Genomic DNA, 60,948 nt, shown 5'->3' on the forward strand with positions numbered 1-60,948 from the left:
CAATAAATACAATAGGTAGGTTCTGTAATAGATTAAGGGATTAAAGTCGGAGAAATTTAGACTGCCACGGGAAATGAGGGTATATTGGATAGGGACAAAAATTTAGCCTTGCAACAGGTCACCTACGGACCCCTCAAAGAGTTGTTGCAAGGGTTCTTAACGTGCAAAGAGCGTGACACTCTCTTTACACGAGGCATCGGATTTAACGTCCCCATTCTGACCGGACGTGGCTGCAAATTTGTACATCCCGCACAGCCAAACGGACGCCCCACTTTAGCACGGGTTTTACTGCCGGTCGGAGGAAGACCAATGGTGACCATACTTCTATTCCCCAGTCACCCTTGGGGGGAGCCAGATTTTTTACTCCATTCATTTTTCAATATATTAAAAACATATTCTCTAATATTAGATTTAAAATCGGTATATGGTATATCACAGTTAGATAAAGGGTCACCTAGGGCATTCTTTGCCTCAAGGTCTACAGCTGTGTTTCCAAGGATTCCAACATGACTCGGCACCCATAGAAATAATATTTCTTTAAGACGAATTTTTAAATTCCTCATTACATATAAAATTTTGAGAATTGTTGGGTTTTTAATTTTAGTATTTTGTATAGCTTGTAAGCATGAAAGTGAATCAGAACATATAATAAATTTGGATTTATCTGAAGAAGATTTATTTTAAGACCTCGGCAATTCCATTGGATGATATTAGTCATGTTTTGTTAATAGACGGGCGAATGCTATCGAGTTGCCAGCATTCTTATTTCGCTCACCCTGAGATTGTAATCTTTCGGGTGGCGGAACACTTTCGATTTCCATTTCTGATTCGTCGTTAAGTGTTGAAAATCTGTTGTGTGAGGAGAGTCGTCGATCTCCAGGACCATGCGCAGCTGGTTTTACTCCGCCTCGACCCCTACCCCGCGACCTCGAATCAGAAGACGTCTGAGAGGATGTATTTGCTGGCTTCTTTGGGACATCCTTCTGTTCTGGAGAACGAAGAGGAGACGGGGCTTTAGAAGACTTTGTACTAGATGCAGAAGATAAACTAGTTTTATTAGATGCAGATGAAGGAGGACTATTGGAGATGGAAGAATCATCAATGTCACTGGGAAGGTCCCAGACAGATTCACCGCCCCAACTGTCTGATTTAACTGTATCTTTTTTATTTGATTTCTTTTTTTCATTTTTTTTAGATGATGACATTGAGCTCTGTAAGGAAGATTGAGTTGACTGAGTACTGGTTTTAGAAGGTGTTGGTTTTCTTGGAATTAATATTTTATCGTTAGGTTCTGTTTCAACAGGCAGCATTGTAAATGTCTCAGCATCAATTGGCCAGGTCATGCGAGTTTGTGTATGCTCGTGACTGAATGAGCGGACAACTTTGCTGGCGTACGATGGTCTGTTCGAAACAAGGAGATCATTCGAAACAGAAGCTATCTGTTTAGCTTCTGGGTAACTGATGTTTCTTTCTGTTTTAATTTTTATAATATTTTTTTCTTTAAGGTAAACAGGGCAGTCCCTAGATGATGAAAAATGGGATTCACCACAGTTTACGCATTTAGAAGATTCAGAGCTACAGGTTGTTCCCTCGTGTCCTTCGTCAGAACACTTGAAGCATCTCTGCGTACCACGACATTGTTTGCTTCCATGACCAAACTTTTGACAAGTGAAGCATCGAATTGGGTTAGGGATAAACCTGTCAACTCTGATTCCGAAGCAACCCAAAGTAATAGATGGAGGAGGAGTTGGAGTTCTAAATGTCAAAAGATATGTATTTAATTTGATTATATTTCCATTCTTTTTTATTTGAAATCTAACAACATCAGTTACACCTTGGCTTGAAAGTTCCTCACAGATTTCTTCCACGGTAAGGTCACCAAGGTATTGACTTCTGTCTCGAATGATCCCCTTACAGCTGTTCAAACTGTTGTGAGGAGAGGCAGAAACAGGAAAGTTTGTAATTGTTGTCAGTGTAAGCAAATTTGTTGATTGACTTTTGTTGGAACATTCAACCAACAAATTGCCTGATCTCATTTTTGAAACTTTTTTTACAGTACCAGCAACGCTTTGAATTTGTTTGTGAATCACAAAGGGAGATATTTTGGAAATTGGTTTTTCATCTGTTCCTTTTATTACAATAAATCTGGGCCAACTGTCATCTTCCTGACAGGGCACTGAATCATCACATTTTCTTTTTTTATGTATTAAAGCTGATTTAGAGGGTTGGTTTTGTTGTGCCATAGGAAATGAGAAAGATTCACCATTCTTGTCATCCACCCACCTCGGAGTGCCTACAAGGGCGATGCTGTGTTTCCGTGGCGAGCCGGGGTCAAGTGCTAATGCTGAAAACAAGCTCCAAGTATAACATGTATAACGTAGCTGGTCCCCAAAATTAGCACCCAAGATCCACTGCGGAAAGCACCAGATGTTCCAAGAATGGTATACTCAAGCAGAGCGTATCCATCAAGCGAAATAGAAAGCGTACCACTTGATTGACCCATGAGCCATCGCCTACTTCAGTTATCCGAAATATAAATAGCTTTATTTAAAACACATGTGTATATCATGAAAATTGTTACAAGAAAGCTTATTGTTGAGGATTAACTGAAGGGCTCGACATGACCAGCCGATTGATCGAACCGGGTCCATCCGACCTCCCGTTTAGATGATATTGGAGCCAAAGCAGCTTATTGAACTATAGTCTTGTCCGTCCGGGTATTTTCTGACCGTAAGGAGTCTGGCTACAGCCCTCATCCGCAAGGATCTCGTCAACCACCGACACGGGTAGCAACCCACGGCCAACGGGTTGGAGAGCCTATTTTATTCAAAACATCGGGCAACTCGTACGATGTTCGGATCACTTTAGTCTGGTCTCTACCCTTCGACCTGTCCAGCATGGGTAACCCTACCAGGAGACGAAGCTCCAACTGGCATAGCTCTTGGGGTCACTGAGACACGCAAGCCCCCCGACCACGGCAAGGATAGCGATCCACCGGGGGGTCTTATGCAAGATGTTTGTGTCAAATTCTGTTACAATTAACTATTTTCGTATGAACCTTTAAGATCTTGTTGAAGTTGTACCCCAAATCATTGCATCATATAGTCACTTATTATTGAATATATCATTTAACCAAAGTAAGCATTTGATTTAAATTATCCAAATATCACATTGCAGAACAGGCGCCATTGATGACCTATTTTGTATTTCACTACTACAAAAAAAAAAACAAAAAAAAAAACATTAAGGAAAGCAAATTATGTACCATTGTTATTCTTCATGTTATCTGCATTTCTCAGTCTCTACTTTAGTAGCCAATGCATGCATATCATTTATCATTAATATTTTCATAGGGATAACACCACCAGTTTCCTGACCAAATAAGTTTTTTAATAGCAAGTTATGGTAAAAATGATTGATTGATCATGATAGGAATTTCAATATATATTTGTTTGCCTCTTAGAGTTGTCGCGTAAATTTGTAGAACTAAATAACAAGTACGATGTATCATTTTCTAATTGCAGAATTTCGAGGGAGAAGAACACATATTCCGTCTATTGAAGCACAACTGTAAGTTGATTTACTGTACAAGTGATTTAATACATTGGTTAAAAACTTATCGATCAATGTAGAGAAAAAATTCTGTTGGGACATCAAAACAATTTGTTTTATACATCACTCAAAGTACCATAGAATATATGAATATAAGATACTTTTGTATTGAATAGAGGAACATGAATAAGTGAGGTACACATTTTTGTATAATGCTTAAAATTTCTAAGTTCTCATTAAGATGGAAATATCGAAATTGAGCAATTCAAATAGCATTAACTAGTCCTAACAACATTTTGGTTCACAATCCTAAAAATTCCCATAATTTAAATGGACTTGTAGTACAGTAAGAGTTTTCAGAAGACAAAAAAGAACATATATATTTTTTTGGGGTCTTACTTAGTTAATATCTTAATTGAAATGAAAATGTCATATATGTAGCCATTATTCAATGGTATCTTGAGACTATTATATTGCACAGTTACAAAGTGGCTAGACTATTTTACCCGGCAGTGTCACAATCTTCAACATATTATTGTCCATCACTTCAGCATTGGAGATATTTCAGGGTGTTCTTTTTTTGATTGGTCACATTCTTTTTGAGCGGAACAAAAATTCACATAGTTTTATGTATTTGATTCAATTCTGTATGGAAATTCGAAAGTTTAGCATTTATTTACAATTAAACACAGAAAAACATGTTATGGTGTTGGTTTAAAAATTCATGAGTTGCTGTCTCCTACTTAACATATAGTATTGTGACTTTTTTAAATTTTTTAATATACTTTCAAAATACATACAAGTGAGACTCATCTCTGTGTCAACAGTTTATTTTTCATACCATAAAAAAACAATCAAAAACAAATCAATCCACAGTCTAAATTTATATCGTTAATGTTTGGGATTTTTTTAGAATTATAATATTACACTTCAACAAGTTTCTCAGCTCACCTCCTCCTTTACATTCAATGTTACTGTAAATATTCTTTTGTTTTAACAGAATACCAACAGAAGAAGATAATCAATTAACAGCAGCCTACATTGTCGTATATACTGTACCTATGGCTATTGAACACTTCATAGACAGAGTACAAAAGTGGCTTTCTGAAAGCTATTCGTGATCATAAAGGTCAACTGAAGGCCAAACTCAGTTCAGAGGAATGGGATTTACTCAACCAATTAATCGTACAGTTATTACTTCTCAGTAATATGACAACGACATTTTTTTTAAAGAAGGTAAAAAATTGAAATAAAGGAAAAAGATAACCAAGAATAGCGGAAGACACATATTATATGTGAAATGACAAATAGACAGCTTACACTGTTTGCCGTAAGCTCCCTTTTGATTTTTATAAATTTCAGATTTTACGTTTCCGAGTTATATAAATGGGAATTTATTCATAAAAAATGTGTGATTTTCCAGTTTTCAGACTATAAGAAATATATATTTGAGAAATGTTTAGGACACTTTGGTGAATTATTTATATATATTGACATACGTTCCCTTTCAATTTTACAAATTTCTGATTTTATTTTGGAGTATTGGGACTCTAATCATAAAAGGGGCGATTTTCCGGTTTTCAGACATTTACTCTAAAACGCTTTAAGCAGTTTTCTTGGAACTTTAATGACTTATTAATATCTATTTGAGCACTGCTTGCAGTAACTTTAGTTGATCATATAAATTCATTTCAAGCATAATGACGAGCTAAAAAGGGGATGGGTATCATGCGCTCACAGCGTAGCTCTTTATTATATTTTGCATCGCCATCTACTTTAAAGGCATAATTTCCCAAAATTATCACTAACATGTCATATTTTTGTTGGTTTTATATGGTAGTGATTGATTGTTGGTTGCTTAACGTCCAGTGGCAAATATGTCATGCATATTCAGGACGAGAACAAATTAATAATAAATACAATAGGTAGGTTCTGTAATAGGGGCGTCCGGGATTAAGGTTGGCACATGTTCATTGCATATTCTTAATGTTTTGTGGCAGGTTGCAAAAACAAAAAGGTACAACAACATGAATGGATTTCTGTAGTATTTAAAAAACTGTTTGTATATCTATATATAAAGGCATCTATTGAGTACCCTTGACAGGAACAAAACAGTTTTAAATTGTCAAATTTACCTGTTTTTTTAATTTGCCTTAAAGTAATGATTATGATAAAATTGACCCTGCTTTGTCGAAGGTTAAGGCACCAACCATTGTATTACAGAGGGCCATTGTCTTGGACTTTTTCCAAAAAAAATATTATATCTTATGTTTTGATTCTGAAAATTGCAAAACAAAATATGTGTGTTTTTCAAAAAAAATATTCTGTTTTACTGGATGTGTTAAAAAAAACTTTGATTTTCAGAGATTATATTATAAAATCTGAAATGTAGTGTTGTTCCCTTACATTTGGAATATAAAAAAGCATAGATTATTCAAGATACTTTTGTTTTTTTTTTTCTATTTCAGCAAACAATTCAGGCTGAACATCTGATATTGTCCAGATTGCTGCATGCTCAGAAGTAAAAAAAAATCAGCACTTATGTAATTCCTAACAAACCTATGTCTCCCGAAGCATGCACTGTTACTGGGGTCACTATTGAAGGAAACCAAATATTTTACAGAAAAGAAAGAGTTATGCAAAAAAGCCAGTTTCAAGCTATGAATGACTTTATTGTATATATTTGTCAAAGTTTTAAAAAAATCCGATACTTGTTGGCCATAACATTAAGTGGTTTGACTGTCATGTCCTTTACAATAGTCTAGAATCCCATATGATGTGGAACTAATTTTATTCTCGTGTAAACTGTTTTCTTTATTCCTTAGATTTCATTAAACAAGTCAACCCTGGGCTAAAATCTTACAGTGAAACCAATCTTGTTCATGAACTTTTGGGAGAAACTTATGAGGCAAATAATGCAACTGATGATACCGCCATTCTTAACAAATTGATTTTGACAAAGTGGGATATTTTCATATATGTATCCATATCTGTGCATTTTAAATCAGTGTAGTTTGAAAACATTTTCAAGTGTAATAAAAAAAAAGAGTCATGTCAAAAGCTATGGTTTTGAAAGCAGCCAAGTCAAATCTTAAACTTTCTCATTTGAGAACTGATGTAAATAGAAAGGGCTTAGCAGGACTGAGAAGACAGAACAGGGTAATGTGAGAGTGACAAGTTGTCAGAAAATCATACACTGAATGTTTGAATTCCTGTCCGAGAACAAGCAGGATTAAGGGCATGCAATACAGTTGAATTTCTTCATTGATTTTTTCTTACTAGAAATTTTGTATGTGTACCGTTAAAATAATCAAGGTAGAAAATACCTTCATAACTTAATTCAAGGATGCATGTAAAAAAAAGAATTGCACATTATACAAATTAATACTACTGTATTGGGCATTTTTGGTCGGGAAGGAGGAGGAGGAGACCGATTCACATCAAAAGCTAACCAAACCGTTAAACAGACTTATTCGAAAGGGATATAGTTACGATACTGTTGTCAGGTCATTAAAGATGGCATATTTTGGTATTAATATTGATTCACTCATAGGGTCTTTGCATCGGAAACAAACACATTTATTCTATAACCAGTTATTGGCACGATACGGGTTGTGTTCTTATATATGTTATGATGATATGATTGATTGTTGGTTGCTTAACGTCCAGTGGCAAATATTTCATGCATATTCAGGACGAGAACAAGTTCACAATAAATACAATAGGTAGGTTCTGTAATAAATTAAGGGATTAAGGTCGGAGAAATTTAGACTGCCACGGGAAATGAGGATATATTGGATAAGGACAGAAATTTAGCCTGGCAACAGGTCACCTACGGACCCCTCAAAGAGTTGTTGCAAGGGTTCTTAACGTGCAAAGAGCGTGGCACTCTCTTTACACGAGGCATCGGATTTAACGTCCCCATTCTGACCGGACGTGGTTGCAAATTTGTACATCCCGCACAGCCAAACGGACGCCCCACTTTAGCACGGGTTTTACTGCCGGTCGGAGGAAGACCAATGGTGACCATACTTCTATTCCCCAGTCACCCTGGGGGGGGGGGGGGGGGGGAGGGGGGGATGATGTTATGATACTAAACCCCTAACCGTAGGGATTGTGCTTGATTTTCATATGATGAAGACATAATCTTTCAATCAATTTAATTGAGGTCTGGAGCTGGCATGTCAGTAACTGCTAGTAGTCCTTTGTTAATTTATGTATCATTGTCATTTTGCTTAGTTTCTTTCGTTACCTATTCTGACATCGGACTCGGACTTCTTTTAAGCTAGTGTTTACCTTGCGTATTGCTGTGTGTTTGTTTTTTCTACATTGGCTAGAGGTATAGGGGAGAGTTGAGATCTCACTTAACATGTTTAACCCCGCTGCATTTTAGCGCCTGTCCCAAAACAGGAGCCTCTGGCCTTTGCAAGTCTTGTATAATTTTAGTTCATTTATATGTTTTGGAGTTTAGTATGACGTCCATTTTCACTGAACTAGTACACATTTTTTTTAGAGGCCAGCTGAAGCCCGACTCCGGGAGCGGAATTTTCTCGCTGTGTTGAGGACCCATTGAAGGCCTCCTGCTGTTTTCTGCTCTATGGTCTCTGGTCGGATTGTTGTCTCTTTGACACATTCCCTATTTCCATTCCCAATTTTATGTACACACAATTGTGATAAAGAGGCATATACTTAATGTAATATAAATAATTAAAATGAGTTTAAATGTTTTCAGCGTAAGAAAAAAGTTGAACTGTTACATAAATTTCTCATACATTTAATTTGTTTCATAATTGGGAAAATCAAAACATTTTTTTTGAAACGGCAGATATTGTATACTTGCAATTCATACTATACTTAATGATAGCTATTTGAATTATTGGAAAGAAAATGTTTATTCTGATATTAAACAATGATTTGTAATAAGCTAAGAACATATTGACATCCTAAAGACAATTACAAATTAAAAACCTACTTAATTCATTTGACACTGAAATGTACAAAATTAAATACAATTGGAGAAATAATTCAGTTTTTTATTAATATGACTGATAAAAATAGATTTAAATTTTTACATAATTGGGGTGGGGGGGGGGGGGGTGTAAATTGAAATAATTAGAATCCATTAGTAACATGTACAATACTAGAAATGCTTTGTTGCATAATTAATCATATTAATATTAGAGAAAGCTGCTATTAATATGTCAACTTATCCAGACTGCTATGATATTGAGATAGAAAATCACAATGCACCAATACATTATATACGATACATAGAATCAGGGTATTACAAATATTTCATGGATGTGACTTTTCTCCATGTTATATGTCGTACGTTAGGAATTCTGAAAGATATATTCTTATGCAACATCCTTACTAGTGGAGATCAGCAGAGAATGTTCATCGAACAGAAAAAACAAGTACTCTAGAAAATCTAGAATACTCCCTGAGAAAATTTATGCAAACAATTTAAAGAATTTGAAATCTAGAAAACAACAATTGAGATGTTGAACTAGCTGTTTCTTGAGTGCACACTGCTGGACATGGTTTCAAAGTCAACTTTGCATCTAAAACAATAAATTTTTCCATACCGAAATCATACAAAACATGATACTTCATTACCCAGAAGTGAAAATGCAGAAGTAAGTGACAAATGCTCCGATGACCTTACGAAGCCTCTTCTTGCTATTAATGTTAATAACATCTATTACACAAGTTGTGTGATTAACTTTCTTTCAAATGATCACAACAGATTCCTTGGAAAAGAAAATTTGCGCTGTCATTAAAGATTTCAACAAGTCCAAAGGCCACCTCTTTGAGAAATCGGGTACTAAGTATTGTACTTATACAAAAATCATCAGATGAATGAACTTCAAACCATATAGTCATCTTTCAAAAGAGATGACAAGAATCAAGAAAAATTTTAATAACCAAAATATGAACTATCCCACTAGAATACCAAAATCAAGAACAAAGACATTTGTTCCACAGAAAAACAATTTGACAAAAGACTGGCTTTGCAGACCATTACAGGGCAAAATGCGGTAAACATATTCTAAAGTAAACTTGTGAGATAAGTTCAAGAAAAACATTTTACATAAAAGAAGTTGCATAATCCATGTTTACAATGAGCAGAAACTTATTGCAATTATAAATGATTATGATGATGAAAGTGGAGAATCGAAAACCTCTGTTTATGTAAAAACAGCAAGGGATCTTTTTGAAAATGGTTATTTTCACACTTGCGCCTGTCGTATCTATCGTACCTTGTTGGAATCCCTGGATAACAATAAGGAACAAGGTGATGCTCTGGATGAAAATGGTATAAAATGCATGCATTGTCGTTTTAGCATCAAGAGGTTGCACCAAATATGCATAGGAATGAGCAAGCAACCGCAACATACATGCAAGTAGTCTAACAAGATGCTCTCTTGTACAAGGATAGGAAAGTATTGAATTTCCAACTGCAAGAACAGGAACCAAAATAATATTACTTTTGATAGATGACATTTCATTAGTTCACTTGACATTCAATTCACGTCTTGAGCGCTATATTGTTTCTTGCTTGAATGGATTATGCATAAGTAACAAAGGTTGCAAGAAAAATGTTGACTGTCTTTAAACTGATCAAAATTCAGGAAAGAAAGGCAAGACGATAATATCATAATCAGGACATTATAAATACAGATCACCAGGAGATAATAAGTTTTCTCAGACATATTACTAATGCAAACACGTGTAGCGGAGGAGCAGTCTGCAGAAAGTTAGGCAGCTAATACTAAAAGAAGCGGGTTTTGCCTTGCTGTATCAGTTTTCTCTGGATGACAGCATTGTTACCTAAGAAGCAAGAACGAATGCAAGAGCCCGCACAAGAACCAATGCAACTGCCAGACTTCCATTTAAAATGTAAAAAAAGACAACACCAACTGATCAACAAGTGACGTGGGAAAAATGATGTTTATGTTTACCCACATATGCCAGTACATGTTGGTTTAACATCAATATGGAAAGCATGTCCCTCATATCAATATTGATAGAAACATACAGAACAGCAACACTGATGGTTAACAATGGAAAGTTTAATGAAATATGAATGCCACCCAGGTTTGACTGCTTTCTCTGATAACACGATAGAAACATCTTCCTCTAAGACATGAAACTTGTGTTAAGACAACCTTATACAGATAACATTAATTTTTTTATGTTTTAACAACAGCCAATACCTTGCAGAATTAAATAAAATACTGGCAGTGTTGGTAAAGGAAACAGACAGGGAAGCACCACATCAAACTGGTCTACAATTTAATTTGCAGGCTACCAAAAAGAAGAGCATTTGTAGAAGACAGAAAAGCAGTCTCTATTATAAGAAAAGTAAGTGCACTCTTGTAATTAGGTTTTGATTAATTTATGATTGAATGGTCGGTTTTAATGATCTTAAAAAACTCCAATTAGTACTGCTACAGACAAAAGCAAACAGAATGAAAACAACTAAATGTTGAAGTAGCACATCCGAACATATGTTAAGTTACAGTTTGATTGATTGATTGATTGTTGGTTGCTTAACGTCCAGTGGCAAATATTTCATGCATATTCAGGACGAGAACAAATTAACAATAAATACAATAGGTAGGTTCTGTAATAGGGGCGTCCGGGATTAAGGTCGGAGAAATTTAGACTGCCACGGGAAATGAGGGTATATTGGATAAGGACAGAAATTTAGCCTTGCAACAGGTCACCTACGGACCCCTCAGAGAGTTGTTGCAAGGGTTCTTAACGTGCAAAGAGCGTGGCACTCTCTTTACACGAGGCATCGGATTTAACGTCCCCATTCTGACCGGACGTGACTGCGAATTTGTACATCCCGCACAGCCAAACGGACGCCCCACTTTAGCGACAGTTTTACCGCCGGTCGGAGGAAGACCAATGGTGACCATATTTCTATTCCCCAGTCACCCTTTGGGGTGGGGGGGGGGTTACAGTTTGATCCGGTGATCTGACAACAGATCACAAAAATCGGAAAGCGCCACACATAGTTGATTTTTTTTTTATTTTAGCTCGCATCTATTGCCAGAACAAACTACCCTTGTATTTGAGTTGTATATATAAAAAGAAGATGTGGTATGATTGCCAATGAGACAACTATCCACAATAGACAAAATGACTCAGAAATAAACAATATAAGTCACCGTACGGCTTTAAACCATGAGCAAAGCCCATACCACATAGTCAACTATAAAAGACCTCGAAATGACTAATGTAAAACAATTCAAACGAGAAAACTAACTGCCTAATTTATGTACAAAATAATGAACGAAAAACAATTCACATCTCAACATTTCCTAAGCTGGTTTACAAATGCGTTTTATTCGTGATTTAGAGCTATAAGTATCCGTCCACCACTTCTGACAACGGACATTTAAAAGAGAACATCAGGGAAATATATGATGGGAGTTGCATATTAGTAAGCATACGAAGAATATAATCCAATAGTTCATCAAACTATATTAAACTATACATTTTCAAAGACTTTTCAAGTATGTCGTTAGACTAGTATTATGTTTTGTTCCTTGAACGTGTTTTCGAATTGAATCGGCGTAAAGCAAGGCGATAATTTTCTCAACTCGACACACAAAAATATGCATTTCAAATTCATCCATCGCGGTATGACGGTGCGGTACTATATCAGGAGCATAACTCATACCACCATCATATCCCCCTTTTTTTGTTGGTTCTGATCATTTTTTGATCTATTTACACAGTACTTGTCATCACATACTAGTAACCTAGGGATGACTCTTTTTGTTGACATAGACATCTATATATAACCCTATGTAAACAAACTTTGTTTACTTAGAACTGATCATGACCTTATGTATATAGACTTGGGTCTAAAATAAATAGACCTTGTTTTTGCATAGTCCTTGTGTAAACATGATCGAAAACACTATGTCCGATCCACACATTTTAAACTACTAACATTCACAATATCTTCTATTCTATGCGTTTTCATAACAATATTTCATACGAAAACAATGCTTTTTTAATCATTTAAAAAGGTCCACACAATAAACAATTATTCCATTACGACTTACAGGATAGAATCATATCATGCTGTTGTGAAAATCCATGAAAGGTACCAGCGGGATTCCAACTAGTTAGACTACCTTTAAAACAACTTTATTGCAAAAACTAAAATTGATTGATTGATTGATGGTTGCTTTACGTCCAGTGGCAAATATTTCATTCATATTCAGGACGAGAACAAATTAACAATAAATACAATAGGTAGGTTCTGTAATAGGGGCGTCAGGGATTAAGGTCGGAGAAATTAAGACTACCACGGGAAATGAGGGTATATTGGATAGGGACAGAAAATTAGCCTTGCAACAGGTCACCTACGGACCCCTCAAAGAGTTGTAGCAAGGGTTCTTAACGTGCAAAGAGCGTGGCACTCTCTTTACACGATTGATTGTTGGTTGCTTAACGTCCAGTGGCAAATATTTTATGCATATTCAGGACGAGAACAAATTAACAATAAATACAATAGGTAGGTTCTGTAACAGGGGCGTCCGGGATTAAGGTCGGAGAAAGGACAAGGTACGATAAGGCCCGTTTTTGGCCCCCTATTTTCTCATTTTTTAAATTTTGTTTTGGAAAGCTACTTATCACGTTAAAATATTCCCTTATGTTTGAAGTTTGTTTGGATGAACTTCAAAACCATTTATTTCAGAAAATGGGTGAGGTGAGGGGGTAAAGGGGCATCAAAAACGCCAAAAGAAGGAAAAAGTACGATTTTTGGCCATTATTTCTTAAGATTTAATGGCGTGTGCCTACGTAACCCGGAGAAAATTATGGCGATTTAGACAGAAAAAACAATTCTCATGACATTGGAATAAAAAAATTCCTGGGTCACGTTGGGGGCAGGCACTAAAAAACTAAAAATTAGTTGAACGGAACACCTGCAAATGAATAATAATTACAATATTTGAATAATAACCGAAAGTTTCCCCCCCCCCCCCCCCCCCCCTCCTCCACCTCACCCAGTTGCTAAAATTAGTGGTTTTGAAGTTCATCCAATCAAACTTCAAATCGCAGGGAATATTTGTACATAATAAGTAGCTTTCCAAAACAGAATTTGAAAAATGAGAAAATAGGGGGCCAAAAACAGGCCTTATCGTACCTTGTCCAAAAGACTGCCACGGGGAATGAGGGTATATTGGATAGGGACAGAAATTTAGCCGTGCAACAGGTCACCTACGGACCCCTCAAAGAGTTGTTGCAAGGGTTCTTAAAGTGCAAAGAGCGTGGCACTCTCTTTAAACGAGGAATCGGATTTAACGTCCCCATTCTGACCCGCACAGCCAAACGGACGCCCCACTTTAGCAAGGGTTTTACTGCCGGTCGGAGGAAGACCAATGGTGACCATACTTCTATTCCCCAGTCACCCTTGGTGGTGCAAAAACTAAAACCATGACGAGTTAATATGCAAACATTATATACACAAGAAACATACAATACTTGAAAATAGCCAATATTAATAATATATATGTAAGTATATAGATAATTGACCAATACGGACCTTATTTTCGCAATTCTATGGATTGCTTTATATAGCCTACAACACTAGACAAAATATCTTTATTGGGATCTTAAATAGTTTTAAGTTTATAGTGTTTGAGTAAAGCTGGTTAAAATAAGGTTAATGTGTTTTTATTGCATTTATAAGGGGATTTCAAATATTACTGTTGATTTGATAATGAAGGAAAAAGTGTTCCTCAGCATCTAAAATCTTACAAACTCTTCACACTCTGCGTTCTCTTTGAATTTAAACATCTCGAGGTCTATTACGATAACAATTTGTTTCAACGGGGATACACCGTTTTACTTTAAAAACATTCGTTTAGCTTCCTTGAGAAAAGTCGTATGAACTGTCCAGAAGGCATACATGGTGAAAAATTTATTTGCTAGTTTTAAATGGTAAAATAATTTTGTCGTTGATAGTACGAGTTGTTTACACTTAGTGTGACTGTTTCGCCCCCTTTTCAGTCAGAATTCTAATTGTCCAATAATCCAATGTACTATAAAAGTTACGGATATACACATTATCACTACCTCTGTTTACACACGAAAATATGTACATCTGATATTGTCACATTGTCGTGCCGATGTGGTATGTCTGCAAATTCAAGGTGTGTACGTACCTGATTGCAGAGTAAATGTCTACGATTACAATTTTGTTTCACGGGGGGTGCACTATTTTCATTCAAAAACTTTCTTTTAGAGTTTTTTTGAGAGAAGTCGTAAGAACTTCCAGGAAGGCACACACGGTTGAGCTGTGCATTGATTAATTTATTTGCCAGGCGCCAAACAGGTAAAAGTAAAATAATTTTGTCGTTGGTAGTAAGAGAGTTGTTTATATTGTCATGCAGATATGGTATGAATGCAAATTCAAGATGTGTATGTATTTTACAGAATACATGCAATAATCTGTTGATGTCAGATGAATAATATCAGGTGTTATAACAATAGTTATCTGTAGCAGACAGCTTAAAAACGTGGTTCAAAAATGGAGCCGAAATTTAAAAAATAATCCGTGACGTGACTCGTCAAGGGGTACTGTCACATGTTGACTTAAACATGTATTACAGTCTAAAGGTTGTTGAACATAGACACTCTTACATAACTTGTATTCATATGGGAAGTACAAATAAAATCTTTCACATCATCATACGTTTTCATAAGAAAATTGTCAAAAGGCGATTTCTCTTATTTGGTCCAAGCTCGTTGTAATCAGTGTAAGCATCACGTTTAAGGGATGTTTCTAGATATTTGTCTAAAAGATATGAGTGCCAATGAGACAACTCTCCATCCAAGTCACAATTTATAAATTGTGACTTGGATGGAGAGTTGTCTCATTGGCACTCATACCACATCTTATATCTATGATAGGTAGTGTCATTCAATGACCAAGCCATCGAGGTCAAATCACTGAAGAAGAGTGTGCTGGTTTACACTCCATCAAAATCAATAAGACGCAAAATATTAGGCTTGAATAAACTTGATAAGTTCCAAAATCTGACATACGATTTTGTGATAAACCATTATAGGTCAAAGCAGAGACATATAATACAAGAGATTCGCAACTCTAGTAGAGTCTATATAACAGCCAATGAAATGACGTGGCCACCGGAAAGCCGATTATTCCGATGGATTTATGGGTAAAAATCCGCTATTGTTGTGAAAAGGTTCTACGCCTCACGATTTTTCTAATGGATAATGCCTATACCTTTCACAGCTAAAGCATGCAAGTATATTTAAAAGTTAATTAAAAAATTAATTCTAATAATTTGTTATTGATAAAATGTGTTCTAATGATGAGATTAATCAAATACAAACAAAGATAAAACTCGGCCCATTTTACTTCACCTCCTATTGCCGTAGAAACCATTTGATCTCCCAATTTTTTTTCTTAAAACTTGGAAATATGCTAATAAATATATAATTTTATGCGGCAATAATACTCCCAAATGTTGTTTCGTGAAAATAAGACTATTTTCGTAAAATTTAATCCAATAGTGTTTTTTTTTTCAAAATTATCAACAAATGTGGCGATTTTTTCTGATTGATACCCGAAGCCAGCTGTGCTGGTACTATCATTTTATCTCGTAAAACTTGGAAATGTGCGATTAATTATTCAATTGTATGGGGCTATATTACTCTCAGATGTTATGTCGTGAAAATAAGACCAGTTTCGTAAAATTTGATCCAACAGTTATTTCTAAAAATATCAACAAAGGTGACTATTATTTTGTTATTTATACACAAAGCCAGCTATGCTAATTTTATCAATCTGTTTCGTCAAAACTAGAAATTTACAAATAAATATGTCATATTATGGGGATATATATTACTCCCAATTTTTTTTTTCTTTTCTTTTCTTTTTTTTATTAAACTGGCTAAATATTGAAATTGTTCATGGACAAATTTCCTTAAATCAGTTCTTCATTTTTGTGCACTATGAAATTTATAGCCTGCATTTTGTTAGGCAATTTTTTTCATTTTTCATTCTGTTTATGGCAAAGTTGTTTATTTTCTCTTATTCTGAAGTCATTGTTTTTTCTTCTTTTTAGGGTGCCAAGGATGAACGAATGCAGTAAATTTACAAAAGGAGTAAAATTTTCCTAGTAAAGGAAACCTTCTGCTGGTCGTAATATTATGAATGAGCTTCATGCATCTGTTGTCGTTTCAGACTACGCTTCTCATTCAAAACATGAACCTAATTCATTTTTAAATTAAAATCGTATTGAGGACATTTCAATGGTGACTGCAAAAGATATATATATATATATATATATATATATATATATTTGATAATAAAAGATTTTATTTACACCAAGGATTTGTATATGTATACACATAAACAATCTTACTTTTAAACTGCCATCTCTTTACCCCAGAATAAAAAGACAAAAACCACTACAAATGATTAAAAGACAAAAACTACTACAAATGATTGTCTCGTGGAAATAAGGTTTATATATAAAATACTTTTTAAATAGTGTCTTCCATTTTGCTTTGATGTATGACCTCGGCTCCCACTTCAATGTTGTGTTTTTTTATAGATTTTTTTGTTGCTTCGAGGACACACATATCCATCTATGTATGCAGTATTGTCAATTGTTTTTGTTGGTGGGTCTCTCGCTTATGTCTTCGTCACTTTCACTATCAACAAAGAGTTCGTTATCAGTTTATTCAACTAGGAGTATATCTAAGTCGTAACTATTAAGATTGTCATCCCACGAAATAAAATCGGAATTTTCCATATTGCGTGCACATGAATGAAGCTTTATTCAAAAGAGAAATAAATTGTAATTTTCTTAAATATTAATTCTCAATACACACTTCGAACATGAAGAAACCATAAATTTACCGACAATCATTTAAAAAACAACTCAATGCAAGCCTATGATGAAACTGTCAAACAACACTTAGAAATCAAACATTTACCGACAATCTTACAGAAAAAACTCAATGCAAGCCCAATTAATGATACATATAAAAATAAATAAAATTTTAATAATTTATAAATATCAAGAATAAAAAACAAAGCCTAGCATGATTAACAATTAATTAACAAATAAATTAAGTTTTTTTCCACATTAATTAATTTTACATTTTGTGAATTGTATTTTTTGGAAAGAGTGTGGACACCTGTGGTGTAACAACTTCTTGTTTACAAGGTGTCAATTAAAACTCATTATTTATAACATGTTCGTGATTTACCTGGTCATCGAATAATTCAAACCTAATATACATGTCACACTGTGAAATTATGTCTCCGAGACAGGTGTATATTCAATAGAAACCCATTATGAAACTATCAAATAAAATGAACGCTGACACAATTTATCAAGTGTCAATTATTTAATATCAGTATTTTTTTAAAACAATATCAAATTATGTCTCTTTTTCAATAATACAAATCTAAAATCAAAATTACATTAAAATAAATAATTATATATGAACTCAAATTATTTAATTAATTATGATAAATTTAACACTGAAACAGTTTATGTTATGCTTAAACATTCGTCCTTACTTCGAGTACTTTTAATACTTTGACGCTTCATATGGAGTGAATGAAATTGTAACAAAACTGCCATATTTCATGCAGACTAGATGGATTGACCAAGCCAGCAAGTACAAACTTAACAATTCAGTGGTGTATCCACCATTTAGAACATCAGAATTTATTCATTCTTTAGCAGTAAAGATGAACGACCCAAGTTTTAAATTTCAACAGACTGAATCAGGTAGTAACCGAAAAGACCCTGAAAAGCAGAAGTTTAACAACAGAAATCCAACAAATAGAAATGCACTAAATAGACAAGTATTAAACACAAAAAAGACTAAAGTAGAAAATCAGAACTCAAATGACCTTAAGTGTCCAGTACACGAAGAAGGGAAACATAGTTTAGTGGAATGTCGATCATTTCCTACCAAACCCTTGCAGAAAAAGGGAGATAATAAAGAAACATGGTTTTTGCTTTAAATGTTTAAAAGGCAAGCATCTGGCTAAAGACTGTTCAGCAAAGGTTAATTGCGAAAAATGTGGAAACTCATCACATTGCACAGCGTTTCACATTGAACGTCAGGAACCATTGTTAGATAATGGCGGGGAACGAAAGAAGATAGACGAGGATACCCCGAAAGTAGGATCATTATGTACAGAAATTTGTGGCGACGCAAATCAGTTTAATTGAAAGTCATGTGCAAAAAACATTACTGATAAACCTATATCCAAAGGGATAACCAGAAAAACGTGTAAAAACATATGCGATAATTGATGACCAAAGTGACAGGTCTTTAGCTACCTCTGAATTTTTTGATACTTTCAGCGAACACTATGATTCTATACAATTTACCTTGTCATCATGTTCAGGAAAATCTGCACAGTCTGGGCGTCGTGCCACAGGATTCATACTTGAATCATTCGATAGAAATACTCAACTCGAGTGCACATCATTAATAGAGTGTAATGACATTCCAAATTCCAAACAAGAGATAGCTACACCTGCTGTAGCCAGACAGTATAGTCATCTAGAGTCAATAGCAGAATTTATCCCTGAATTGGACCATGCCGCCAATATTTCACTGCTTATAGGAAGGGACATGATAAGTTGTTATCACATTTTGGACCAGATAATTGGTAAAGATCATGAACCATACGCTCAGCGCCTACGGTTAGGATGGACTATTATTGGAGAAGCATGTCATGGTCTAATGCATACATCTGATGTCATAACTGTCAACAAAACATCAGTTTTACCAAATCAGGAATTAACCTTGAAACCTTGTAAATATAACTTTAAGGTCAAGGACACAAAACTAGAACAAAAATCTGTTTATAGTGATATATTTGAACAGACTGTAGAAGATAATGAAGTAGGATTATCCCGTGAAGATAAGGAGTTTATAACCATTATGGAAAATGGAGTACGGAAGGAATCAAATGGTAACTTCAGTGCACCTCTGCCTTTTCGCAAAGATGGTACAACACTAAGTAATAACTATGAACAAGCACGAAAAAGAGCAGAAAACTTAGGAAGAAGTCTAAAGAGGGACCCGAAAAAGTTAGAGGATTTTCTTCAGTTCATGGAAAAGATACTTAAAAACAACCATGCAGAATTGGCACCCCCCATCAAGGATGGAGAAGAAGTATGGTATTTGCCCATTTTTGGGGTCTACCATGCTAAGAAACAGTCTAAAATACGGGTAGTTTTTGATTCGTCGGCAAAGTACCATGGGATTTGTCTAAATGACGTACTGCTTAAAGGACCAGACTTAACAATCTAGTTAGTGTATTATCAAAGTTCAGAATAGGACAGTTTGCAGCTATTGCTGATGTGGAACAGATGTTTTTTAACTTTGAAGTTCAAGATAATCACAGAAACTTTCTCAGATTTATTTGGTTTAAAGACAATGACATTGAAATGCCACTTGTAGAATTTAGGATGCAAGTTCATGTATTCGGAAACTCTCCGTCTCCATCAGTTGCAAATTATTGTTTACGAAAGGCGGTTTGTAATCATGAAGGAGAAGAACCGTGTGACGACGTATGTAAATATGTGAACGAACAGTTCTATGTTGATGATGGACTTCTTTCTAGCGACAGTGAAAAAGACATTGCTAGTCTTATTAAAAGAACACAGGATAGACTAATGACAGGTGGTAATATTAGATTACACAAAATCTTATCAAATAGTAACAAAGTGCTTTCTAGCTTTCCACAAAAAAGACTTAGCAAAGAATATTACAGAAATAGACTTTGATTCTAACGAATCTTGTTTACAGCGTAGTTTAGGCCTAAGCTGGGATGTCATTCGAGACATATTCACATATCAGCTATCAGCAGATGAGAAACCTTACACAAAAAGAGGACTACTCTCAGTCATAAATGGAATTTTTTGACCCTATAGGTTTTGTAGCGCCTGTAATCCTAGGAGGGAGATTAATTATGAGACAAGCTTTACAGAACGCCAGTGTAGAATGGGATGATCCATTACCAGAATATTTGATGAATGATTGGCAGATCTGGAAACAATCATTAAAGGACTTAGAAACATTAGAAATCCAAAGATCTTTCACTGAAACATCTTTAGGCGACAGTTCAAAATGTGAACTCCACATCTTTTCAGATGCATCCAAAGACGCTATAGCCTCAGTAGCTTATATTCGCACATTCAATGACAATGGACATTCTCAGTTCGGATTCGTATTAGGAAAATCAAAATTAGCACCTTACCATGGTCACACCATACCCAGACTTGAGTTGTGTGCAGCCGTTCTAGCAACAGAACTTGCCACTTTCATTCAGAAGACTCTTGAGATACCTTCATCTGCCACATACTTTTATACAGACAGTCAAGTGGTCCTAGGTTATCTATATAATGAGACTAGGCGATTTAACGTGTATGTTAGCAATCGAGTTGATCGAATTCTGAAGGTTTCTACAAAATTACAATGGAATTATGTGCCAACAAGCTATAATCCAGCAGATCATGGTACAAGAACATTGGAAGTTAACAGTTTAAGACAATCAGAATGGTTAAAAGGTCCAAATGCCTTTTTTGCGTCCCAGAATTTATCAGATAGCACACTGTTTGAAGTCATAGAACCAGAAGTCGACAAAGAAGTCAGACCATTAGTGGAAGTAAAAAAGACATTTGTTAAGTCATCAGGTCTAGACATAAGTTTATTTGAATATTTTTCAACATGGACAAGACTTGTCAGAGGTATCGCATTTCTTAAACGAAAAGCTTCAATGTGGCACAAAGATGAGACTGATGAAAAGAACAGTAAGTCTTGCGTCACATTCATGAAGGAGACTGAGAAGTTTATCATAAAGGAAGTACAACAAGACACATACTATAATGAGATTGACTGCTTGAAGCAAAGAAAACCTTTACCAAAGAACAGTAGTTTAATTGCACTTTCACCAGTATTATACTCCGATGGATTACTTCGAGTAGGAGGAAGACTTAAAAATTCAGACATAGAAAGTTGTGAAAAATGCCTGTCATAATACCAGGTAAAAGTTACATTGCTACATTAATAGTCAAGCACTGTCACAATGCTGTTCAGCACATGGGAAGACATTTTACTGAGGGAGCAATTCGTTCAAGACGAATATGGTTGACTGGAGGTAAACGACTCATTAACTCCATACTACACAACTGTTTAAAATGTCGTAAATTGCGAGGAAGTGCCGAACAACAGAAAATGGCTGATCTTCCTTCTGTCCGTCTCACACCAAGCCCTCCATTTACCTATGTTGGCGTGGACACTTTTGGTCCTTGGTCCATCTTAACAAGACGCACACGTGGAGGTTCAGCAAACACAAAGCGATGGGCGATTATGTTTTCCTGTCTAGTAACTCGAGCAATACACATAGAAGTGGTTGAGGAGATGACTTCATCTTCCTTTATCAATGCGTTGCGCAGGTTTACAGCTCTTCGAGGACCAGTCAAGGAATTCAGATCAGATCAAGGCACAAATTTCATTGGAGCTATAAATGAACTAGACATTACAAGTTTCAATGTTGAAGACCAACCAATTAAAAACTATCTCCAAAACAATGGAACCATATGGAAATTTAACCCACCACACGACTCCAATATGAGCGGTGCTTGGGAGCGTATGATAGGACTAGCCCGAAAGATCTTGAATTCAATGTTGTGCGATATAAAAGGTAAACAACTAACACATGAAATTCTATGCACTTTAATGGCGGAAGTATGTTGTATTGTGAACAACAGACCTATAACTGTAGTATCTAGTGATCCAGAGTCACCTCATGTGTTATCGCCAAATGTCCTTCTCACTCACAAAACAGACAATGATACGGAATATATTCCGGATTTATCACTTAAAGACACTTATAAAGCTCAATGGAAACAAGTGCAAGTATTAGCCAATCAGTTTTGGAAAAGGTGGAAAACCGAATACTTACACAATCTTCAACTCAGGAAAAAGTGGGAAGTTGAAAGCCGCAATCTATGTAAGGATGATATTGTGCTCATGATTGATGATACTCTGCATAGGAATCAGTGGTTAACAGGAACTATAGTCGAAGTTTATCCGAGTTCAGATGGTTTGGTTCGTAAAGCATTTGTGCGTGTCATCAAGAATGGTGAACCAGCAACTTAAATTCGTCCGACTTCTAAACTTGTGTACTAATTTTCTGATTAGAATTGGTTTGTGAATGAATGAACAATTATAAGGACGTTGATATCATTTATTATCAGACAATTGTAAAAAATTCTTGTTCGAATTTATTTGTTTCTTTTTAAATGTAGCGATTTTGTTATGTCAAAATCAGGCGGGGAATGTAGTGTTTCACTTTTTTTTGTTTTGAGTTATCCTTCTTTGTACAGGTTTAGAGTAAACGCATTTCGGGGTAGTTCCCATCCCCTTTCGAATATAGCTCTCAAAATTCAGCCATGGTACACGTTTTCAATTCAATCCAAACAAAATTAGAATAATAGAGTTCCCCCACAGAGTAAGTTTATTTTCCCTGCCTGATTATATTTTTATTATGTATTTGGAAGTATGCACAAATAGTGCCAGGTATATATTTTTGTGTTTTCAACCCGTAAATAAGGATTATATTTTTGGTTCATACCAAACGAATATCTGACTTGGTCCAGGCAATACACACTTTGTAAACCTATATAAAAGTATTATAGATACTTACCTTCGTAGACATATATATTTTTTAGGTGTTTTGCATTTAATTTATTACACACAAAAGGTAAAATTCTCTGTCTAGGTTATGAACTATTATCTTTTCTTACATGTACATGTAATATTAGGCAAACTTGGACACACTAGGAATTGTTGGTTATGTATTTTACACATTAGGAATGCTTATGCTAGTTTTTAGTCATGGTTTAGGCATGCATATATAAGCATGTAACATATTTATAGGCACAGGTTATATAGGATACTTTGCAAGTGTTTAACTAGGATTTAGATGTGTGAACTTTTGGCTGATTGATTGATTTAGGTGTGTGTTTTCATATACTGTTAGTGCATGTGTACTTACCTGATACTTACCTTCATGCAATTGGTGTATTTTTGTTTATTTTACTAGGACATATTGTAATGGGAACATTTTATTAATTTCAGCTTTCTACCTTCCCCTGGGAAGTATGTAATGTGATTAGAATAAAGAAATAAAGAACTTATATGAACATTGGCTTTAATTAGAACCCTAGAACACTACACATGGATTTACTCGCATTGAACACATGTATGAATCCATAGTCTGCTATCATTCGGGGCAATATTCTTATATTTAAAAATAAAATCGATGACAAAATAAAATTAAAATGAAATCAATAATTATAACAAGCTGCTTTCTTTCAGGAAAAGCAACAAAAGCACCCCCAAGACCGCCTAATGGTCACCAAGAGAGTTGCTGATTAATTTTGGTTCTTGATTCGAAATAATTAGGTTCGAATAAGATAATGACGGAGATAGTGCATGTACGACGCCAAGGTTCATTTTTATGTTTTAGTGGTATTGTTGTATATTCATCTCCCATCTGCCATCATTAGATGACCCCACTGATGTTTCTTATGTTGAGAAAAAATCTTCATGGTCTGTATGATCTGACTCTACGATACAATCTGCTGCAACTGCATTCATATGTGACCCTGAAATCCTTTCTGCGATATAAACCTTTTCTAGATATTCCAATCCCCAAGGGTGACTGGGGATAGAAGTATGGTCACCATTGGTCTTCCTCCGACCGGCGGCAAAACCCTCGTCAAAGTGGGGCGTCCGTTTGGTTGTGCGGGATGTACAAATTTGCAGCCATGTCCGGTCAGAATGAGGACGTTAAATCCGATGCCTTGTGTAAAGAGAGTGCCACGCTCTATGCACGTTAAGAATCCTTGCAACAACTCTTTGAGGGGTCCGTAGGTGACCTGTTGCAAGGCTAAATTTCTGTCCCTATCCAATATACCCTCATTTCCCGTGGCACTAAATTTCTCCGACCTTAATCCCATAATCTATTACAGAAACTTCCTATTGTATTTATTGTGAACTTGTTCTCGTCCTGAATATGCATGAAATATTTGCCACTGGACGTTAAGCAATCAACAATCAATCAATCAATCTAAATCTTCCAAATCTATATTATTCGCTTCAGATCAATCGCTCCAGAATAATTGAGGATAGTCATAAATATCAAATAAATAGATTATGTTTTACGGTTTTACTGAATCGTTTGATGAATATGTGACAATTATTTATAGATTTTTTTAAATGAAATGAAAGTAACAAAACAATACAGATTAATTGAAATGAAATGAAAGTAACAAAATATATTTCGTTATATAGGAAACATTTTTATCTTTTTTATTAATGATTATTTTTTTAACAATTTGAAGAATATAAATTGTAGATAAGATGCTAGAAAAATAATGTATATTTCTGTTAATTGAAACTTACCTCAAGCAGTAAACTTTTCTTCTAAACTACCACGAAAAACTCTTTAAGAAAAGACATTTTAGAAAAGTAACAGTATCATATATTGTGAATAATGGTAACTAGATGTGTGAGAAAGCTACATTTTATCGATGCTGATGTATCACCGAAACTTGATACATCAGCACAAATAAAATGTATGCTAAAAATCGAATAGCACCTCCTGGCACCAAACCTTCGATATGGACACTCTAAAGACAAGGCAATAAGCAAAAATGAAAGACAAGAATACAAAAGAGGACCATAGCACAATAACTCAATGGTCACGATGACTCTTAATACGTTCTGATTCTAGGTTTGATTTCTGCACCAACTCTTCAGAAGGAATACGCTGGGTTTTTGTTTTTTTCACGAAAATCCCTTATTGGAGATTGTGCAAAATTATAAGTCGAAGGCTAAATCATGAAAGTAATTATGTGTTTCTATGACTTGCAGAAACTATACAACATTTTAATCATCAACTGCCACTTTTTTATATGTTATTTGTCCTTAGATTAAGAAAAGGTTGGGCGAACAACTTCTTAATTTTAGATATACACTTGCATAAAGTTCCTTTGTAAATCAAAATTTATATTATAGAATAAAGCATCTCCATTTGTACAAGATCAAATATTGACCGTATAAACATAATATTTCTTGTTTCGTTGTGTTGTCAAGTATCAAAATGAAAATGTTAAAAATAACATCTATAATGAACTCTGTTATGATGATTGTTTCGATGGCAATCATATTTCATCTCCTTACCTTATTAGAAATCAATTTCCCAATCTATCATGTCTTTAGAAATATTTTTTTAATACGCTTATATACATAGGAGACTTGAAAGAATACAAAAACATATTATCTTTGTCATGTATTGTTTGTTTCGTTAATTTGTAGACACGTTGTCTCTAAATGTTGGTGGACCTGATGAGTTTTGCCCATGACTTGTATAGTTAAATAAATAATACATACACTGAACAGGAATAATATTGACAAATCAGAAAATACAACATATGCAGATATTTTTTTTATCATAATGCAAGTATAAAAATTCTTTCCAGATGGAATCCCTCCACTGCACTTTGCCAACACTGCAATCTGGCCATGACAGCTGCACAAACAGGTTAGGCGAGCTGGAAAAAGAAAAACAACAACATGAAAATGGTAAATATAATAATCAAACTTGAATCATTGTTGTCTTTCATGTTATTACCGGAAATAAGATAAAAGTACAGTGATATGCAATGAACATTCGAACGGAATATTTGTATTTATATTGTTATACTTATATCTTTCATTCCAGATGTCGTCGCTCCAAGTTCGCAGTCACGTCCGGTCAGAATGGGGACGTTAAATCCGATGCCTCGTGTAAAGAGAGTGCCACGCTCTTTGCACGTTAAGAACCCTTGCAACAACTCTTTGAGGGGTCCGTAGGTGGCCTGTTGCAAGGCTAAATTTCTGTCCTTATCCAATATACCCTCATTTCCCGTGGCAGTCCAAATTTCCCAGACCTTCATCCCGGACGGCCTCTATTACAGGACCTACCTATTGCATTTATTGTTAACTTGTTCTCGTCCTGAACATGCATGAAATATTTGCCACTGGACGTTAAGCAACCAACAATCAATCAATCAATCAATCGTCGCTCCACTGCTCAAAAATGAAACTCTGCAATCTGGCCATGACAGCTGCACACATAGGTCAGCCGAGCTTCTCTTTTGTTACTGTAAATTCAGAAATTATTGCGTGCATTTATTATTGCGATTTTTCAAAAATGGACAAGAATGCGAGTTTAATTATTGCGATTTCAGCAAAATCTAAATACAGATCTATGTTCTAGTTATCAAAATGCGAGTTCTTATTATTGCGATACTCATCTAGTCGCATTATTCGCATTAATAAAAACCTCGCAATAATTTCTGAATTTACAGTATTCCTCCTTCAGTCTGATTTCCTCGTCCTGTTTCTGTTTTTCCTGCTTCTTCGTTCTTCCTGTTGTAATCTAATTTCCTCATCCTGTTTCTGTTTTTCCTCTTGTCATCGCCCCCCAAGGGTGACTGGGGAATAGAAGTATGGTCACCATTGGTCTTCCTCCGACCGGCGGTAAAACCCTCGCTAAAGTGGGGCGTCCGTTTGGCTGTGCGGGATGTACAAATTTGCAGCCACGTCCGGTCAGAATGGGGACGTTAAATCCGATGTCTCGTGAAAAGAGAGTGCCACGCTCTTTGCACGTTAAGAACCCTTGGAACAACTCTTTGAGGGGTCCGTAGGTGACCTGTTGCAAGGCTAAATTTCTGTCCCTATCCAATATACCCTCATTTCCAGTGGCAGTCTAAATTTCTCCGACCTTAATCCCTTAATCTATTACAGAACCTACCTATTGTATTTATTGTGAACTTGTTCTCGTCCTGAATATGCATGAAATATTTGCCACTGGACGTTAAGCAACCAACAATCAATCAATCAATCAATCCTCTTGTCATCCTTTCCTTGCTTAAGTTTCTTAACCTTCTGTTCATGGTGGTAATTCATTTTCTTTCTTTTCTCTCCTTCATTTTCTGTTTTCTTATTTTCTTCTGGCTTGTTTCTTTCTCGTTTTCTGGTTCCTCATTCTCGCTGTCATCCTCTAATATTATGTCTGAGATGACAACGGATTTGGGATGGCTTTTGTCTGTTTCCCTGGAAAGAGTTTATCTGATGTTTTGATGTCTGATACATATTCTTCTGAGATAGAGAGTTTCCTGGCCAATACTGGCGTCACTATATACTTTAATTCCTCGTCTATCGTGGCAGAGAAGGTATGTAATCATGTATACTTGATGTTGACGAGTGCGGTTATCCTCCTTATCAAAACATCTAGCATCTTGTGGTCTTTTAGAACCTGATTTGGTAGTATCTTATTGACACCCAAATATCTAATTTAAAGATTAGAGTGGAGTCCCCAAGTCCTGAGATCAGTTGCTGGAGGGTCTGTCCTTCATATATGGTGGGTCGTGTTGACGAATAAGACATATTGGTTGGCTCCTGCTCAACCTGTTCATCTTATGTACCCTTATCATTTCCTTCAGACACTTCCATCCTAGAACCCAATACTCTGTTTTCCTTTTGGTGTTTCCCACTCTGTTGATGAATTCCAGAACATCTATCCTGGTCTTCGTGGCCTCTTGAGAATTTTCATTGGATGGCGAAATTACCTTGGCGTATTTCTGGTTAGTTTGACATCCAAAATCCAATGTTCTCACTCAGTAAGCTATATGGCATTAGTTGGATCTTGCTTCGATGGTTTGCCATAATATGTTCCTTGAGATCCACCATTCTCCTACATGTCTTCTCCTCAAGACACCAAACACAAATGACCGAAAGCCGTTTGTGTGGGGCAGCTGTCAGATGATTCTTGAGTTGTCTCCTGGTCCTGAATATAATAGGTCACAGCAAACACTTAACCTCCACTTGTGCTGATGGTCTAATTCTGAAATCGAATCAAATCTTTGAAATCCCTCCACCATTTATATAGCATATTATGATACAATAAAAGATATGTATGTAGTGTGACTATATGTGCTTGTAATATTGAAATCCTCCCCCCATATGGCATCTGCTGGTTATGAATGTCAGTAAAAATATGATTCCCCCCCTTGGTCTCCCTTATTCCCAGAGTTTCAAAAATAGTCATCCATGTTGTCCCTACCCGCTGTTCGCAGCGATAACTTAAGAATATCTAATTATGGCAGTAATTCAAATCTGCCCTCCCTTACAGCCAGATTTATATCTTGAGAAACAATGGCCATTTGTCTCCCTTCAATATTCAACCAGGGTGGATCCAGCCCTAGGAATTCCAACATGACTCTCTCCAGCCTTTAGTAGTCATACTGTTACTCGTAAACATAGTAACAAAACCCCGTTGTTCTTGAAACAAGCTACATTAGTTTCCTGAGGTACAATCGTTATCGCGGACGCGCACTTGAGTGACTTACCCTCAGGCAAAGCAGTCTAATGACGTATCATCAGTTGGTTTGTTGGGTCAGGAAAGGTCAACCACTTGGCAAGAAACACAGAATTATCCTACCGGCTTGTGTAGTTAACATATTTAGAAAAGAGTTTCCGTCAATGGATGGGGTATTTTTATAAAAGAGTTTCCGTCAATGGATAGGGTATACGAATGAATCAATGAATGTATTAGTGACGTGTCAGACTCTGAATAGCTTTAAAATTGACATTTAAACGATTAAACAATACCATTTTTTACAGAATGTTTCAGTTTAATTATATTATTTGTGTATCAATAAAACATATATACGACTTCTTTCACTTTGATATGTAGCTTAATAGGTTGCTTGATGTATATAACATGAAGGTTTGGTATACCAAAGTACCACGGAGCTTTGATATGCATCTAGAATTAGTCTTATTCCGAAGCACCTGAGAACATCCCAAGTTTTTGGTGGGGTTCGTGTTGAGAAACCTAAACCAGTTTTCTATGATGTATTTTTATCCCTTTGTTTGTTTTTTTTTACCATGACATAATTTTGACTAATGAGAATGACTATCCGTTTAGTATCTTTCGCCTTTTTTCAAATATTTGAACAAGACCATGAAACTGAATTTTAGATATTAATATTGCTATTGCACTAGGTAGCAAGTTTGCAAGAGAACATGCCACTCTACCCAGATACGTTAATCTGTCAACCAGTCTCTCAGCCTTATATTCGGTGGTTGTCGTTTGTTGCTGTGTTACATATTTGTTTGTCGTTCAATTTTTTGTACATTAATAAGGCCGTTAGTTTTCTTGTTTGAATTGTTTTACATTTGTGATTTCGTGGTCTTTTATAGCTGACTATGCGCTATTGGCTATACGCATTGTTGAAGGCCGTACGGTGACCTATAGCTGTTAATTTCTGTGTTATTTGGTCTCTTGTGGAGAATTGTCTCATTGCAATCATACCGCATCTTGTTTTTTTATATTTAAAGGTTCGGTATACTAGTAGTTGTCATACTGCTCACACGTATTGGAAAGACAAAATAGTTTGAAGTACTTCACACAGGTTTATTCTTTTTGACACAATAACAAATTGATAAAATTTAACTATAAAACACACCTAGTTATTCATGTTACATTATAACTTTATACTATGCAGAAACCTAATATGAATAAATCAACGAATGATGATATTGTACACGATTCAAATAAAGATATTACAAACGGTAAATACTGAGTATTTCACAAATGCTTCACTTTGGATCTTTTTACTATCTGACTCTCTCGATCTTCTCTCAGTTTGCAATGACTTTGTTCACTGCTTTCCTGAATACCCCCCCCCCCCCCCCCCCCCCCCCCAGGGTAACTGGGGATTAGAAGTATGGTCACCATTGGTCTTCCTCCGACCGGTAGTAAAACCCTTGCTAAAGTGGGGCGTCCGTTTGGCTGTGCGGGATGTACAAATTTGCAGCCAGGTCCGGTGAGAATGGGGACATTAAATCCGATGCCTCGTGTAAAGAGAGTGCCACGCTCTTTGCACGTTAAGAACCCTTGCAACAACTCTTTGAGGGGTCCGTAGGTGACCTGTTGCAAGCCTAAATGTCTGTCCCTATCCAATATACCCTCATTTCCCGTGGCAGTCTAAATTTCTCCGACCTTAATCCCGGACGCCACTATTACAGAACCTACCTATTGTATTAATTGTTAATTTGTTCTCGTCCTGAATATGCATGAAATATTTGCCACTGGACGTTAAGCAACCAACAATCAATCAATCCTGAATTTATTTATACATGGATTTTGTACTATGCAAAAACGTACTACAATAAATTAACGAATTACTATTTGGTATATGATTTAAGTATAGATAGTGGGTCTCATTAGGGTCTAAGCGTGATGCGGGAGTGGCTGTTTTTCTTTGTAAGCGCGACACGTGAAAGTCAAATTATTGTGCGTGAAAACGGGAAACAAAATCGGGCGCGACGCGTGAAATTACAAAAAAAAAAACCTGGGAATCCGGGAAAATCGTAATTTTATTAAGCGTGAAATCAAAATGTGTTGTCAAAAGAAATGAATACTTGTTTGTATGTACGGTTTACAGTCATCGACATTCCGTAATTGGTTTCTGCATTTCCAAAACTGTATCCCGAAATGTCTTTCGTACATAGTTACATAGTTACATAATCATAAAAACTAATAACAATGTTCAGTCGAGTCCAAAGATCAAGAGGTGCGTTGCAGGATTCTTCTGTAGAGAAATTTTATTTTTCATTCTGGAAGTAATATAAAATCGGATCCGTCAAACATTTCATTTTGAAAATGTTGGGTAATTTAATCTTGGTCTCAGTAAAAAATATACTCCAATCCATCCCTTTATGCACAAATTACGTACAATGAAGGGCAAAAGGCATACACAATGCAATATACACAACAAAATATTTAAACATATTACAACATTTTTCATTGTCATACAATATCTTCCAAGTTCCCATTCTTGAACAACTAATTGTTGTATCCAAAAATATTGAAGAAATTCAAAACATGGGGACATTTTTGTCAACTTTGGCTCCCTTCGTTTTGGCCTAAAATATAGCGGCTTTTTATTGACCGTTTTTCTCTGATAAGTGAGAGATTGCCGTTTTCATGCAAAAGATTGAGGACAAGTGAAGCATACCAACAGGAGGGATCAGTATTATAATAAATTAATAAAGAAAAAACGAAAATTTAAACATTGATACTGACATTAGTTTTACCTGATAACAGTAGTCCCAGGTTTAACATCGAAAAAAGACAGAATTGCTACCTACTTAAAATAAAAACATTGAGTTAATTTTGAAGTTTTTATGTCATCCCGAATTTCTTATAGTATCATTTGTTGACTGAATTTCAACATTTCATGTAGCTGCGAATATGTGAGTCTTCGGGTCGCCCTTTATAATCGGACTTCACACAAAAAAGCGCGATTAAAAACAGCGATCTTAAGAGCTACGTATTTGCAGCTACATTGAATGCTGACATTTCTTCATCATTAAAACAGCCACAAAAGATGCAAATATATCAAATCTGAATAAAATATAGGTCCAGGAGAGCTCACAAATATCACCGCCCCCTGATCTTATTAATTTTCTAATCTCTTGTTAGAAGATCAATTCTTGTTTAGTAAGAAACTGCTTCTCCTTGGCTCTATTTATCACGCATTACAGCTGTAGAGTGTGCCTATTAAAAGCTTATAAAATGTCAGTTTCACTGCACCAAAAATAGTCTTTCGATGCGACTAAAAGATAAAGGAAAGGCCCTCTTTCGATTACCTTTTATCCAATTTTGTTCACATTTTCAAAAAAATCAAAAGTTACAAAAGGTAGACATTTTGTATATCTTTTGATGATTCAAAAGGCAGTTGAAATGGCCCACTTTTTTTTTGTCAAAAGGTGTATAAAAGGGCAACTTTTGGTATTTAAAAAGGAAGACAATAGTTATATCAAAGATCGACTTTTTTTTTGTCATAAGGTGTATAAAAGGGCAACTTTCAGTATTTAAAAAGGAAGACAATAGTTATATCAAAGATGGACTTTTTTTGTCATAAGATGTATAAAAGGGCAACTTTTAGTATTTAAAAAGGAAGACAATAGGTATATCAAAGATGGACTTTTAGTTATTCCAAATGTATCCATATCAAAACAGAAGTTAGACTTTTGGATAAATTTGATCCTCAAAATAGTACCTTTTGTTCAAAAAAAATTAACAATTTTATACCTTTTGGAAACAAAATGTTGATAAAATATGAACAAAAGAAAAGCATGGTAGGCAAGATTTCCATATGCATATCACCTCTTTTTTTGTTGATGAAATATGCAGAGAGAAACTATGTTTGGGTATCAAAGCAAGTTCAAATTAAGCAACTCATGACAAAAGATAGGCAAAAGGTCAACATTTAATGGCATTTTATAAAAAAAACAAGGTGAACTTTTGAGATGAAAGGCATAAAAATGTCAGTCAAATATGACCTTTTGAATATCAATTTTGACATAAAAGAGACCTACATTTTTAGCTTTCTAGAGTGTTGTAATTCAAGAAGGTCACCAGAATGCAGCCGTTTTGTACTTCTGCATGTCTTAAGGGGCCAAGTCTTATCACAAACGTAAACCTAATATCTTAGTCAAATAATAATGTTTCCTGCTCTAATCTTCTATACCCTCATCAGTGGTTTGTCCTGTAGTAAAATGTGTGTACTGTTTTTGTTAACATGTTGTATTGTGTTCAGGGTGTGATACCCTCAATGAAGCATTTGAATTAAGTTTCTTTTGCAAAATCACCTGTCCAATGGCAAGTTTTTAATATATTGTTGCATTTGAGTAGACTCAATTGACCAGTCCATAGGGTCTTCTTGTAAATGGTGATTACTTTAACTGCCTTGTTATTTGTTCAACATGTTCAAGTCCTTTTATAGCTGACTTTGCGGTAGGGTCTTTGCTAATCATTGAAGACAGTACAGTGACCTGTAGTTGTTTATTTCTGAGTAATCTGGTTTCTTATGAAGAGTTGTCTCATTGGCAATTATACCATACCTTCTTTTCTATATTTATATAACTTAAGAATCCATCTATAAATAGTCATTTCATATTTGCTAATTTGTTTTGTGCACTTGAATCGCACCAAAATTGCAACAAAATGAAAACATTTTTTTTAATTTGTTTTTTAATTATTATTTGATCATCCACTTCAAGTTATCCCCCACATCTGGGGTCTCTTTATTGTTCATGTCCCCTCTGACTCTGGTCTGCAAAAGTCTTCTGCTCTTGGTGGAGCATATATCTAAATATGCTCCATCCAATTTGGCTTTATACTCTTTGAACTTGGGCGACTGCCAAGAGGGTTGATGGGTTATAAAACCCTCTTGGCCTTCTTCATCTGAGGACATGTACATTGGCTTTAAAGCCTCTGTAATTTTGGCCTTTTTTACTGCGCTAATATCATGATTTTCAAGTGCTACTAGTCTTCTTTTTGCTTTCTGAAAAAAAAAAGATTTAACATATAGAATTGTAACCTTTAAAAGATTCATTTAGTAAATACAATTTTCTGTAAGCATTAAAAATAATGTGATGTTTGGTTACATACAGTACTGAAACAAAAAATAGGGTTTGTATGTTGACAATTTTAATACATTAGTCATTATCATCATCAGTAGTCATTATCCCTAAAAAGACAATTTTTTTTCTCTTGTTTTTTTTTACACACTGTGTATCTGTAAGCTGTTTTTTTAATCAAGAAATTTACCCCAACTGAATACTGAATAAGTCAATCTAACAACAAAACCTGACAACTAAGTTGATATTGAAAGAACAAAGGTCACTGTACCTTATAGCTAGGTAAAAGTGGTACATGATTGAGCTTATAAAATATTATCATAACAAAATAGTCATTTTCACATTCATGGAACAAATATCTTTTCTTTCTCAGAGTCTTTCTGTGTATTTTAAAATGTCCTATAATTGTACAAGGAGTATTATCTATGAGTCTTTCATAAAGATATTCATTTTAAATATTGATCATGAATTATTCACAAATAACTTTTCTGGCATTATATGATAAACACCTATTCTCATAATGAATGTTGATGCTTCCCCAACACTTATGACTGATGAGAGAATAACAACACATTATCTGTCAATTAGTGTTATTTTCATATAAATGAATGATTTTAAAAGATTCATTTTACCTGCCTACTGTATAATTATAGTGTCGAAATTAGTGCATGTTGCCAGTAACAGAGCTAAAATGAAATGACTGCCTAATGAAAACCAAGTTACAGTTCTAAATGAATAAAAGTGTTTTCCAATAGTATATAAAGTTACGAAGCTTCTGTGACCTTTAAGGTAGATAAGGTGTCTTCCTCCATCTTTGATTTTGAAATACCAGAAAACAATCGGTCTAGATCTTTAATATAATGTGCAAATTTTGAGAGTAGTAGGTAATTCATGTGAAAGAATTTTCATTTCAATATAGAATATGACATGTTTTATTATATTTATGGTTGAATGTTTGATTCAATTTTTTATAACTTTGCCACATAAGGGGAGGCAATTAAATGTAAGGGCAGATAATTCAGATAAAGTTACTTTTACAATAGAATGTGTTATGAATTTACCTATTTTATTATGAAGCAAGAAAACGAGTCCTGTGACCCCATTTTTTCTTGTTCTTATCTCAAAGCATAATAATAGAGTTATCTTCTCAAATTTTATCTCAAAATTCTATGGTGTAGTTTTTGTGTTATGGCAGAAAATTGGGTTTATTATTATTATTATTAAAAAATTCTATGGATTATAATTTAGACACCCCATCTACCTTAATATATTATGGCAATCTGATTAACTTGTTTCTTCATTTTAGAGATATACTGTAATTGTACTTTTTTCCCCAGGTACTTATTTTCGCGTATTGTGTATTTCAAAAAAGTTTGCGGGTATTTCTTTTCACGATTTTTTCTCAAAAATAATAAAAAAAATTGTTTTATAGTTGTGTGTAAATCTGAACTGTATTTAAAGTGAAATCGTAAATAGCCGTCAGGTATACTGTATTGCACACTGGGTGATTAGTGCATGCATTTCAGAATGTAAAAGATGACAGTTTGATAAGAGTTTCGGTTAAGTCCAGTATTGCAAGAGTCGCACTCGGTAAATGACAAAATGTAGTAAATTTGGTTATTTGTAAATTATCTTCTTGTGTATTTGTTTGTGCTTGTTTTATTTTCATAATATCTAATTATAGATGAAATTTTGTTTATTATCAAATCATTACAGTAAAGCTTTCAAAAACATTGTCTGCTACTATACACACATGTTTGTAAATCAATCAATAACAATAACAATAGAAAGTCATATGGTTCAAGGTAATCTCGAGTCATTATTGATTCTTTGACCTTTAATTGGTTTTTACTTGTCACCTGTTGATATTAATCTAGTTTGTTTATTAATCGGATAAACAGGGTTGTAAACATGTCATGTCATCGACGTAAGGTTAAGTTTACATGCATAGATGAACAGTAAGTTTTCAGTTAAAAAGTTGGATTTAGATTCGTGTGTATTTATTTTCGCAACAATAAACCAACCGCGAAATTTGTGAATATAAATACATCGCGAAAATAACTACAATTACAGTATATTTAACAAGTGTTAGGCTCTGGGCTCCTTTTGTGACAGCAAATTGTAAATAATGATACATACCTCCTTTTTCCTTTCATACAGAGCTCTTTTTCTCTTTTCACCCTCATACTTGTTCTTGCTTATAGCAGATTGCTGCTGCTTCTTGGTTGAAAAATATCTTGCCATTGCACCTACAAAAATCAGTAGCACAATCAAATCTGTGACTATATGTTTTATAATAAAAATTCATGATGTGTAAATATATATATATATATATGAATTCTTTATAGCTAATACCACTTTTTTAAAAATCTAGGGATCAAACTTGGGTCTAGAAACTATAGATTGTCAAATCTTTCTAAAAAAGTGGGTGCATTTTGTGGAGGTGTATTAACAATCAATGTGAAATGAGAATACATGTTTCCTTACAGTGTGATTGAAATCAAAGTGCATTGGGGACATATCAGAAAATGGGAGCGCTGAGAGGTTTGATTTTAATCAGGCTGGGTTCCTAGGTAACTGCATGCATTTATTTTATTATTATTAAATTATTATCTTCAAATCATACATCAATTGTAGATTTTAAATAACTAATTATAATATTTTATTTGTATCTAAAGAGAGACAACTCTTCTCTTTAGCAGAATGATCAGATTGTAAATTATATTTCCTCATTTTACAATTTAATAAAATACAAGGAAAAAGTAAAGACTACTGTAAGCTTTTGAAATTCATATCCACTTACAATTCAATACGGTGATGTCATTGTATGCTGGATTCCAGCCTTTAACAAATGTCACAATATGTGATGTCATATTTTTGTTTACTGCATCACTAACTCTGAAATGAAAAACATATACATGTACATTCTTGCTAATGTATATACTGAGTATACCTATTATATCAATGCATATATCAAGTTTTTGATAACTATATTGTAATCCAATTTTTGTCTTTTAAGTGTATTTAGCTAAGTTGCACATACAGGTTGAGACCACTAATTACATTTGAATAGTAATTTTCAAAATACTAATAAATAAAACACAGCCTTGAAAAATTGACCAATCGACACTATGAACTGTAATGCATTGTGAGTTACTACAAATTTACTAGGCATCACATAAATCATATAGAATTATATGTTAAAAACTATGAACTCATATAGTGTATTAGACTCAAATTCAACATTGTTTTTTATTAGACAACATATAAATTGTAAAATCTATAACAATACATTGTCTTCAATTTGCATGCACAGGTTAAAAAAAATTCTCTGGTGCCTGAAACAACCAACATCAACGTGTTTTCCTTCTTGTCAACACAGTAGAACGGGTTTAGACCATTAGATTTGCTTAAGCTTTGTACACAAGCATTCATTACGTGAAAACAAAATTTTAGGTGCTGATCAAATATTGTAATAATACCTTTTTCCTTCAAAGCTCCAACAGAGACCTTTTTCTTCTCCATCCTTGTACCCTTGTTTCACAGCATTCTACAACATCAGAGTTCATTAAAGATTTTTTTTTTGCCAATTGAATTACTAAAATAATTAAGGAATAACTGTACTGTAAATGAAGAGTTGCCACCGTCAATTGTCGATTTGACAGTCGAAAATACAGTCTTACTGGGGAGGCGTAGTAATAACAAAAAGAAATGATATGTTAGAGCTTGAAAAAATGTATAAATTTGACAATAAATCGAAAAAATGTATAAATATGACAATTAAAAAAATTCTGCAAAACTTCACGAATAATTTTGGTGCAAAGACGCTAAACGTGATGTCATACAAATGAAAACTTACAATATGGAGGTTATTATGTTACCTCTATGATTCAAATTTTGATAAAATCACATTAATACAGTAAATTCAAGGTAGGTGTTGTTTAATTGTGATAATATTGTAGTTATCTAACATTTGTTGATCCGATTAATTTTAAATGACGGGTCCCTCCTTACTTACGTCTTATCAACTGTGGATTTGACGGTAACTTTTAGCCAATGAAAAAAATTGTTACATAAATAATGCATTCGAATTTTGCATTTATTTAAGTTAAAAATTATAGGGCCTTGTTTGAGGGTGGTAATGGGGGTAACTTCATGACGAATAATGGTAAAAATTCTTGCCAAATGACGTTAACGGTATTTTTTGGTGCATGACAATAAAATATGCACTTTCTTTTAGACGACAAATCACCATAAAGATATTTTGATGAATCACGGTAAAATCTTAATCAATTTGACGCTAACGGTAGCCTTAAATGGCCTTTTGACGCCTGACGTTAAAGGGCATTGCTACCCTCTTGTTTATACTGTTTGGCTCTTAAAACTATATATTTTGCCACAAGCAAGGGGTAAAATACAAGAATTCAATTTCATTTTAAGTCTCCCTTATCCTATTAGTAAGGAAAAATGGTGACATTGATTACTGTTATTCCTTTTGTTTGTTGCCATTTTTTGTACTTTTAAGTTGTATTTTTTAAGTTTACGAAATTAAGAATGTGCAAGTTAACAAGTAGTTTCTGAGTTGAAAATGTAAGCTTTCCTTTGCTCTTTGCCATACAAAGTCATCAAGTCTAAAAAAATATAGATATACAGACAAAAACAGAGTCAAACTCTTGAAAGCTGTGCATGTGAAAATGGATTGACATGGGGTTAAATTTAAAAAAGCCATCAAGTTATCCCCACTGATAAAAAAAATTACCTTAACTCCTATTGGAACTACCAGATTTTCTTTGGATTTTGCAGAGCTGTTGTCATGTGCTGTCTGTGCTTTCAGTGCAAGATTTCCTCCTGCCTCTCATATATTCTTATTAATAAATCTCTTTGACCTGTGCAGATGAAGAAAAAAGGGTTAATGAACAATTGGACTAATTCAATTTAAATACAGAAATAAAATACACAATTTTGTATACCTTGTTTTACGAAAAAAATCTTGTCTTGCACCTTAGCCTTACCCTATATTTTTACACCCTCATATCTAATTATATTTAATCTCTAAGTTTTTTAAATGGATCATATTAAGATTTGCCAGGATATCATTTCTGTGCTTAATTAGTGGTTTAAACTGGTCTTTGAGTGTGAATAATTTTTATGCACCAGCCACCTGTCCTATGACATGGACCTGTTGTTCAGTGGTTGTCGTTTGTTGGTGTGATTCATATGAGTTTATCGTTTATGGTAGTTTTTTTTATATAGATTAGACCAATGGTATTTCTGTTTGAATTGTTAAAACTAGTCATTTATGGGCTCTATATAGCTTGCTGTTTGTTGTGAGCCAAGGCTCTAGATCTGTGTTAAAAGTCATACTTTAACCTGATATCATTAACTTTTTATACATTCTGACTAGGATATGGAGGTTGTCTCATTGGCACTCATACCACATCTTCTTATTTATATAATATTACACACGCATGATCTTCATTATATTTGTGAACAGCAAGCAAAAACCTATTTCTAATGAAAAATCAGTAGATTGCATCCAAGAAAAAAACTTTTGTTACATATAAATTATTAGACCAAATTTGATAAAAAAAAATCACAATTTCATACACTTTTGTTATTCTTTAAAGAAAGAAGAAATCTTTTAAAAAAGGATGTGTTTTAGTAGTACATTTTTGGTCTGGTGAGAATTAGTCTGCAGCAGCTTCTATAACAAAACTACAACTTATCAATATATTGCAAATTTTCTGAAAACTAAAGGGCAACATTCACTGTACTCCTGTGGAGATACAAATTCCCTAATATCAAAAGGTCAGTATTACTCGATTTATTTCACTTGACTGGGCAGAGTTTAACTGGTTGGCTCATAATAAACCAGTCCATCTCCCGGGGGAGTTACTTCCTATATTTTTAGTGGTATGAGTGTGCCGCAAAACAGGGTCACTTTTTCATGCCCTGCTTGTTAGAACAGGGTCCCTTTTTAATGTCCTGCTGGTTAGAACAAGATCGCTTTTTCATGCCCTTCTGGTGAGAACAGGGTCTTTTTTAAACAAAGTATTTGTCTAGAAAAGGGTCGCTTATTTAACTGTTTAAGATACAGTTTAGAACCCGGGTCTAGAACTGCATCTATTTTATATGGTCTAGAACAGGGTATACATTTTTTTAGCGTGTATAGAACAGGGTATGTTTTTCAATATTTTTGTTAAGAACAGGGTATGTTTCTCAATTTTTTCTGGTTAGAACAGGGTATGATTTGGCAAGTGCTGTCGGCACAGTTATACCTGAAAGGAGAGTCAGTAACCCCCCCCCCCGGGTCCATCTATAGATAGGTTTTTAGAATAAACTCATCAATGAAGCGTCCAGTCATTCTTTTGTAAATTCCTTTGAAGACACTGATAAGTGATTAGAAATCAGTAATAATTATAACAGCAATCATCCTAATCACACACATCTTCAAATAGACTGTCCATATGCAAAGTAAAACGTAAGCTCTGCTCGATCAGTTGAAATAACATTGGTTATATGTGTCAGTTATAACATTGATAAATCTTACCAAGACTGTGGATATCATTGGAACTGGTATTCATGGTATTCATGGACCTTGCATTTGGTGTACTGGACTCTCTACAAGGACCACTGCTGCCAACACCACTTGTCCTTGGTGTATTAATACTACTTGTGCTTGGTGTATTAATACTACTAGTGCTTGGAGTATTCAACATGTTCCGGACTGGTGTTTGACTTATCTGCAAAGATATTTTCATTTCTTAGGTGTTAAGCAGTTTCCTCTCTGCAATTTTACAAATAGCCTGTATTTCAGTATGTGTACTTGCACAGTCGCCTGAAGATTTCATAATCATAGCGAAAAAATGGTGGATATAAAATATTTTTAGTAGTATTATAATAGAATAATAATTATAATACTACTAAAATTATTTTATTTCCACCATTTTTTCACTATAATTATGAAGTCTTCAGGCAACTGTGGTACTTGCATGTCTTATGTTTATATTCTGTATGCTGAGACATGGAACACTGTAATAAATGAGGGGCCTGATGGGGGGGTCTCATCACGATTCACGAGTTGATTTTTTTGTCAATCACGATTCACAGAAAATAAATTTCCATGATCACGGATCACGAAAATATAAAAAAAATTAAATCTGTAGAAAAACGGATCACGATAACGAAAATGCGCCGATCACGAAGAACGAAAATAACCCATCAGGCCCCTCATAAATAAGTATCAATATGCCAAAAATAAAATATAGGAATACAATCACATCCAATTCATGGTCAGATTATATGTTTTTATACAGACAAGTTTGTCTAAGAATTTACCTTTCTTATGCATGTCTTAGTTTCTAACAGTATGTCCCATGCTAAATTTAGACATTGGGGTTTTCCATCTGATTTTCGTTGATGTAAGCGATTATGAGGATTTCGTTATAAAATTGTTGCAAAGTGCTTTCTTTGAATATCACCAGTTTAATGATTTATAAACTAAAACCGGCGCTTCTCTGTCTACTAAGATTTGTTCTGTAATAGAAAATCCAATATTGACACAGCCTATGCCCCTTAGATCATCATAACAATATATGTTCTCAGTGAGTGGATATTGAGTTATCTTGTAAAAGGCTGATGGAATTTGCGTTTAAATACATGTATACACACTTACTCTGCTTACTTGTCTTGATGTGGATGAATTCTGATGAAGGATATCAGGACTTGTTGCCAGGAATTCATCCGTCCTTACATCATCCTCGCTTAGACAGTCTTCATGCTCGCTGTCTTGTATCACATCTCTTAAATTACGTGCTGCTCTCTGTCGAACACGACTCCTTTGAATATCAGCAAGAGGTGTTTGGTCCAAAGTTTCATCATCAGAAATATCGTTGAAAGACATGTTTGATACTAGATCTACAGTGATGACAACATTCGTGTTTGAATAGGCGCCGAAATCGCAAGAATCGTGTCTGCGGCTGTGTAAAAGAGATAAGGATGGCATGCCAAGATGCTGATTGGCTACGTTAAAGACATTTCCATATACAGATTGGAAAATAACCAAAACTTCAACCGCATGGGATTGATACTTCAGCGCCATTATTGAACCTGAGAGTTTTTATCAGCTTAGATTTTTTTTATAAATGGTGTAAGTATATCATTTAAAAAGCCTCTTAAACTTTACAGAAAAAAATATGGATATTGTGGTATATATATGTGCCCTTGTCCAAAGGTTCAATAGCCTGCAGCACCACCACTGAGTGCTTCAATGAGAAACTCACTAGAGAAAATCTCCTTGACACTTACAAATACCTACATGGTTTAAAATATGTATCTTGTTTTTATCTTATACCAAAAATTAAAAAAGAAATTGAAAAATATTACTTACTGTACATGTACATATGCATTTCAGCCATTTGCATACAAAAAATTGAAATTATAATTTTAATCCTAAACAATATTGTTAAACCAGGCATGCACCTGCCAGTTAATGTTTTTTCTATATAAAAAGAGGGGGGATATGACCTTTATTGGGACTCCAGGATCGGGTGTTTTTAAGCTTTGGATTTCTGCATTGACCCTTTTGGGATCCAGGAATTCTTTTTTCGAATTTCTGGATGTCGGATGTCAGGATTTAAATTCATTTAAAATTCGGGACCTCAGGATTTCGTGTTTTTAAGTCCAGGATTTCGGGATCAGGACCCCTCCTACCCCACCCCCACACCCCCACCTCTATAAAGAAGAAGAAGAAGAACAAGATGCATGTACATTGTTAACATTATAAAAGAACATATATAACAGAGTCAACAGAGTCATAAATTTACATATTTTCACTGTTGAACACTGTTTAAAGCAGAATTATTTTTAATTTAAAAATTATTTATGGCAGTGGTGGATCAAGAGTAATTTTCAAAAGGGGGGTAGGTGACATCTTTTTTTATTCATATTAAAATTATTTCCTCAGCCATAAAAAAGATGTTTGCCCTAACCCTTACCTACCCTAAAAAGAGCCGCATACTCAAAATATTTTCTTGTCCTGATGTGAAATTTTTTTTTCAATCAGATAGGCATGGAGATAAAAAAAACATTTGACACATTAATTTCTCTTTGTCAAAAAAGAAAAAAGACAATGCCTACTTTCCTGATTAAACTGATTCAACCTTCGGGTAGGATTTGGACAAACCAAATTATTTTTATAAGTGTGGCCCAGTACCATTGCTAACTTGTACATTTTGTACCAATATAAAAAAAGAAGATGTGGTATGATTGCAATAGAGACAAGTCTCCCCACAAGATACCAAATGACACAGTAATTAACAACTATAGGTCACCATACCACCTTCAGCAATGAACAATTAATTTAAGATAATTTAAGAATTTAAGAATAAATTAACACTATTAAAAAAATGTATATCTCCAGATTCCAAAGGTCACCAAATTGGCAGGTGAGCCACAAACTCTTTCAGAGTCTAGTTTGATGACCTGTTTTTATACGACTGTAAAAAATTTTTGCGGTCGTATATTGGTATGACGTTGGCGTCGTCGTCGTCGTTGTCGTCCGGCTTTGTCGTCGTCGTCGTTGTCGTCCGGCTTTGTCGTCGTCCGAAGACACATTGGTTTTCGCACTCTAACTTTAGTTTAAGTCAATGGATCTCTATGAAATTTTACCACAAGGTTCAATACCACTAAAGGAAGGTTGTGATTGATTTTGGGGGTTATGGTACCAACAGTTAAGGAATTAGGGGCCAAAAATAAGCATTTTTTTTAACTTCCAGACATAACTTGTGTGTTAGTGTATGGATCTCTCTGACATTGTACCACAAGGTTCCATATCACACAGGGAATACTGGGATTGATTTTGGGGTAATTGCCTCAAAATATTAGGAATTAGGGGCCAAAAAAGGGGCAAAAAACAAGCATTTTTCTAGTTTCATGACAATAACTTGTGTGTAAGTGTATGGATCTTTCTGAAATTGTACTACAAGGTTCCATATCACAAAGGGAAAGCTAAAATTGAGTTTGGGGGTAATTGCCCAAAACGTTTAGGATTAAGGGGCCAAAAAGGGGCCAAAATAAGCATTTTTCTAGTTTCCAGACAATAACTTGTGTTCAAGTGTATGGATCTCTCTGAAATTGTACTGCAAGGTACCATACCACAAAGGGAAGGCTGGGATCGATTTTGGGGGTAATTGCTTCAAAATTTTAGGAATTAGGGGCAAAAAAAGGGGCAAAAAAACAAGCATTTTTTCTAGTTTCAGGACAATAACTTGTGTGTAAGTGTATGGATCTTTATGAAATTGTACTACAAGGTTCCATATCACAAAGGGAAAGCTGGGTTTGAGTTTCGGGGTAATTGCCCTAAACGTTTAGGAATTTGGGGCCAAAAAGGGGCCAAAAAACAAGCATTTTTCTAGTTTTATATATAAAAGCAAATAATAATGATATGGTTTGAATAGGTAAATTTAAAATTTTTAAGTTCTTAGACCACATTCATTCTGTGTCAGAAACCTGTGCTGTGTCAAATATTTAATCACAATCCAAATTCAGTGCTGTATCAAGCTTGAATGTTGTGTCCATACTTGCCCCAACTGTTCAGGGTTCGATCTCTGCGGTCGTATCAAGCTGCGCCCAGCGGAGCATTTTATTTTTATTTATTAAACGTTTTTATTTCAGAATGCTTTATGGAGAGATAATAGTGATAAAGAGAAGCGGTGTAGATGGAGCACATTTTCCCTTAACTGTTAAAAACTGTTTGTTTGGAAGGTAATTATAATTAAAGTACTTATATAAAAGAAAATGATTATCTTGAATACCATGCTTCACATGTATATCTCTCTTTCCCATTTCTTAACTTCGTTTTACTTGAAGCAAATGTTATGAAACTAACGCGCAACGCCTATTACTACAAATGTGAGATTGAGTTTTATTTATTAAATTTTAGTGTCATCACAAGGTGTTATTGAATTATGTCACTTTATAAAATTTATGCAAGCTGGGGCATCATTCTTCTTTTAATCCCCCCAAGGGTGACTGGGGAATAGAAGTATGGTCACCATTGGTCTTCCTCCGACCGGCAGTAAAACCCGTGCTAAAGTGGGGCGTCCGTTTGGCTGTGCGGGATGTACAAATTTGCAGCCACGTCCGGTCAGAATGGGGACGTTAAATCCGATGCCTCGTGTAAAGAGAGTGCCACGCTCTTTGCACGTTAAGAACCCTTGCAACAACTCTTTGAGGGGTCCGTAGGTGACCTGTTGCAAGGCTAAATTTCTGTCCCTATCCAATATACCCTCATTTCCCGTGGCAGTCTAAATTTCTCCGACCATAATCCCTTAATCTATTACAGAACCTACCTATTGTATTTATTGTGAACTTGTTCTCGTCCTGAATATGCATGAAATATTTGCCACTGGACGTTAAGCAACCAACAATCAATCAATCAATCTTCTTTTAATCCTCATGGCTTTCTTGACAGAAATTGAAAGGATCTCTATATACATTTTAGTATACATGTAATGTGCATAATGCAAAAAATCATTTATTTTTTGTTATGCTACAGCAAATACTTTTTTAGAGTTTGTGTGAATTTTACATTTTTTGGGGTACCATTTATAGTAAAATACAGTCGATTTTGAAATGCATGCAAGGTACAAAATGTATATACAGGATATACTGACAATGACTTTGTCATATTAAAGCACCATTCTTGAAAATTCAGTAACCCAGGGTCAAATAGGGTAGACATATATAATTATTATCGGCTTAAAAAGTTTTTGAACTTTATTCTTTGAAAACGCTACAGGCATGTTATGTATTATGCGCTCATGGCGCAGCTGTCTATTTTCATCATGCTTGAAAATATTGATTGGAAAACTGGTATATAATAGTTTTATCATGTTAGACCAGTTACAGATGAAGTTCGAATTTATTTTTAGTCTGATAAATTTGTTCAGAGTTTAAGCCATTGGACTCAAAAAACTCACTTACACAATAAAAAAAATCAGTTTTCAACACTTTTTTTGTCATGCTTGAAGATATTTGTTAAATAGTTTACACCATGACATGGTATAGATCAAGTTAAAATTTTGTTCTTATACAATGACATTTTAACTGGTAGGGGAGGTAGGGGACTATGTATTACCATGCAATACTCACCATGCTTACAGAGTGCTTGTCTTTCATCATGAGTAAAGATTTTTATTTGATATAAATTTGGTATATATGTATAATATAGTCTTAAAATGAGACGTTACAGATCAAGGATTCAAGTTCCAATTTCGTTTTGGTTAAATTAATTGTTAATGGTAGGGGACTATGTTTTGCCATGCAATACTCTCAGAATGTATTCTGGATACTATCCAAGCTGGTCTGTGACCACACTTGTATTTAATGTAATTAAAGGACTAGTTGTAGATTAGATTATTCTGAAATCATAAAAACTAGTTAGTTTCCCTGCTTGCTGTTAAGGATTATCATTAAGAATGTAGCTTCAGTTAGACCCAAAAGTCAACCCATTATAGTATTAACCATGTAGATTTGTGTAGTCTTTTTTATATTTTTTTCAGGGGCAAAGATTGTGATATAATAATTAAGCTTCCAAATGTTTCCGGAGAACATTGTAGAATTAATGTATCAGACAATAAACAGGTGAATTGTATTTAAAATCTTAGTTAACTAAAACTAGTACCAAACCATGAAACAACAGTACTGATCATGCTGATATATCCAGTGGTGGATCCAGGGGGGGGGGGGGGGGGGGGGGGGGGGGGGGGTGTTCCGGGGGTTGGAACCCCCCTTTTTTTTGGCCGATCAATGCATTTGAATGGGGACACATAGTTGGAACCCCCCTTTTTTTGGGCCGATCAGTGCATTTGAATGGGGACATATAGTTGGAACACCCCCTTTTTTTTGGCCAATCAATGCATTTGAATGGGGATATATAGTTGGAACCCCCTTTGTCATGGGTTGGGAACCCTCCTTTTTTAAAATGGCTGGATCCACCCCTGTATATCGGGTAAAAAAAATATTTGTTTTGTTTTCTGACCCTTATGGTTATGACCATAGTTATCGTTGCAAACACTATCATTAAATTAAAGTGTAGATTATCTTCCTAGCATGTCCTAATTTTTATGCCCCACCTGTTAAGTTATGGTTAAAAATGGAAAATGATAGGGAGAGTAGGACATCTTTGTACTGAGGAAACATTTTCCTTTAGTTTTCATGCCAAATTTTATTCAATTGTATATACAACGAAGTTTAATTTGAATTGTAAAATTAACAACTATAAGTCACTAAACAGACTTCAACAATGTGTCTAATTATAAATCATTCTTCTGTCCAAAAATGTTTTATTTTGAAAAAACTCAACTGTATGAAATATGTACTGTTCATTTCTTTTGTAGGTTTTTTTGACAAACTTGAGTATAGATAATCCTGTCTTAGTCAACTCTTCATATTTTGACAAACCAATAAAATTAAATCATGGAGATGTATTCACCATCATAGACAGATCTTTCCGCTTTGATGAAACAGAGGAATCAAAGAAGAGCAAATTAAGAAATCCAGACAAAGATTTGAATTTGAACAGACCATCAATCAGGATAGATGATGCACCAAAGGTAATTTGTATTTTTAGTCCCCTACTGACAAAGTCGAAGTAGACTTTAGGTTTGCACTCTGTCCGTCTGTCGGTCTGTTCATTTGCCAGTACGGCAAATCAGTTTTCTTCACTCTTTTCTTCAGGCTTGAAGATATTGATTTGATTTTATCATGGCAAGTTACAGATCAAGTTCGAGTTTTGTTTCAGTCTAATGATTTTGTGCAGAGTTATGGTCCTTGGAAAATTCACTTAAATAATCAGTGTTCCATACTTTTTAGTCCCCTACTGACGAAGTCACAGGGGACTTTAGGTTTGCACTCTGTCTGTCTGTCCACCCTTCAGGGCAGCAAATCAGTTTTCCAGGCTTTTTCTTTGTTCTTGAAGATATTGATTTGATATTTGGTATATAGTTTTGGAAAGAGTTCCATATGGCACCCCATGGAATAAACTGTAATACATTATTGTGTTCTTTTAGTATGGTGGGGGTGCCATATGGAACTCTTACCGTATTTTAAGCAAAAAGAATAAAATAAAGAAGGGGGATAGCCAGAATTGATTATTGTATATAATCAAGTTCTTTTTGTTTCTTTGTGTATTTTCTTCGGTCAACTATATGTGTATTCAAGGTATTGGATATTTATTATGCATGTTTTAACCAGTTGATATTGATGAAAGCTAGGGACTCATAGTTTGCCCTTTTATTGCATCTTAATTTTTCATGATTAAACAACAGCTTGGGTTATGGCTTCATTGGTTTTTATATAAGTTTTTGAAGAATAATTAAAAAGCAGAAAACAGATGAAAATTAATATTTGGTGCCGAACTGACCAACTTAATGCCGAAATGACTTTAAAATAGTTGCCTATTTGATCAGATGCCGATTTGACTTTTTCGATAGGTGCCGATTTAACTTGTACCCTCTGAACAACAGAGAGGATTGAGTGTATCCTGTTAAACTGTTGACCCTTCATAGTTCTATTTCCTGGATTTAAAATTTATTATTTTTTTAGCCATATTTTGTCAGTTGCTTACTGCAGGTTGACAGTTTCCGAAGGCAGGTCTGGTTTCCTCTAAATATAAATCTTCCCAGTTTTTGAATGACTGAATAAAGCATAAATTAATGTTCTCAATGAATTCTATTTAAACTATAATACAAGACACTAAGAAATAATATGAGGTGAAGACACAATTATAAGGGCTATTCCAGAAATGTCTGTATGGGGAGGGCGGAGGCACATTAATAAAAAAAAATTGCATGGGCTACTTCACATATTTTCCCAATCAAAACTTACAATTAAGGAAAAATGAATTAAAATTTTATTCAAATAAAAAGTGCATTTTCCTCCCAATAAAATCAATTCTGGAATAGCCCTTAGTGAGACTTGCAATAAGAATAACATTGAACATGGGAAGGGGTGAAGCAAGCCATGTCATATAAAATCTGCAAAAAAAAATCATATTAATTTTCAATTTTTGAGGAAAAATTTAGATGAGCTACTAAAAATGGACTTAACATGAAGAATAAGAGGTCAAAATTTACTCCGAACAGCCCAGATACCACCCCCTGCAATCTAGAAATTTTCCGGCTTTACGAGAAGGGGGGATACCCCCTCTCGAACTCACCCCCCCTTTTGCCTCTGCGACGCTTGGTTCGGGCCTTGCGGCCCTCGTGATTGCCTGCTACTTTTATGTTTCTTCCTTTTATTCAAAAAATTATTGAGAACACTGATGTTATATACCTTCTGCAGTGTCGATGTGGCATGCAGTATGTTGGCGAGACAGAACAGCTATTCAACAAACGCATGAATGGTCATCAAAATGACTACACCTGCAAGCCCTACCTCCCTGTGAGTCGTCATTTAAGATCACCTAGGCACGCCCAAACTGATCTTAAAAACCTTACCATCACAATCATAGACCACAGTGAGGGTTGGTCAAGGGCCGAAAGACTTGCTCAGGAAAGATTTTGTGTAAGAAAGCTAAGGACAGTTTCCCCAACAGGCATAAATGAAAAAAAATAGAATGAGTCACTCATTTTTCTACCATCATCACTCATTTTCCAGACATCACTTGTTTCCAGTAACTCCGGCTTCCTTACTTGACTCCTACAGTGTTAGGGAAGTTTTTGAATTATACTAGTTGAAATATCATGGTCAAGGTATTTTTATTTCATTTTTTTAGTAGGTAGTTTGTGATGAAGTGTAAGTCCAATCAACTTGAAACTTAGTACACATGTTCCCTTTGCTATGATCTTTTTAATTTTAATGCAAAATTAGAGTTTTTACCACAGTTTCACGGTCCATTAAACATAGAAAATGATTGTGCACGTGGGGCATCCGTGTGCTTGGGACACATTCTTGTTATTTTTGGCATGTCTTTGAGTCGTTTTTTAGAAATTTTAAAATAGTACAAGCAAATCTATATATGATGTTCTGGTAAAACTGTTTAACTTTCTTTATTGTAAAGAATTCAAGATTGCTATAGTTTAACAATCAAAATAGATTGATATATCAGATTCATTTTACTTCGTGATCATACTGATGAAGGACATCTGTTAACTGAAATAATTAACATTTGTTAATTAATTGTTATTTTATGGTGATCTTGTATCCTTTTAGACTGGTTATATATATTTATATGTACAAAATCATTAATGCTACTTATATTTCCTTTTAGTCTTTGAAAAGTAAAAGTAAAAAGAAGTCAAAAGAAGAAGTGAAGTCTAGAAGCAAAAGACGTCGTATGCTGAAGAAACAAAAGTAAGAATTAACATCCAACATGTTTATACTTGCCTCCTCAAAAAGTAACTGTTATATTGTGGCTTATGAAATATCACTTCATTGAATTGATACCTAATACTAATGAATAAAAACAAAAATTAAACTTCCACACTATCCTGAATACAATGTAGTTGTTCATGATCATCTATCACTACGGCCTACTTTTCAGGGAGTTTGTTTACTGTTTTTTTGAGAAATAATAATAACATATGATTACAAATAAAAAAAAAAATTTGAAATTATCAATTTTTTTTGTCTGGAAAAAATCCTGTGAAATGCAAGACAAAGGGAATTTGCAACTCAGTTACTATTCGTATAAAGCTTTATATTGAAGAAGATGTGGCATGAGTGCCAATGAGACAACTCTCCATCCAAGTCACGATTTATAAAAATAAACCATTATAGGCAAAAGAAGGGTCTTCACCACTAAGCTTTGACTAACACTGAACAGCTAGCTAAAAAGGTCCCCAAAATTTACTAGTGTAAAACCCATTCAAACAGGAAAAACCAAGGGTCTTATCTATATAAAAAACAAGAAAAACTAATGAACCACACCAACAAACGACAACTATTAAACATCAGATTCCTGACTTGGGACATGTGCCAACAATAACAGGGGGTTTAAATGTTTTAATGGTACCAAACCTTTACCCTTATCTGAAACAATAGTGTAACATCACAACATAGAAAGACACCTTATAAAATATCAATTGAAATGGCTTAAATCAAAAGACATATTAACACAAGTGAACATACACTGAACAAATAAATTTGATCTATGATACAATGTAAACAATTAAATAAATCAAATTAGTTAGTCCGTCCAGTTTCAGGTTAAAATTTTGGTAAAAGATTTTAGTCAAGGTAGTTTTGATGAAGTTGATCATGAATTCCAATCAACTTGAACTTTGTGACTTCAACTTGAAACTCTGTATTCATGTTCACCATGATATGATCTCTCTTAATTGAATGAAACTACCAATAGCATGAATAAAGGAAGGGAACAAGAAACTGCTGTAGGAGACTTGCTGTCCCAAGGATTTCAAGAAAAAAATGTTTCTGCCTAGTTGGTCAGCTTGTTACATGTATAAGACAAACAACCAAAACTGATTCTGACATGCCCATTTCAGTTATTGTTACTAATTATAAAGATACCAGTTTTTGTCTCGCCTTGACGGAGTCAAAAAGCGAGACATAGGTATGCGTCAACAATGTATTAGTTTGTGATAAGGTCTAGTTCATGGTGAACCACTAGTGGTAGGTCAATGATATTTGGTATGCAGTTGTATTAGCATTGGCACATCTCATTACCTTGGAGATTATTTGGCCCCGCCGCCTCAGTCAAGGTCTATTGACTTTGAAACTTTTCATAGTTTACATGTATTAGTTTGTGATTAGGTCAATTTATGGGGAACCACTAGTGGTAGGTCAATGATATTTGGTATGCAGTTGTATAAGCATTGGCACATCTCATTACCATGGAGATTATTTGGCCCCGCCCCCTCAGTCAAGGTCTATTGACTTTGAAACTTTTCATAGTTTACTTGTATTAGTTTGTAATTAGGTCAATTTATGGGGAACCACTAGTGGTAGGTCAATAATATTTGGTATGCAGTTGTATAAGTATTGGCATATCTCATTTCCATGGAGATTTTTTGGCTCTGCCCCCTTAGTCATGGTCTATAGACTTTGAAAATTTTGCTAAGTTAACATGTATTAGTTTGTGATTAGGTCAGTTCAAGGGGAACCATTAGTGGTAGGCCAATGTTAATTGGTGTTCAGTTGTATAAGCATTAGCACATCTCATTTCCATGGAGAATATTTGGCCCCCGCCCCCTCAGTCATGGTCTATTTAACTTTTGAAACTTTTGCTGAGTTTACATGTATTAGTTTGTGATTAGATCAGTTTAAGATGAACTGCTAATGTTAAGTCAATTATATTTGGTATGCAAATTTATTGGCATTTGCAAGTATCGTTTCCATGGAGATTATATAGCCCCACCCCTGATAATGGTTCATTGACTTTTAAACTTTTACATAGTTTACAAGTTAATGTTTGTGTTTAGGTTTGTTTAAAGGGAAAGACTTATAATAAGTCAATGGTATTTGGTATGCAGTTGTATTAGCATTAGCAAATCTCATTCCATGGAGATTGTTTAGCCATGTACCTTCAGTCATGGTTCATCGACTTTGAATATTTGCATAACTTACATGTTAAAGTATTGCTATTTTAATTTCAACATTTGCATTATCAAAATTACAAAAAAGCGAGACATATCTCTGTGATAACAGTTTATATTCTTTTTACTTAAGAGTTGTAAAGGACAAATGTTAACCATTCACTTTTATTTCAGATATTGGGAACAAAGAGAAAAAGAAGGGGAAAATGACAATATAGATGTAGTTGAAAATGATAAAAATAGACAAATAGCAGGAACAGAAAGAAAACCTAGTGATGATAACTTTTATGTGGACATGTTTAAAGATCCATTATTTTCGAAAATGGTGACATACCAAAAGGCTAAAAGATTATCCTTAGCTTTGAAAGAAAAAGGACAGAAAAATATTGATATTTTAGAATAGAAATTTATTCAGTTTGGATTTATATATAGTTTTATGTTGCAAGTGTTTTTTATTTTTCTATTTTCTTTTTATAAACCCATAATCAAAATCTACCTTTAATAGTCAAGTGGATTGTAAATAGGAATTATTTGATTTCATGTATAAGCAATGAATTTTATATATATTTTGAGATAAAATTTCTGCCCTTATTTTTGGTACCAAAGATATGAATAAGATTCTAGAGAGCATGCACATTGACTACTAGTGAAGCAGCTACTTGTATTCAAGAAAGCTTGCACATTGGTTTATTATACAGTGAAGCAGCTACTAGAATACTTAATTCATAATTTTGAATCAAAACTTTATTGCATGTTTCATGGCAGAAAAAGCAAAGCGTCCAAGAAAATCTTGCCCTAAATGTTATACAGTTTTCTCAGACAAACATGCTCGTAGACATCTACTTGAATGTAACGTTCAATTTTGTGAAAGTGAAGTACCTCAATCTGATAACGAAAATATACCTGTATCAAGTGTGGAAAATAACACATCAGATTATCAAAATGATATCAGTGATGATGAACATGAAATAAATTATAATTGTATGAATAAATTCAGAAATTTATCAAATATATCTCATAATAATTTAGAAGATGAGGACATTGAAAGCTACTTTGATAGATGTGAAGATAATCTGAACGATTCATATAGTTCTGATAATTACTCAGATGTAGAGTTTGATATTGATTGTGATGAAAGTATTGGTGTAGATCAAGAACATAATTCAGAGTCCGATATATCTCGGATTACTTATTGGTTTTGTAAACTTTTATTATTATGGCAATGTATTTATTATATATCAGATGCAGCTATTTGTTTTCTTTTGAACATTTTAGCAACATTTTTTAAACTGTTGTCTGTGAATTCAGATGTTTGTTCTAAAGTACAAAATGTTTTCCCCAAAAACATGTACCAGTTGTCTAAACTTTTGAAGAGTAATATGTTAGATTTTAAACAATATGTTGTTTGTACCAACTGCTATTCATTGTATGAATTCGAAGATTGTTATCATATTGTTGAAGGTTCAAAAGTCTCTAAAAAGTGCTCTTTTATAGAGTTTCCTAATCATAGACTTCCTTATTTAAGAAAAAGATGTAATCAGCCTCTTTTAATGGAAATTAAAAGTGAACCTTCAAAAATATTAGCCCCTTACAAAATATACTGTTACAAATCTATTGAGTCAAGCTTAAGTTATTGTGTTAAAAGACAACATTTTGAAGACTTATGTGAACAATGGCGATTGAGAGAAACAAGAGAAGATATTATGTATGACATTTATGATGGAAAATTATGGGATGATTTTAATGGAAAAAAATATAATTTTTTTACAAAAGAGGATAATTATGGTTGCATTTTAACTGTTGATTGGTTTCAACCATACAAACATACTCATTGTTCTATAGGTGTCATGTACATAGCATTTTTTAATCTTCCACGAGATCAAAGATTTAGAAGAGAAAATGTTTTACTAGTTGGTGTTATTCCGGATATGAAAACAGAGCCTAAGACAAACACCTTTGTTACCCCTCTTGTTCAAGAGCTAAAGAAGTCTTGGTCAGATGGTTTTCAATTGTTTTCAAATAAGTCACCTTTGATATTGAAATGCTTTAAACTTGCACTCATATGTGTTGGATGTGACATTCCTGCTAGTAGAAAGCTGTGTGGTTTCCTTGGACATGCAGCAACCTCAGGTTGCAACAAATGTAAAAAGAAATTCCCAGGAACTGTAGGTGAAAAAAATTATGGTGGTTTTGATAGATTAGAATGGCCGTCCAGAGACAACGAAAGTCATCGTCAAGAATGTGGTTTTATAAATAATTCTACTAGCAAGGGAGATAAAGAAAACATTGAACGTCAGTTTGGTACAAGATATTCTGCATTGCTTGAGCTTGAATACTTTGATCCAGTAAGAATGACAGCAATTGATCCAATGCATAACTTATTTTAAGGAACAGCAAAACACATGCTTTCTGTATGGAAGACAAAGAAATTATTATGTGATGACGACTTTAAAAAAATTCAGACAAAACTGGATCCATTTGAATGTCCCTCAGATGTAGGGAGACTACCTAAGAAATTTGCTTCATCTTATGGGTCATTTAATGCAGATCAGTACAAAAATTGGACCCTATTGTTTTCTATTTATGCTTTAACTGATTTATTGCCAAAGGAACACCTTGAATGCTGGAGAAAGTTTGTGTTAGCATGTAGACGGTTGTGTTCAATGTTTATAAGTGTTGGTAATGCAAAAGTTGCAGATAGATTGCTAAATGACTTTTGTAAAAAATTTGAACAATTGTATGGGCAAGATTTTGTCACACCAAATATGCACCTTCATGGGCATTTATATGATTGTATAATAGATTTTGGACCAGTATATTCTTCCTGGCTTTTTAGTTTTGAAAGAGAAAATGGTATATTAGGCTCTTACAAAACTAATAAAAAAAACATAGAGACTCAATTAATGAGGAGATTTTTAAAAGAGTCTTTTGCAAGGGAAAAAGAATTCCAAATGGATGAAAAATTTATGTCTTTATTCAATGATATGTCAAATACTACAAGGGAGAGGGGTACATTAAATGATGTTTCTGTTTCTTTGAAACCAAGCGTTCTCGATATGTCATCACAATATGTACCTGTAAAAGAAGTATGTTGGGATTTATCAGATAACATTTTTGTTCCTAAAATGAAGGATGCTGTTCTGAGTGATTGTGAAATAAGACTGTTAAGCCAAATGTATTCAACACTGTATCAGTATGATTTTATTGTTTGTCCCTCTGTCAAAGTGTGCAAAAACTTGTATTTAAATGGAACATTGCTTGGTTGCAAAATGAGCAGAAGTGTTAGATCATCCTATATTTTAGCTTATTGGTGTAATAACGAAGGGACAATTGATACTGACAATTTTGATTTATCTCCTCATCCAGGACAAATTGTACAAATGTATAAGCATAGTATTATTGTAAATGGAGAAACAAAGACACATTTTTTAGCGAAAGTAAATTGGTACAAGAATTTACCTGCTTCTGTACAGCACTATAATGGTAAACCGATTGAAATATGGTCTTCAGAATTATTTGTTCAAGAAGGGCCTGCTTTATTTATACCAGTCCACAGAATTAAATGTAGGTTTGTTCATGCGAAAGCAAAATTTAACAGCAGAAATGTAATTATTGTTGCACCAAGAGAGCGTCATATTTTATGAATATGGATCCAGTTATAATGATACAATCTGTAATCATATTGTTTTACTTTGTACAAAAAAATACAACTATTTAAGAAAATTGATTATATGACAATGTCAAAATTACAATATTTTCTTGTCATGATTCCTTTATTTAATTTCATGAATGTGTCATGACTCTTTTGTGTTTTTTAAAGGAAGTACTTTTTATGGAGTGTATTTGATTATTGTAGATATTTATGATGTTATGAGTATTCTTTTTGTATTGGGTATTAAGAATAAGTGTCTTAATGCAGTGTGTTGTACTAATCTTACATGCCAGTTATTGCTTTGAAACAGTAAAATGTAAACAAATTAAACATTAAGTTTACTATTAAATAAACAATTTCGTTACACTTATTGTAGTTATTTATATACCACTGCTAATTATTTATGTTTGTTTGTTTAAAAAAGCTTGAGTTCATGCATGGTTCTTCTAACCAGGTGTTATACATGTATCATCAAATCATACAAATTTTTAATAAACTATTTGATCACTACAGATCATTACTTAGGGAAAATCCTTTCAAATATATAAAGATGTGTAAATTTTATCACGTAACAAAGTATCGGAGAAAGGTCAAATGTTTTCTCAACAGTTTAAGATAGTGAAGTAGATTTATACTCTTTCAGCGAAACATCCTGTAGACAATGGTATTAGAGAGTTTTGCTGAGATTGGTTTATAGACACGACTATTTATAAAAGGTTAAATAACTTTCAGTTCAGGACGAGATGGACCTATTAAATCGCTATGAAAACATATATGAATTTGAATGATCTTTGTTCTCTTGTGCTCAAACATTGAATGTGATTGTCTTTTGTTTTACACTTAAAAATACACAGAGTGAATCAAACATGTTCCTTATTAAATATTTCAACATGCACAAAATGCCACGTTTGCATGTCATCCCATATAAATGTAGACAAAAAGTGGGGTATAATGTTTTTGTCCTCTGTATTTACATGTACAGAAAGTTACAGATGACTTCCCGCTCAAATTTTACATTCGGTCATAATTTTGGGGGGGGGTCATAAATAGTTTACCTATACCTTTTGACGTGCATAAAATGTCACAGAAAGTCGGTCCTATACATTTTGACATTCAAAAAATATCCAAGGTTGTCTATTCTATACCTTTTGACACGCACAAAATGTCAAAGATTGTCTGTCCTTTACCTTTAGACATGCACAAAATGTGAAAGGTTGTCTGTCCTATACCTTTTAACTTGCACACAATGTGAAAGGTTGTCTGTCCTATACCTTTTGACGTGCATAAAATGTCACAGAAAGTCTTTCCTATACATTTTGACATTTACAAAATGTCAAAGGTTGTCTGTCCTATACCTTTTGACATGCACAAAATGTCAAAGGTTGTCTGTTCTATACCTTTTGATATGCATAAAATGTCAAAGGTTGTCTGTTTTATACCTTTTGACATGCACAAAAGTCAAAGGTTGTCTGTCCTATACCTTTTGATATGCATAAAATGTCAAAGGTTGTCTGTCCTATACCTTTTGACATGCACAAAATGTCAAAGGTTGTCTGTTCTATACCTTTTGATATGCATAAAATGTCAAAGGTTGTCTGTTCTATACATTTTGACATGCACAAAAGTCAAAGGTTGTCTGTCCTATACCTTTTGATATGCATAAAATGTCAAAGGTTGTCTGTCCTATACCTTTTGACATGCACAAAATGTCAAATGTTGTCTGTCCTATACCTTTTGATATGCATAAAATGTCAAAGGTTGTCTATTCTATACCTTTTGACATGCACAAAATGTCAAAGGTTGTCTGTCGATTACATTTCAAGGTTCACAAAATGTCAAAGATGGTCTTTTGTTTACATTTCAACTTACCAAAATGTCAAAGATGGTATTTTGTCAATAAAAAGGCGACGAAATATTATCTGTAGAGGAAGGTAGTCTTTTGATTGTATTTCATTATACACAAAAGTCAATCAAAAGATGAGTTTTCATGCAGTGTTTGATCTGTATTTTCAAGTTTCTTCCAAATTTCAACGTCCTGGTTTTTAGTATCACCTAAATTCATTTTCAGGGGTATATTTGTGTCTGGCTCTCCAACTATATTGTATTCTAGCAATGTCTGTTTTCCTAGACCACTATCTTCTGAACTTTCTTTGATAAGCGAATAATAATAGCTTGTCCTCCTGGAAAGAGAAAAATGAACAATTAATATTGCATGTAAAAATAAACCTATCAATCCGTTTTATTTTTATATCCACCAGAAGAGGAATGCCTTTTTTTTTCTTTTCTTTTTTTTTTGCTTGTTAATTGCAGTTTTACAGTAATTTGGACAAATTGTTTCTTTTTGTGTTTTGGGATACAAGTAGTTCGGACACATTGTTTCTTTGTCCTGTATCTACAAGGAGTTCTTGGTGATGCACATGTCACTAAATCTTTTTTCGCAATGTAAGTTGAACTATCTGCTACTATTCTAAGCTCTTCTGTAGAATACAGAAATTGTCTATATTTTGAAATTTAGAAGTGAAACTAGTACAAATGTATGACTTTTCATAGAATTAGGGCGACACGTGTCGTTGTCATGTAAACACCAACGATGTCATAGGGTTAATTTGCAATAAACCATTTGGTTATCAATGGTCCATCAAAATAGAGAATGTTTCTGTTCTGCCCTGTTACATCTCGCTTTCACACTTCCAAAAGACTGTAGCTGAGAAAAACCCTCTAGTTTGAAGACCCATTGATGATCTGTAACCATCTACATGTACCTTACACATATTTAAGGGTCATATCTTTGAAATTACATGTAAAATATAATATTGTTTATTAAATTAAATATATTTTAGTTTTAATATTCATGTACAGACAATTATCAATATATTTAACTCTGATATTTAACTGTTAATTTAAAATTATTGTGTTTACTTTGATTATTTATGATGCAAACTACCTACCATACTTATATAATTATATTAATATTAACACTTAAAGCCTTACCACAGTAGTGGAAAGAAATTTTTGTTCATTTATGATCAATTCATAATTAAAACCTGGGACAAAAAGTGAACAATAGTCCTAATATCTCCTTTTGTGCCATTCTGAACTCTTTCACCAACATAAATTCTTTCTAAAGATGAGTTGATGGCCATCAAAGACGGTCGGTCTTCCACTATTTGGACCTTCAAACAAATTGCTGTGTTTTATTTGACATACCTTCCGGTTAAATTAAAGGAATGAATGCCAAGACACAACTGAACAACAAATTTATATCAACTTATAGTTTCATTCCTTTTAAAATCACACGGAAAAAAATATATACATACATTTGTTCATCTTTTCCAATTACTTTCCCCTGTCTATGCTCTTCCTTCCCTGCGCAACTCTTGCCAATTGGTAAATTTCCTTGATGCAGTTTGGAGCCCTTGTACTAAATGAGGTGCGTCGTCATTTTCAGAACTAGACGGACTTTCTGTCTGGAAAAGTATTGCTTTTTCCCAGTGGTCATCATCCTACATTCTCCTTTTCAACAGTTTCTGTTTCTTTTTTTTTTATATCATCCTGTTCTCCATGCACATCAACGGGCTTTTGCATGTTTGTGAAAATTTTTGAGGCAAAACTGGATTCATGGCAAGTTGCCTTTGTTCATTTGTAACTTTTTGCTTATCATTATTAATTACAGCGTTGTGCATTAGAAGAGCCAAATCGACATACTCTCCTCTTTGAAATGTTTGTCTTAAACTGACTTGCATGTCGTCATCAAGGCTAGGCGAGTAACTAGGTGTGAGTTTGAACATTGAAATCCTTTATCTAACTGTGATATGCCATACACCGATTTTATATCTAATATTAGAGAATATGTTTTTAATATATTGGCAAATGAATGGAGTAAAAAAGATGAAAATAAATTACATGAAATTAAACCTAAATTATGTAAACCTTTTCATACTTGTATGTGCAGAAAAGATCAGTGTGTTATTTCTAGATGCCGTAATGGTCATACTAGAATAACATATGAGTATCTTCTAAAAATTGAAGAAGAACCATAATGTATATCTTGCAACTGCAAGTATATTATTAAACATGTCTTGACTAATTGTATTGACTGCTGATATCGTAGGAAGCATTTCAATGTCAATAACATGTATGATTTATTTGAAGTATAGAGTTCCAATTACAAATAGTGTTTCATTCTTAACAGAAGTTTGAATATATTATAAAAATGTTGTATAAATTCTAAATGATTTTAATTTTTATCACGTTATTTTAGCGTTGAATTTTATTTGTAAATAAACAATTTTAAATAGACTTGAGTTTTAGTATTTTGAAGGACCTGTTGTCTGATTTTAAAAATACACTTTTACAGCTGACTATGCGGTATGGGCTTTGCTCATTGTTTAAGGCCGTACGGGGACCTATATTTGTTAATTTATGTGTCATTTGATATCTTGTGGAGAGTTCGTCTCATTAGCAATCATACCACATCTTTTTTATATTTAAATTGTTAAAATATTTCAATTAGCTATAGCCGCGATATAGCCTTTTTGCGCTAAGCCGGCGTAAAGCAAATACTAATCAATACATAGATTTTCATTCCATTAC

The 60,948-nt window shown here is 34.2% G+C and overlaps 2 protein-coding genes across 2 annotated transcripts; one reads left to right on the forward strand and one right to left on the reverse strand.

Annotated features, from left to right (window-relative positions):
- Positions 1-33,747: 33,747 nt before the first annotated feature.
- LOC127732277 (uncharacterized) lies at positions 33,748-42,049 on the reverse strand. Its single transcript, XM_052241352.1, has 7 exons — positions 41,822-42,049; positions 40,760-40,889; positions 38,906-38,994; positions 37,629-37,696; positions 36,950-37,044; positions 36,286-36,395; positions 33,748-34,070 (listed from the first exon to the last, which is right to left on the reverse strand). The coding sequence occupies exons 1-7, from the start codon at positions 42,047-42,049 to the stop codon at positions 33,765-33,767; spliced, it is 1,026 nt and encodes a 341-aa protein (XP_052097312.1). The 3' UTR covers positions 33,748-33,764.
- LOC127732343 (proliferation marker protein Ki-67-like) lies at positions 41,487-53,670 on the forward strand. Its single transcript, XM_052241387.1, has 6 exons — positions 41,487-42,295; positions 44,821-44,910; positions 46,710-46,791; positions 47,547-47,762; positions 50,420-50,502; positions 52,878-53,670. Exons 1-6 carry the CDS (start codon positions 42,291-42,293, stop codon positions 53,104-53,106), a joined length of 705 nt encoding a protein of 234 aa, XP_052097347.1. The 5' UTR covers positions 41,487-42,290; the 3' UTR covers positions 53,107-53,670.
- Positions 53,671-60,948: the final 7,278 nt, after the last annotated feature.

This window comes from Mytilus californianus, unplaced genomic scaffold (genome assembly GCF_021869535.1).
Source record: "Mytilus californianus isolate M0D057914Y unplaced genomic scaffold, xbMytCali1.0.p SCAF_23, whole genome shotgun sequence".
Classification (NCBI taxonomy): domain Eukaryota; kingdom Metazoa; phylum Mollusca; class Bivalvia; order Mytilida; family Mytilidae; genus Mytilus; species Mytilus californianus.

Excerpts from the sequence above, each read along its gene's own strand:
- LOC127732277 (XM_052241352.1), bottom strand. The coding sequence starts at position 42,049 with ATGTCTTTCAACGATATTTCTGATGATGAAACTTTGGACCAAACACCT. Across the intron at positions 38,995-40,759 it reads TGGTCCTTGTAGAGAGTCCA|GAGGAAATCTTGCACTGAAA; the intron begins GTACACCAAATG and ends TATGAGAGGCAG. Across the intron at positions 37,045-37,628 it reads TGGAGCTTTGAAGGAAAAAG|AGTTAGTGATGCAGTAAACA; the intron begins GTATTATTACAA and ends TTTTCATTTCAG.
- LOC127732343 (XM_052241387.1), top strand. Across the intron at positions 46,792-47,546 it reads ATGTATCAGACAATAAACAG|GTTTTTTTGACAAACTTGAG; the intron begins GTGAATTGTATT and ends TTTCTTTTGTAG. Across the intron at positions 50,503-52,877 it reads CGTATGCTGAAGAAACAAAA|ATATTGGGAACAAAGAGAAA; the intron begins GTAAGAATTAAC and ends CTTTTATTTCAG.